Source organism: Genypterus blacodes, unplaced genomic scaffold (genome assembly GCF_046128005.1).
Source record: "Genypterus blacodes isolate CSIRO-AG114 ecotype Tasmania unplaced genomic scaffold, CSIRO-AGI_Gbla_v1 ptg000038l_1, whole genome shotgun sequence".
NCBI classification, from domain to species: domain Eukaryota; kingdom Metazoa; phylum Chordata; class Actinopteri; order Ophidiiformes; family Ophidiidae; genus Genypterus; species Genypterus blacodes.
The window spans coordinates 1,035,062-1,096,009 of record NW_027466851.1 but is presented as its reverse complement, the minus strand read 5'-3'; the positions used below and the strand labels follow the sequence as shown (position 1 = coordinate 1,096,009).

Below are 60,948 nucleotides of genomic sequence, written 5' to 3'. Positions count from 1 at the left end.
TGAATCCTCAGCAGCAATCAATACAAATCAATGATGGTGTGTAGTGAATATGAATCTCTAAACTTGTGGAGAAATATTACTGATATTACTGATATGGAATCAATGAGTTTGATTCCAAAATGAGGGAAACAGCATCACAGTGAGTGACAGCGTCAAAGAATTTCACAGTTTGTTTTCATTCTGCATCCACAGTCAAGTCTGAGCCTGCAGGGACTTGAAATTGCAACCACACTGAGGTCGTGTGGTGGATTTCAGGTGTTTTGTAACGTGCTATGTCAGTTACACAGCCAACCTTATATGGTCACACTTTGTTTGGTACAGGAGAGAGAGAGAGAGAGAGAGAGAGAGAGAGAGAGAGAGAGAGAGAGAGAGAGAGAGAGAGAGAGAGAGACATCATGCCAGATGACTTTAATCTCATCTGATCCATGAACACACGTTAGAGCCTCTAAAAGCTCATCTACATGAAGCTAGAAATTTAGTTGATACTAATATGTTGACCTCTGACCTAGACCATAGTAACTATGACCTTTGACCCTGAACCCTCTGTATGTTGTCATGGCTCTCTGGTTTAACTCTAGTTTGGTGTTTGGTGATGTGGGTGTGGCCTAAAGGGACAGAGGTAGGTATTTGTCCTCAGTGTGACTGAAGGTGCAGACTGATTAAGACATCTACATGCCTGAAAAAATTGATTCATAGTCACTTGATCAAGGTCTATTGAGGGTTCACACACTTTGATTTGGGCCAAATTCAATCACTTTGAAATGTTTCCATGACTGAATTACTTCCTTCATCGCAGTATAATCAGTAGTAAACGTAGCGACAGGGGCCTCTGCGGGTCTTATTAACGCTGACGACTGCAAATTAGAATAGAATTGAAAAAGTAGAATAGAATAGAATAGAATAGACCTACATTCGCACATTGTGGAGAAGTCTTTGGGTCACTGTGGTGCAAATAAAACTTAATGTATCATGTCATTTGTTTATTCATAGAGAAACTTAATTTGTGTTTGAACAATCATACAGTGTTTTTACAGTGCAGCTCTTAGTTGTAAGAACGGGTGTGCCTCTTAATAAAAGATGTGATGTGATTAAAGTCTCTGGGCCTCAGTTCAGGAGCATCAGGTGGCTGGTTGGAGGTCTCAGCTTGATGTCAGGTGCCTTCATCTCTGTCTCGGTCCTGCACATTATGACTCCACAGTCTGACAGCGTTCTGCTGCTCTACCGTCAATGAATGAGTTTGTCCTGAGCAAAGTTGTGCAATCATACCTGCGGTGAGTCTGAGGCCCTCAGGCTGTTTGGGAAACTGGTCCTGAATGCCTCTGCGCGCGCGCCTTGACGGATCTCCGCTCCCACCAATCAGAAGTCGCGCTGGGAGAGGTCGGGGGATCTCGCTCACCTGGACCAATCAGAGCTCAGGGTGACAGAACGTTTCCTTTTATGGACAACGCGAGCGAGCGGCGGCGCGAGCGCGGATAAAAGGCGGCAGGTCGACCCGCAGAGCCACTCCGAGCGGCACATCCGGGACACCAGCACAAACAAACACACACAAACCGACGCACCTGCACAGGTAAGAACTGCGACCCTTTGCTTTGAACTGACATGGAACTGTGAAGCTTGAGTTTGATCAGTGAGCCCGTTTATCGATCTCTACCTTGGTGATCGATATCTAATCACTGCCAGGTGTGACGGGCCGAAGATGCGCAGCAGGTTTAAGTTTCAGGTTTTGAGTTTGATAAACCTGCAAAACAGTTGGAATGTGAATGAACTCCTGCCTGTTAGTGAACCTGAACTTGCATGTGGAGGTGCAGTTTGTGCAACACGTTCACTTTTAACTTTGGAACTGTCAGATGCTGAAACTTGTAATTGTGTCGACGTGAAGGCAGAAGATTGAGAGTAAATTTCAGTGAGCTCAGTCAGGAACAGGAAGTCACCCAGATGTGTGTTTGCAGCTTTCTAACTCAGTTATGTCACTGCATCTTCACATGTCGTGTTAAAGGAGCTTGTATGTTAGTTCTGAGTTAACTGTCTTGCTTGAAAAATATGCCAAGTGTTCAAAGGTGTCCAAGTCTGGATCTGAGACGTCTTTGTCTCTGACCTTCCAGACACGCTGTCAAATTTGCTTTTGAGTTAAAAAAGGCAAATGTTCATCTTAAGTCATCTTTCGTAGTTGCAGTTGGGCTGAGTTGCTGGTTTAGTTGCGCCTTGCTGCACGACTCCTCCCTCATAGGCTAATACTCCAGGATGCGGATGACAGGAAACAGTCCTGAGCAGAATCTTTACCTTATTAGGAGACAAGCTGAGACTCAGGCGGCGGCTCGGAGAAAGGAGTGGTCTTGTTTTGCCTAAACTTGTTTGAAAATGTCCTGAAGCTACAGGAAGTAGAAAGCTGCAGCTAATCAGGTTTGGCAACTTGACTGCGCTGCCACGCCCGATTCCTGAGTGACGAGTGGAGCTCAGAGTGATGCAGCTGCTGATGGGATGCAAAGTCACTGTGGGGCAGAAGTCAAATGTGCCGTCGTCGGGCTTTGACCTTTAATCCCACATTGTCGTTTCGTCTGTTTATGTTCCCTGTAAATGAGACTCTCGGCTTTTATTACTTTATCTTGATATTAAACATTCAAACCTGTAAGAGCCAAGCCATGAACTAGATTTGGTGGCTTGTAAGTATGACATCATTAATGGGACCTTATTAGTTTGGACGACATCACTATTGTAACTTTATCTGACATCACAATTGTTTATTTAAGTAGCTGTCCAGCCTGGCATTGGCGGTGACGTTTTGACTTTAAACATCAAAAGGAAGAGGAAACAGGACGTGACGTGTTTTGTGTGTACATTCTTTCAGACATGGACGAAGAGATCGCTGCCCTCGTTGTCGACAATGGCTCCGGTATGTGCAAGGCCGGATTCGCCGGTGATGACGCCCCTCGTGCCGTCTTCCCGTCCATCGTGGGCCGACCCAGACACCAGGTAACGCCAACGCATCCACCGTTTCTGAAAGAAGCTAGAGGACTTTAGTCTAGGACCATGTGTAACTTGTGTTTGTGTGTGCAGGGTGTGATGGTGGGGATGGGACAGAAGGACAGCTACGTGGGCGACGAGGCTCAGAGCAAGAGAGGCATCCTGACCCTGAAGTACCCCATCGAGCACGGCATCGTCACCAACTGGGACGACATGGAGAAGGTAAACATGGACACAGAAGCAACAGCTGTCCTGACCTCAGGCAGGCCATGACGGCTGTAAAGTTGATCCAACACTGTCACAGTTCACCTTTAGCATAAAGCCTCATTCATAGCCATCTTAAGATTTTGAATTTCTCCAGTTTGGTTACTAACTATGGGCCTCGTCCTCTCTGCAGATCTGGCATCACACCTTCTACAATGAGCTCCGAGTGGCACCTGAGGAGCACCCGGTCCTGCTCACAGAGGCTCCACTCAACCCCAAAGCCAACAGGGAGAAGATGACACAGGTTTGTTTGACATGGCCGCTGTGAGCATGAAGGCATGCAGCACTGAGCCTCCTGACGGTCCAGACTTGTGCCTCCAGCTTCATATACTGGACTTGGTAGAACATGTTACTCATGTAGGATCGCGTCCTTGCTTTTTCGCTGATGGTCCTGTTTCTCTGCTTCAGATCATGTTTGAGACCTTCAACTGTCCCGCCATGTATGTGGCCATCCAGGCCGTGCTGTCCCTGTACGCCTCCGGTCGTACCACAGGTGAGGACTGACCCACGAGCGGCTCTGCACATGTACCTGTCTGCCGTGCTGTGTGTGTGTGTGACACGCTCTTCTTTCTGCAGGTATCGTGATGGACTCTGGTGACGGTGTGAGCCACACAGTGCCCATCTACGAGGGTTACGCTCTGCCTCACGCCATCCTGCGTTTGGACTTGGCTGGCAGAGATCTGACCGACTACTTGATGAAGATCCTGACTGAGAGAGGCTACAGCTTCACCACCACAGGTATGATGGTGACCAACGCAGACATTCATCACATCAGGAAAATGAGCATTAGGAGCTCACATGGTTTTAGCCGATTAGCACTAAGATCCATCAGGCGCTACATGGACAAATGAACGCGTTGCCGATGCATTAAACTGGTACTTGACTCTGACTGCATTTTGTTTGCTTCTCCTGTGCAGCCGAGCGTGAAATTGTCCGTGACGTCAAGGAGAAGCTGTGTTACGTCGCTCTGGACTTTGAACAGGAGATGCAAACGGCAATTTCATCTTCATCCCTGGAGAAGAGCTACGAGCTTCCTGATGGACAGGTCATCACCGTCGGCAACGAAAGGTTCCGTGCCGCAGAAGCACTCTTCCAGCCTGCCTTTATCGGTTAGTAACCACCTGATGACGCCTGATCTAATGTTGCTTTAAGCCTGTAAAAAGGCAAAGCTGCGTCTGCTGCCCCCTAATGTCCGTCTGCTGGTGTGCAGGTATGGAGTCCAGCGGCATCCATGAGACCACCTACAACAGCATCATGAAGTGCGACGTGGACATCCGTAAGGACCTGTATGCCAACACCGTGCTGTCAGGAGGCACCACCATGTACCCCGGCATCGCTGACCGCATGCAGAAGGAGATCACATCCCTGGCCCCGCCCACCATGAAGATCAAGGTAAGCTGGCGTTCTCATGGCGTCTGCACTTTGGTCGTGTGCCTCATTGCACCCTTTGACTGTTTTTGACGCGTCTCTGCTCCCCTCAGATCATCGCTCCCCCAGAGAGGAAGTACTCTGTGTGGATCGGCGGCTCCATCTTGGCCTCCCTCTCCACCTTCCAGCAGATGTGGATCAGCAAGCAGGAGTACGATGAGTCCGGCCCCTCCATCGTCCACCGCAAGTGCTTCTAAAGAGAACCGTCCCATAAATGTCTCCGTCTCTTCCAAAGACGTTACGCCACATGAATCCACTGACTGTTTACACTCCCCCCTCCTCCCTCCCTCCCCCCATGGTAAACTAAAGGTGTGTAAGTGCGGACGAGGAGCTTTTTGTCAGCTGTGTCCTCCTGGTTAAAATAAATAGTTCCTACCGACCCAAAGTTCCTTCTACCTCTGTAATGTGACCTGGAGCACTAAGTGAGCTTCCCTTTGCCTCCTTATCAATGTACAGCTCAACTCCTGATCAACTGAAAACTATGATTTTTGGCTTTATCAATAAAAACTTGTCAACAGTTTATCAGTGACTTTGTCTGAACTTTAAAGTGGTAAAAAGAGTCTGAGATGTAATCACATTTCTGCTGTTCTGGACCTTAGGAAGTGTTTGACAGATGGTTGCTAGGCGATATAGTTCTCTGCTTGCACACTTCTGCGTTTGTCACGTCAGCTAGACAGCTGACTGTGTGCACTGTACTAATAGGACTTGATGTGTGTAGCCAATCTCATCAGGGGAACTTGGTCTTGACCTTTGACCCATTTCCTGTGAGGATGATGGCATGTAAACACTTTCATTCCATTTTATAAAACCTTTCCATATTTCCTCTAGTGCAGGTCAAGTTTAAGTTTATTGGCAGGTTTAACTCGGTGAATACTAGAGTGCAGTTATCCAGGATCACTGAATCAAGCTTTTCATGACAAACGTGTGGTTGAACAGACACAGCTGGACTCCCATGACCAGCCAGAGGACCCAGAGCTGTAAGCACCCATCACCTCACTAGTGACAGTCAGGCAGGATGACAAACCTCCCAGTGCTTTACTGAGCTCAGGAAGCTCAAACCAAATATGATTCATATTTAAGAAAATCAGAGTGAGTGCCACAGATGAGGGGAGGTTAAGGGTTAAATCAGTCTGAGGAGCTGAACAGTGTGGTGTTTGTTTCTTCACTGTCAAGACTCCATTAAAATGATCTGCAGAGGAGTTCTGCAAGAACTTTTTTCCTGTATATCCTAGGTCACCAACAGGGGTACCGCGGTCCGGGTCCGGACCCAGAAGCCGTTCCATACGGACACTGACCTACAGCCAAAATAGAATGGTTTTTAAAGACGGGGCGCGTCTATAACTGGCGCCGCTGTTGTAGTTATTACGGTAAAGGATTAGCGAGGACAACACATCGACCAATTGCATTAGACTTAAGCCATCCCACGTGATACTACTCAGCCAATCAAGTGTGTGCATTCCAGGCGGCAAACATTGCGACTCTACGGTGCAGACAGACAGGTGAGCGAGTTAGAGGCAAATTAAAGACTAGAAAGAAAAAAGAGCGATACAGGTAAGAGAACAAAGGGAGATATACAGACGACTGAGCCGGAGGAAGGAAGACAAAAACGACACTGATGATACAACTACTAGGCTACTTAAATATATATCACACTTATTTTTCGGACCTTTGCTTCAAGACATTTTCTCTAACTGGACCTCTTTACATTTTTGTTGATGCTGTATATAATCAAACATCCTGTCCGTGCATGAAACTCTGAATGAGCCTAAACTGGCAATCATGAATCATTTGACTTGGTCCCTGACAGGTGATTTGCTGGTTTCCTGTTGGAATTCATGAGGAGGAAGTGAACGTGAATCACTTTAACCCTTTAGATCTGCTTTACTGAGCAAAATCACTTATTGCTTCCGTGTTTCAGAAAACTTACAAATATTCAGTAGACGCCTTTATTTCAAAATTACAATCAGAAGAAAGAAAAGAGTTTGATTCTTCAAACACATCTTGACGAACTTCAAAACAACCAGCTGCGAAAAATACAAAAAAGATGAAACTAGTTCTTTTCTGGGCGTCTACTTCTTCTTCTTCTTGCTCTTCTTGCCTCCTTCCCCCTGCTGGGAGCTGCTGTCTCCACCGCCGCTCTTCTGGGTTCGGGTTTTTAGTTTGGGGATCATTTCTGCCACGTAGAACATCACCTCCTTACCTGAGGCACAGAGGGACAGAGAGGGTTTGACTGCTGCTGAGCAGGACAGGACGCTCTGCTGCTCCAACACTGCCCCCTGCTGGAGGAGCTCTGTAGCGCCTCCACCCAGAGAAAAAGCTTCACAGAGAGGCAGATACGATGTGAGTGAGAGTGAGTGAGAGTGAGAGTGAGAGAGAGAGAGAGAGAGACTTACGGGAGGTGAATTTGTCCTGACACAAGCTGCCATCTGCCTGTTTGATCTGAATTCTGACCCGACCTCTGAATTGGACGTCCCTGTTCCACTCCCTGGGATGCATTTTGTTCTGACACACACAGTAAACAAATAAAAAATAATAAGCCATTGCAAGGGAAATACAGGTTTCTGATTGGCTGGAGCCTTTGTGTCTTTGCCTTCTCAGACTCTGGCTTGTATTCGTCTGTGGTACACTGTCACATTATGAACTACAGTGCACCAAGAGGCGTCACTCCTCCGTGGTCTTCATTACGCCCTTGTACGAGGTCTTTATCTAATCTAGTCCAGTACGCGTGCTTGGCGTTTACCTCTACGTAGACGTTCATCCCAGCAGCCGTCAGGACATCTCTGATCTCAGCACAGGACGGATTCTCCACGGCCTGCAGAGACACAAGATCAGCTTCAGTCCCATCAGTCTTCACATTCCCCATCAGTAAGACAGGGAGTGTGTGAGTGTGTGCACCACCAGTCCACCGTCCTCTCCTGGGATCATCAGTCATCCCTCAGGTTTACACTGATTTCAGATCTGCTTGTTGATTTTGATATGGAATCAATCGACACCTGACATGATTTGAAAAGTGATCAGCAGTAACATCAGGGAGTAAAACATGGATTGTACTTGGATGAAGATAATCAGATTGAAATGACAATGAAACTGTCAAATCTCATCAAAACACTGATAACATCTGGCAGCGTGAGGTGAAGGTGAGACATGGGTGCATCTGACCTCTGACTTTCTATAAACTTCCCCGTCTACAAACTGTGTGTGTGTGTGTGTGTGTGTGTGTGTCACCTTCTCTGCAGAGATCCTGCGACCTTCTGCCAGAGTCTTCTTACTGTTGATGTAGACTGGATACAGGCAGACGAACCTGAAACATCTCAAAAGTTCAAGCTTAACTGTGGGTAACTTAGGAATTCTTCTGATTTATGAAGGAGCTGACACGTGATTTAATATGGAAACGACGACAGGAACATTGACTGACTGTCTGCCCGGTTCTGTCTGCCGCTTGCTGTATATTGGGAGCTTTAACACGTCATGCTAAAGGCTGTTCGGATAACAACCAGGTCGTACGGAGAGCAAGGAAGGCCAAATTTAATGTTAAATTCTGATTTACAAGTAAAAAACGAATTTCAGACTCGTGTTATCTTGATTTTGTGTAAGTTATAAAAACAGCCACGCGCCAAACGTTTGGACTCGGCTAATCAGTTAGCTAGTCACACTATTCAGTTAGCAGCGCCGTGTGAGCCAATCAAACCTTTAATGTTTGTCTAATTGAAGTTAAACTATTCAACGACGCGTCAGTCGAAACCAACATTAACATTTTATCACTATACGTCCACTTATATGTGAGTGTATGACGCCGTTTGTACACTTGATATCTCTAGAATTCTATCTTTCGTCCTGAGTTTGGGTCCATGGTAGCGTTAGCTCGGGTAGGCTAACCGGCTAGCTCCCCTGTGTGAGCTCACCTCTCTTTGTCAGCGGGACTTTGGGTCAGATGAGCCATCGTGTGTTCGCGCTGCCGTTCGGCTAAATTCGGCGCGGCGAGGTTCGGTTCTGTGGTAGACGGTTAAGGTTAGATCCGAGCTGTGAACCGCAAAGCCATATGGCTGCTTCAGGTGCGATCGCTCACTGTTGACAAGCTGGACTGAGAGCGGAGCACCGCCCGCCCTGAGCGGTGCTGGTTACTTATCAAACTCACCACCAAGAGTCATTTTGAGCTTGAAAGTTTTATAATTTGTCATAATTATGACTTAATAACTCCAACAATCAATACAACATTATGACACAGTAATTATGAGAGCAAACATTAGTATCTCCAGGAAGCCAACATGTTCGTACTAATTGTCTCTTAATTCTTACAGACTACTTCATAATTTTCTGATACTTTGTGATAATTGTGAGGAAAATACACAATCGTGGATGAAAATATCAATTTTCACGTTGGTGAAATTGTTCAATCACTTCTTGATTCCCAGTTTAGATGACATTATATTATTACATAAAAATGGGGGGAAAAACCTACCTCCGATAATACCGATTATATATATTTTAGTATTTATTTTTTCAGGAGCATTTAATAATTTACATTTATTAATTTATTGCTGGTTGGTCTGTGGAATACCTGGTGTTTTGTTTTTTGTACTTTTAACTCCCACTGTGCTGTAGCTTGTAGATTGTACTGTTACCATGACAACAAAGGGCTCTCTGATTTCTGATTCTGAATACAACGTATACAGTGGATAATAAATGACTATGAAACATTTAATTGATACAATACATGAATGAAATATAAGTGCAATCAGCTGATAAAAATATATATTATGAGATAATTATTAAATAACAGGCAACAGCGTACTTGATATTCTCCTCTGTATTGTGATTTGTGTTGAAAGAAGCGACACAAATTCAGAGCAGCAGCACTGTGAATTTTATCCACACCTACATTTGAACCAAAGTCCGCACCACCACCCAAAGTGAAAACACCACCCATACTGAGGTTTATGTGATTTAAAATTATTCTGCTTAAAGTTCATTACGCTGAAAGCAATATTACAGGTAGTATAATTCGTGTACTTTGAGTAATCTTCAACAGTGTGGGAAATAGGGACTGTGAAGAATAAAAAAGGGAAATATAAAATTTAATGTCAAGCATGCCAGACAGATATGCATCAAAATACACAGGGGCAATTGAAATAAAATAAAGTATGATGGTGATTACTCTTACTTCGAATATGCAGTATGTGTGTTTAGTCGCAACGTGGTTTGTGTTTGTTTCTCTTTATTTTGTGCGATGATGTAAATAAGCTACACTTCCGTGTCCTTCCAAATGGTGTCGCCCGTGAGCTGACCCTGCCTGCGCCTGAAATGCCCGGATGTTATTTCAGCTAGCTCCTCTAGCAAATCGGCTAAACGCTGCGACGCCGCTGCCTCCTGCGCTACGCTCCGCCGCATCGGGGACTTTCGACCCATCCGACCCCCCGGGTGACATCCAGCGGTTTTTAACGTTTATAATTCTCGTCTATGAATTTACTATGTTAGAAGTTCAGTGAACGGCTCGTTTCTACGGTCTTATCGTCGACTTTGGAACCGGTTTGGCGGGACTAGATCGGGCTAACAATACGGCGAGCTAAAGGCTAAAGAAGCTAACGTTCTGTGTTTTTCAGGTAGCTAACACAGCTAGCTTAGCGAGCTACCGCGTCTGTCATGGAAGACAAAACTTTTACTAAAGAGTTAGACCAATGGATCGAACAGCTAAACGAGTGTAAGCAGTTATCGGAAAACCAGGTCAGGACGCTCTGTGAAAAGGTAAGTGGGACACATTTGCTCACGGTTTATTCTCAGCGAACATCGAGCTCTGAACGTGGCCTAAATTGCAAAAGCGGGTCCGACTAATTGCTGGAAGCAGGCTAGGCGGCTGCTTCTCGCCCCTTTTCGGCCAGTCATCCTCAGCGTTATGTCACTGCCGATGCTAAATTCTCATGTTAATAGTGTTGCTTATCGTAGGTCGGTTCGGGTAAGGAATTGTACGTTGAGTTAATTCGATGACATGGTTGCTTGTGTTGCAAACCTCATTGCAAGACACGCAGGCCGAAAATGGCTTTTTCTCCCCCCAGCATTTCCAACAATTAGCCGTTCCCTGCTTCCCTGAGAGTTTATCACCCTGCCTCCATTTCGCACAAATATGGTTTCGCGCTCTATGTCCGGGTTATTTAATTTAAGCGGTTCTTGCATCCAATGTCTTGTGCTTGGTGACCCGTGTTTGCTTTTCGTCGCGCTGTGTCACAATCGATCAGCCCGCTGCTAAGTGAGGCTGTTGCGCCACAGAAGCAGCGGCAGCTCGGCCGCTCGGTTTCCGGCCTGTTTCTCCATTAAGCTCGTATCAGTTTTATGAGCAAAACATCACAGCAGCGCGTCTGTGTCCTCAACAAAGTGGACACGACCAGCGTGTCTCACAGGCACGCCGTGATTGTGCACACACACGGATTCAGGAATGAATGTTAAGTTAAAAGTAGTTTCCAGGTCATCGTTGTCAGTAATGTCCCAACGAATCATTATAGTGTGATTATGTAACACGATCTGATCTGTGGTCCACATCACAAACATGTTTGGAATGCGTGGATGCGCTGATACATGGAGATACTTGCTGCTTCTAATGCAATGAGGTCATAACTAAGCAATGTTTTAAATGTTAAACATTGATCTGCTGAATCCCAACATGAAGGACCAACAAGAAGTCAAGCTGGTGTCTGCAAATGGTTTGATTATCTCTGTCTGGTATCTGACTAAAGAACAGAAACAGGCAAACAGTCAAACGTTTATAGATTGAAGTACAAACAATGTTTTTGAAATGTTACCCACTGCTCCATATTTTTTATAATAAACATTGTGTCTTGCTCAAGGGCACCTCGTCATGCAGTCAGGAGGGACCGGGAATCAATCAGAGCTTTGTTTGCTTAGTGGGATCAGATCAGTCTCATGTAGCACAGAAGCAGATGAACTCTGATAAAAGGAGCAGAGTCCTTCTATCAGAGGCTAAACTCACATTTTTTGCCCATGATGATTTGATCTAAACTATGGTGTCCTGTGAGGACCAACAGACTCGACGCGGCACATGGGCCGGTCTGTCTGTCGTGGAGGCTGAACACGAGCTGCTTCTGTGTTTTAACGTGTAACGCTGAACTTCACCTGAGTTCTGCTCCGTTTCTGTCGCTGTGTGCTGGTTTCCATCAGTTGAACCCTCAGATGTTTGAATTCAGAAGGTTTAATGATCATTTCCCTCTCACTTACAGGCCAAGGAGATTCTGACCAAGGAGTCCAACGTTCAGGAGGTGAGTCATTCTTTGTCATACAGAGTTAATTGAGGGATGTATCTATATGTATTTTTAATCCTGTAAGGGGTCACAGCCTGGGGTTGACTCGACCAAATGGCAAGGACAGAATGTGAGGGTTGATGGGTCAAACATGGATCAGTTAGTCTCAGTTTGTGCTCGTACATCTGTAAAGTAATGGAAGCGATGCACTCAGTCTGTGAGCTGAGTTATTCCTCACTGGAGACCCACAGATAGAACCAGAATACATGAAGAAACTCATGATGGACAAAAACATGGAAACCATCAAAACATAAAGATCAAAGAACGAGCAAAACGCCAAACATATAAACTAACTATTTCAGTTTGTGCAACAGACTTCTGTCTCGTGTTTTCCTCTCCAGGCTGGTTAAACATGTTAAATACATCCTTCAGAGGCGTGAGGATGCATAAGCTGCCTCTCTAGGGTGCAGCTGGGGGTGCAGGCTGCTGTGTTTTGGGTGTCTTCCTCACAGCAGACACAGCTGAGGGTGCCGGACCCTTCCTGTCCTCTCTATCGTCCTCCCAAGCTTGGACTCTGTCCTGTGGTTGAGCCAGAGAATGTGGTGCATAATTACTGTCATTTAAAGCGCAACACTCAGATTCATCCATCTGAAGTACAGAAAGCTCATCTACAGCAGAAAGCCTTTAAGAACCAAATGTGTGTGTCGGTGTGTTTTTTTACAAAGCTTCTGTTGACTCAAACAGTCATCAGCATGTAACGCTGTACGAACACAGATGATCACAAAGGAAATGAGGGCATAAAAGAACAAAAATATAAACTCGGTCTGCAGCCTTCACCTTCTCTCTGTTAAAGTCAAACGGGCTCTTTGTCGCTCCGACTGTCACAAAGTGCAGCAAACACATGAAGAAGAATCCAGCTGAGCTACATGTTGTTCCACTCTGAAGGTGACAGGGCTGCTGACGTGTGTGTGTGTGTGCAGTGTCAACAGGTCGCTGCTCTGGCCCTCTGACTCGCTGCGTCACAGCCCTTTGATCAGCTCAGCCTGATTCTTCACTCAGACTTCAGCTGTTTGGTCTTTGCTTTCATAAGACGGAAATAAGAAAGAGTCCATTAGAAACCAGCTAAAGTTAGAAATATCAAAGTAAATGTGAGACGCTAATCAGATTCTGTTATAGTGACTTTAGGGAGCATGGTGATGTGCCGGACGCTGGTGGGAAAATATTTGATCTGTAAAATGTTTGAGTGTTAAATCTGAACAGAGTTTATGTGGAACAGCCTATCGGTCACAGGATCAATCAGAGTGAGACTGTGTGAGGTGTGGTTATTGGGTCGATGAGCCGTTGGTGATTGTTAATAAGCCGTTGTGGTCGTCAGGTGCGATGCCCGGTGACGGTGTGCGGCGACGTCCATGGTCAGTTCCACGACCTGATGGAGCTCTTTAAGATCGGAGGGAAGTCTCCTGACACCAACTACCTGTTCATGGGAGACTATGTGGACAGAGGCTATTACTCTGTGGAGACGGTCACGCTGCTCGTCACGCTAAAGGTAACACACACACACACAGACACAGACACAGACGAACAGACATGTTGGCATTATTAGTTTAGTGAGTAAAGATCATCTGATGTTTGAGTGGGACGCGTCACACTGTGGCTTCCTGCTGAGGCGAAGGTGACAACCTCACTGAACACAGGAAGTGTCCACAGCACAGTGTCAACAAACTGAGGGAGGATCTGAGAACCAATCAGAGCTCATCTGTTTAATGGTTTGAGTGAAGCGAGCTGTAGCTTCTCACAAATGGAACCAAGGCAGTGTCCCTCTGAGCAGAGCGACCAGTGCTGTGCGTCCCTCTACATGTCTTTATTTTGCTCAGCGTCTTGTCTTTTCTCCTTCAGGTTCGTTTCCAGGAGCGAATCACCATCCTGCGAGGAAACCACGAGTCGCGGCAGATCACGCAGGTTTATGGCTTCTATGACGAGTGCCTGAGGAAGTACGGCAACGCCAACGTGTGGAAGTACTTCACAGACCTGTTCGACTACCTGCCGCTCACCGCGCTGGTTGACGGACAGGTGGGAGGAGCCAAACGCGCATCACTCACTTCCTGTTTTCCCATCTCCGCCTTCTCTTTAGCAGCCACTCACACAGGAAGTCATTCTGACAACAGGAGAGCAGAGTGCTTGGCCGTGAGGGGGAGAGGGGCGGGGCTTAATGTCACCTGCTTTTGCAGGTGGTCAGAGATATTGAGTTCATCCCGTTTATCCTTCAGTTTGTGGAACATTCAGCTCTGAGGTTGGACACAGATGTGCTGAGTCGTGGTTCGTTAGGAATCAGATCTGCTTTATTAAACGGTCAAACCGTCTTTGTCCCTTTCTGATCATTGTCTTCTCTGTTCTGTTACTGTTGCATTGACCTTTATTTAACTACCAACATCTTCCTCTGACGGTAACGCCGCTAAACTCTTCCATTTCCAAACGCTAATGAGCTCATCCATGATTTCTTTTCAGATCTTCTGCCTGCACGGAGGTTTGTCTCCCTCCATAGACACTCTGGATCACATACGAGCCCTGGACCGTCTGCAGGAAGTCCCACATGAGGTCTGAATACACACACACGCGCACACAAACAAATAGTGGAAGGGAAAGCAACTGGAGTGTTTTCATTAAGGGTCAGTGCTCATCAGAGTCCTCTGTCCCCCTCAGGGCCCCATGTGTGACCTGCTGTGGTCGGACCCCGATGATCGCGGCGGGTGGGGCATCTCTCCCCGAGGTGCCGGCTACACCTTCGGACAGGACATCTCTGAAACCTTCAACCACGCCAACGGCCTCACTCTGGTGTCTCGTGCCCATCAGCTGGTCATGGAGGTAACCACCGTCACATGGCGCTGATGATGAGCCTCATAACGGAGCTTTCTCTCAGCCTTGACTGCTGATGTTTCTGTGTGTCACCAGGGTTACAACTGGGGCCATGACAAGAACGTGGTGACCATCTTTAGTGCTCCAAACTACTGCTACCGCTGTGGAAACCAAGCGGCCATCATGGAACTGGACGACACCCTCAAATACTCTTTGTAAGTGTAAACACAAGATTGTGAGCCCACAGAGATGAAGAGTTTGTTCCCACTCTTCTTCAGTCCTAAATGTGCTGTGCTCCCCCTGTTATGTTAACGACGTTACCTGAAGTGTTGAACAGTCACTTGTTGCTTCAGTCTGATGGAAGTGTTAACGTGTGAAACGTGTTCATGACCTAAGTGCAATGGAACAGGAGAGACTCCGATCTCCTGCTCTGATGCTCTCTGCTGCTCCTCCTCCTCTCATTGATTTCAATGGCAGACAGGAAGAGCATGTGATCAGGACACAAGGCGTCTCCTCTCTTCTCCTCTCCCACAGGAATCGGAGGTTCCATGTTGAAGTCTAAATGTCTCTAACTGAACTTTTGTCTCCTCAGCCTTCAGTTTGACCCCGCCCCTCGCCGCGGCGAGCCCCACGTGACCAGACGCACTCCTGACTACTTCCTGTGAATGTCCAACGCCATCCCTGTCAATCATCCACCAAGCTCTCCCCCCAAGCCCCGCCCCCTTTGGATTGAAAGAAGTGATTAATAATGATGCTGTACCAGGAGAATAGAAACCAGTGATTGGCTGACAAACAGGTTTTAACAAAAAGAGAGGAAACGAGCGAACGGCGCCCCCTACAGTCGTGTTTTCAATATGCTGTCATTAATGCTGTGCTTCTGGAAAAAACATGTACCACAATGATCTGTTTAAGATTTTTTTTTTTTTTTGTTTATTACATGTTGAAACAAGATAATAAAACTACCAACGTGGACCAAATGTGCCATATTCTGATCCTTTCCCACATGTATGACGCAGCAGTTTGTTTGGTTTGTTTGAGTTTCAGCACTAAACCCCCACGGCCCCTCACAACACATCTCACGGCATAATGTGCTTTGTTCTGTTGCAAGTTAATTTTAAAAATGGAGAAAAATCAACAAAAACAGAATTAGCTTCTAGTTGTCCAGCTGTGGGTTGAATCTGTCCAGGCTGCAGCCGCTGCTCATCTCAGCAGATATTACTGTAATTTGAATAAAGACAACGGACGTATGAATAAAATGTCCCATTGACAAAAGACCGGGCTGCTGTTGTCTTTTCTTCATCTGGGTTTGACTGTTTTAGTTTGAAGTTGAGTCACAGTTACAGTGACTTCAGTCTATGAGCGTGTGTTACCTCAAACAACACACACTTCATATCGTTACTGTGTTCCTGTTCAAATTGGGAATTTAAATAAATGTCTCAGACAGCCTGTACTAACAGCTCTGCACATGTTGGGTCAAAAAACGTCACTTAAAGATGTTCCAGTCTGAGGGTCAAATTAGACCGGGACGGGGTCAAAGGCCAATGGAATCCGCCTCCAACTCTCGCGACAGTTCACGGGAGGCGCTGCGTTGTGTCCCTATTCCCTCTCCAGCGACTGAATTGCTTCGTGTTTGTCGGTAAACACTTCAACTATTTCAGGTTTGTGTTTTCAGTTGTGAATACGATGAACTGTTAACTGTGTTCGTCTGTCTTGGTTTCGTAGCTGTTAATTAGCCGTGCTTAGCTATCGCAAGCTAACTAGCTGCTAGGCGCTAACTGCTAAAAACAAACATCACACACAATCCAGCAGTAATAAACCGATTAATTGATTTATTTGTTCGCTTAAAATGAGACCTTATATAACACAAGTATACTTGTGTTATATATACTCAATCATGCTCCTGTTTGTACATTGTACTTCATTTATCTACAAACCATTAGATTATTTATATGTATCCTTTTATCCTCAAATACCTGAAGACAAAATCATGTGAAAGAAGATGACGGAATAGCAACACCGAGTATAACTGAGTGTAACTGAAACCATCATTAACAACAGGCCTTTACAAGCTAATCAAACATTAAAACCATTTGTGTGAATGTAAACAAAGTCGATGCTTTTCCGTTTGAATCCCAACAGGAAAACATCAGTGCTCGCCACCTTCCCATCGTCCCCTGCAGGTCCGTCTGCAGTGGCATCACCATGAGGTGGAGGAAGGTGGCGCTCTCAGCCCTCTGATCTCTGATGGAGGATGTGCTGCTGCATTACCAGCCTGGACGTGGTGACAGTGTCAGCAGCCTGTTGGAGACGACAGAGAAGCTTCTGGAACCTTTTCACTGGCGGCCTCCTTCTGTTTTCACCCCCTGGTTCCCCCCCGCTGGAGACTGCCACCCCCCCATCAGACCAGCCAGACCCCCTCCAGTCATCAGAGACACTGGTCAATTCCTAGAATACCCTGGAACTCAACCAGACCTCTCAGAGTTTGGACCCCAGAGACCGCAGACACGTGAAGACAGAGATGACCTCCCGACCCCTGAACACAGGCCACGCCCTCACGCTGAGGCCAGGAACCACAGGGTAATATTACAAGGGGATTTATAAAGGGATAAAAAGGATTTTTGGGGGAAAAAGTCTTTAATTCGACTGTACGCGTTCCAAATTATCATGCAAATTGGATTCAAGTGTCATAAACATTTAATTTTCTGTTTTTCAATGAAACTCAAGGATGGTATTGTGTCTCAGGGCTCTATGGATCATTGAATCAATCTCAGACAGCTGTAATGATCAGTTTGCCAGGTGAGCCCAATCAAAGGAAAACTACTTAAGAAGGACGTTCCACATTATAAAGTAGGCTACAGGTTTCAAGCAGTATGGGAAAGAAAAAGGATCTCTCTGCTGCCGAAAGGCGTCAAATAGTGCAAGACCTTGGAGAAGGTATGAAAACATTAGATATTTCACAAAAACTTAAGCGTGATCATCGTACTGTGAAGACATTTGTGGCTGATTCAGAGCACAGACGGGGTCGTGCAGATAAAGGCATAATGAGGAAGGTTTCTGCCAGACAAATTTATCAGATTAGGAGAGCAGCTGCTAAAATGCCATCACAAAGCAGCAAACAGGTATTTGAAGCTGCTGGTGCCTCTGGAGTCCCACGAAGCTCAAGGTGTAGGATCCTCCAGGCTCACAAGCAGAAACGGTTGCAGTGGGCTCAGAAATACATGAAGACTAATTTTTAAACAGCCTTGTTTACTGATGAGTGATGTGCAACCCTGGATGGGCCAGATGGATGGAGAAGTGGAGGGTTGGTGGACGATGGAAGACGTCAGCAAGGAGATGGCGGGGTCATGTTTTGGGCCGGAATCATGGGGGGAGAGCTGGTAGGACCCTTTAGGGTCCCTGAAGTTGTGAAAATGACCTCGGCAAAGTATATTGAGTTTCTGACTGACCACTTTCTTCCCTGGTAAAAAAAGAAGGACTGTTCCTTCCGTAGTGAAATCATCTTCATACATGACAATGCACCTTCTCATGCTGCAAAGAATACCTCTGTGTCATTGGCTGCTATGGGCATAAAAGGAGAGAAACTCATGGTGTGGCCCCCATCTTCCCCTGACCTCAACCCTATTGAGAGCCTTTGGAGCATCCTCAAGCTAACAATCTATGAGGGTGGGAGGCAGTTCACATCAAAACAGCAGCTCTGGGAGGCTATTCGGACATCCTGCAGAGAAGTTCAACCAGAAACTCTACAAAAACTCACAAGTTCAATGCATGCAAGAATTGTGAAGGTGATATCAAACAAGGGGTCCTATGTTAACATGTAACTCGGCCTGTTAAGATGTTTTTGATTGAAATAGCTTTTGATTTCAGTAAATATGACCTAATACTGCAAATTCAACAAATGACCATTTTTAGTTATTTACAACCTATAAAATGTTTTGAAACTCTGTTGTGCATAATAATTTGGAACAGTGCATTTTGAGTTTTTTATTTTAGAAAAAATACTGTCATCAGTGGGAGGTTTGTTTTCATAAAATTTGAATTATACTCTAATGGTTGATGACTGTCATTTGCATCGACTATTTAGGAAAATCTGAGAAAAATATCATTTGCATAATAATTTGGAACGCGGTGTAGTTTGTTCTAGAAGGTTTTGATCAGATGAGTTTTATTCTGGATGATTCTAAGCTCCATGAGTCAGCGTCTTCATTTGTTTGTTCCAGGCAGCAGCGACTGAACTCCAACAAACCAAACCAAAAGTTAGCGTCCTTGTTGATGAAAGACCTCATGATGGTCCACTGACACAATCCACCAGAAAGTCAACAACAGAAAACCAGCAAACCTCTAAGGATGACGACGTCTGCATGTCAGAAACACCAAACCGTCCTCATCCAGCGGCGCGGTCTGACCGAGAAGAGCGAGACGTCGCCAGAGCTGCACCTGGCTCTCCACTCAGAAGGTCGTGGAGCATCTTCGCATTGACAGGCGTCTCACTGCCGAGCCCCCTGTCTCTGTCCAAGCTCTTCCATCACGTTGTGTCCACCCACAGGCTGCACCTCCGCCAGAGGGCTAAATGGGTGGTCCGCCAGCAGAACTGTGGGACAGGCAGGGACATTGAGCAGGTCAGTGAAGGGCCTCAGAAGAGCTTTAACGGCAAACAGACGTGGAATAAGACAACTTTAGTCTTTCCTTCTTCTGCCTCCTCCGAGTCCTAATTGGTCCAAAGACCTCATGACTGGTGAAGCTCTCCACTGGTCCCACACCAGAAGATGTGTTCCCATTTCCAGTTTTGAACAAAACAAACAAATCTTTAGTTAAGTTTTTATTCTACAAAGTGAATCGTCTCTCCTCTTCCACCTCTTCCTCCTGCAGGTGTGGCGCTGTCTGAATCGAGCTGTGCGGAGCTCCGGGCTGCCGACGTGCAACGCCAACATCCAGAGGGAGCAGGAGGAGATCTGGGTGTTCTGTGACCTCCTGTACTCTGAGCTGGTGGGGCGTTTTCTGAAGGATGAACTGCGGCTGTGCGGCTCCATCCACCTGTGCGTCCACAGACGAGGAAACGTCTTCAGCATGTAGATGAACTCTGCTGTTTTTAGGACTTTTGGGACAATCAAATGGACTCATCTGGATCCATAAACAGGATTAGAATCTTCTGCTCCTCTTTTAGGGGGTTATGGTTGTTTCTGTGAAGCACTGAAGTGAACAGTGGAAATGTAACAAACGAGTATTTGAACACTGTGACAGTCGGGCATCAGGATGTCATTCATGTTGTTCAACGCTTTGATTGTGATTCACAGTTCAGCCTGTAGGTGCTGCTAATAAGGAATGGGACTCTCTTTTCTCTCAGGCATCAACAATTCAACATATGGCCTAATAGCCAATATTTCAGGGATTTTGTTGTTGCTCTATTTTTAATTGTGCAGTTTTATAAGCAGTGTACATGTTTCACTGTTCCCCTCAGAAAATTATCAAAATTCATGAAATACCAATTTTTTTACAGCACTGGGGAAAATTTAAACCATAATCCAGCTTCTAAATGACTTGCTTCTTGAGCCAAATTTCTGACGATGTCTGTTTATATTTGCTTATTTATTGCTATGGTGAATAAAATATTTCTATTTTTCTAAGCTGCCTCTCCTGTTTGTCTTCACATCACCATTTGCACTGGTCGCAGGATATGGTGCTGCTCTGAGGGGTTTGGCATGAACGCAGTGCAACCCCCCCACCCTTTGTTGCATTGCCCTCCTTTCTCAGTGTTGCACACTGGATTAAAATGTAGGTTAGCGGATGTGACGGCGGGGCTCAGCCTGGCTGCCTGGCTGGAACTGTATGTAACCTATATGCAGACGGATTGTGTTTTGGCTCTTTGTAACAAAATGTTGAAGCATGTTTTTCAGAAATGAAATGCAAGAAATCCCTTTTGCTTCTTTAGATTTATATTATAAAATATATATTATATAATATAATATATAAATATATTATAAATGTCACTGTGGCTATAAATTATTATCTCTCTCTATATATATGTATATATCTGTTTGTCAATGCGTCTGTTGTTCTGACAGATACACTTTATAATAACTAAATGACAACAATAATGGTAATAGTAGGATGTGTTGTTATTGTAATTATTACATATATACATTTGTTTACTTGGTTTGTTTTCGCTCTGAAATCTGTTTTATTTTGACAATCCGTAGCGGAAGCTCAGAAGTTAGCCTCCGTGCTAACTTGACAGCTTCACTGCCAGTAAAGTGAGACAGCCGAAGCTCGAGCGTGTTTCTGCGGGCGAACAGCGGCATAGCTGCGAAACGATCCCGCGCGGAGACCTCCGGACGGCACGGGCGCTCCGACATCCGCGATGACCCCTCCGCGCGCTGCTCGTTCAGAGCTTTGATCCTGCGAAGAAGCAAGAAAAGGTGCGCGAGCCACACGAGCTAGCTGGCTAATGCTAGCTGGCGTCGGCATGCATTGTGTTTCCCGTTTCCTGCTCTGTCTGTCTGTGTGTGTGTGTGTGTGTGTGTGTGTGTGTGTGTGTGTGTGTGTGTGTGTGTGTGTGTGTGTGTGTGTGTGTGTGTGTGTGTGTGTGTGTGTGTGTGTGTGTGTGAGAGAGAGACATTAAAGCTCGTTCGTTTGATGCTCAACGCTTCAAAGCTCAAAGAATCAATTTATTTTTTTAATCTTTGTCTTGTTTTTGAAATGTTGAAGCTTTGGCATTAGACAAACGGACAACTATGACTTTATTTTGCAACAATTTACATACGGAAAATGTAAATACTGTGTGTAATAGTGTTGGAAGTACTGAAATGTTGCGCCACTTGGTGCAATTTTACGTCTTAAATCGACCTGTAGGGTCTGAGTGAGGGTCTGGGGTGAGGCTCTGAGGGTGAAGTTGTCCCAGTGGAAACCCTTTAAAACACATTTTAAAGGGTTTTTATGCTCCAAATATTTAATATTCAAGTAGTATATCCGTTGCACCACACAGCTACTATCTTTACAGCGCCCCCTTTGTTCCACCGGAGGATTTCTGCGATTTCCCCAATAACACAACAATTAGTGGAGCACAGCTGGGCAGTGTCCTGGGGCCTTCCAGACAGATATCTTCCCCCAACACAGGGAGGCCTGTGACTGTGTCTGACCCCTTTACTGTGCTACAGAGACGATGGTCCATGACCTTCTGGGCGACGCCTCCCTTAGACATGTAACATAAATAAACCATCTTACTGCTGATCTCAAGTAGACAGAGATGTATTTTTGTGTCTTTTCAGACTCATTTTTGCTTCCAAAAAGGGAGCGGTGGTAAGTCTTGGCATCATTATTGGGGAGGATGAACATGAAGTTGTTTGTAATGTAATTTGTCGCGTAGTCCTGTGTGTTCTCCTTTCAACGCGTCCTCTTCGGCAGCCGCATCTCCACACAGATCATTAAAGTTTGACCTCGTCTCGCAGGTTGAGCCGCCGTCGCCCCAGATGTGGCCGTTACCTCTGCTGAGACTCTTGTTCATGAAGGACGAGGATGTTCTGATCACGAGGCTGTGGCTGGGCCTGGAGGGATGACAGGACATTAGCGACCATGGAGACAGGGGAGACAGACAGCTGGACGCACCATGCTTACTTAATCTAGAATCTTATTTTTATAATCTGTCATAGACTTTCCATTTTTGTAAGCTAACTGTAAAGCCATAAGCTCTAAACACGGGTCACCATGAGCTCCGAGGGCTTTCAGTACCGAGCGCTGTACGACTACAAGAAGGAGCGGGAGGAGGACATCGACCTGCACATAGGCGACATGCTGCTGGTCAGTAAAGGAGCCCTGCTGGCCCTCGGCTGCAGCGGCGGAGCTGAAGAGCGTCCGTCAGAAATCGGATGGCTGCCTGGATTCAACGAAACCACGCAGGTGAGAGGCAACACGCCATCAACAGGGCCGCTTAGGACAGAGCTGAGACCTGAGACAGTTTAGACCTGATTGGGACAGACGCGCTCTCCATGAACTTGTGAATGGTAACAGTCTCTAGATGTAGTTGTGCTTAACTCCGCCCCTTTATCTGACAGGAAAAAGGCGACTTCCCAGGCACGTACGTGGAGTTTGTGGGCAGGAAGAGGATGTCCCCGCCTACTCCCAAGCCCCGCCCCCCACGACCGCCCTCTGCAACGTCTGCCAGGGCCGACTCAGAGTCAGAGGGTGAGTCCCAAGATTAACTAATGAGTCGGCGTGCGTGCGTGCGTGCGTGCGTGCGTTTGTGTGTCATCCAAATGCTGTAAATTAAAGTGTGGAGTAAACGTGAAATCTGGAACGTGTCTGTCTCAATATTATAGCTGAGGATTTAAACTCATTAATGGTGCACAGTTTCACTTTCTCTTCTCTCCGTTGTGTGCTGTGTCAGGATCGTCACCAAGGCGACGCATGAAGCAGCCAAACTTTTATTCAGGACGTTTAAATCAAGCTTAAATTAATGAATTCATTCTCTAATTCAGAAGTCGATTTAATTCTGACGTTCTGTGGCTGTACTGATGTACTGTGTAGTTCTGCAACGTGGGGGCTTTACACACACACACACACACGCACTAACATGCAGTATTTAATGAGCAAACCTACGCACACAAGCTGATTCTTCAGCCACATTAATGGCACACACACACACACACACACACACACACACACACACACACACACACACACACACACACACACACACACACACACACACACACACACACACACACACACAGACAGAGCTGGTGTTCAGTGGCTGCTGATGGAACAGATCTGAGCTCTGTTCTGCCAGGTTTACCAGAGAACACAGGAAGTGTGTGTTTGTGTGTGTGGTCTGTGTGTGTTTTTGTGGTAGCATTAACAAAGTTGTTGATTGGTTTTCATTGGTCTTTGGTTTAGGACTTCCTGTTTTGTGTTCTTCATTACTTCTGTTTGAAACGCAGCAAACATCCAATGAAAGTGTCACATGATGATGTAACGTGTTGAGAGCTTCCTCATGTTTATTCAGTCAAACATTACTTACTGTTCAGATTTAAAAAGTTTTTTATTTGAAGAAATGTGTAATTAAAAAGTTTAATATGTGTGTGTGTGTGTGTGTGTGTGTGTGGTAGGCTACATGTTGCCTGACCTCCCAGATCAGTTTGGGCCTCCAGACACGGCTCCGCCCCTCCTTAGCAGACTGATGGAGGCCATAGAGACCAAAGGTGAGAATAACACAAACACACACACACAGACACAGTAGCTCCCCTCAGTTCTTTATGAAATGTTCCTGTATTTTGTCGTGTGTGTGTTCGGCAGGTGTGGACGGTCCAAACTTGTATCGTAGTCTGAGCGGAGGAGTCCTGGACACGAGGCAGCTGGCTGATACTGGTGAGCTAAACGGAGCCTCACAGCCTTCAAGTTTCTCTTTAAGCGATGTTATTAGGGTATGGAGCTCTTGCAGGCTCTCACACGTGTTCAGGCTCCATTCAAAGACCTGCAGAACCACAAACATCTACACAACAATACAACCTATCGAGAAAAAACTTCAGTAAACAAATCTAATCCAGAAAACCCTTGACCTGCTGGTGAACATTGTTGGTTCATTGTGAGCTTGGATCTCTAAACCGAGGTGCGTTTGTTTTCAGACCTGGAGCAGCTGGACGTCACGTCGCTGTGTGACGGGGTCGTCAGGTTCCTGCAGGAGCTTCCTGGTCCTGTCCTGCCCGCCTCTCTGCAGGCCGACTTGATCCACACCGTTCAGGGTCGGTCTTTAGAACCCAGAACTTGCCGATCGGCACCACGCGGGTGAAGCCCGGCTGTGTGTTCGTGTGTTCATGTGTTCATGTGTTCCCCTCTGTCTGCTTTCAGAGGTGCGGGATCCAGAGGACTGTGCTCAGGTGTTGAGGGGCGTGGCCAGCTCCCATGCCTGCCCCGCCCAACACAGCCTGACCCTGCTCACTGTGGTCCGACACCTGGCCCGCCTGTGTGCGTCCAGAACCCAACTGAGCCCCCGAAACCTGGCAGAGAGCTTCAGCCCCCTGCTGTTCAGACAGAGCACAGGGTTAGACACACACACACACACACACACACACACACACACACACACACACACACACACACACAGCACAGGGTCAGACACACAGACAGAGCACAGGGTCAGACACCCACAGACACAGACGTTCATACAGAACACAGGGTCACACACACACACGTTCAGACAGATTACAGGGTCAGACACACACAGGGTCTCTCTCTCTCTGTGTGTTCTGACTGTGTTGTGTCTTTTCTTCTTCAGCTCTGAGTCCAGTTTGGATCCTCTCACACAAATCCTGGAAATTCTGATAACCAGTGAACTCAACATGGACCAGGCTGCACCAGGTTAGAGACACACACACACACACACACACACACACACACACACACACACACACACACACACACACACACACACACACACACACACACACACACACACACACACACACACACACACACACACACGTTTTTTTCATAAACAACTTAAAGTGACTGAAGCTTTTTGAATCCTACACACACACTGGTGTTCCCACTGGGTGTGATGGATGTTGGCTCCTCCCCCCTGCTGCTCCATCGTGAGCTCATCCTGGCAGTCAGCATCTTGTTTAATACCTGTTTTAATTAGGAGAGCTGCAATAATTCATCTGGAACATTCACAGTGAAGTTTGTTTACTTGTTGTGTTTTGATTTAGCCACAAAACCAAAGTGGAACTCTGAAAACTTGTGTCAAATCTGTGCTCACAGTTTCCTTTAGGTGTTTTCATGTCAGTCTTTGCATAGATTGGTTGTTTAGTGAGTTTAGTGAGTCTCCACCAGGGGGCGCTGGCCTTCATGCCTGTAAGAAGGGATACTTTGGGCAAGGACAGTAGCTATCCCCCTTCCTTTCCCTTCCGTCTGCCCGGTTCCACAGCACCGCTCAGTGGACAGACTGGGTTATGATCTTTATATTAACCCTTTAATGATCCATTGTTTTTCTGTTTGTAGTGATTGTTTATATATTTTTTATTATCTTTAATAGAAAATTGAACGGCGAATAAATCGATGCTGTGTCTGTTTTGGCTGTCAGTCAATAATTAACTGATTGATCACTAATCAGTCAGGATCCATTCAAACTGAGAGGCAGCTGAAACAATGACATCATGCATCCACACAGTGAAAGACGCAGCATGGTGAGGAGGGGAGGGGAAGGGAGGGGGTGTGGCCATCGCAGGATTGGCTGGGAGCTGTGGTGATGTCACACATCTCCAAGCTGCTCTCCTGAGCTCTCAACTGAGGGGGGAGAGAGAGAGAGGGAGAGAGAGGGAGGCGGTGAAAAGAGAGAGAACTTGTGTCGCACTAGATGTCTGTTGACAAGGAAGGGAGCTGCTGTCGTGCAAATGAAATTGTTTTGTGTCTAAGCCTCTGGCTCACGTACCTGCAAATCCTAAACAATGGAATTGTGTGCATTTCTCTAATCCGTGCTGTGGAATAACTGAAGACACGGTGATAGTTGAGGAGAAGGAGAAAGAGAGAGGAAGCAGAGAAATGCAGCCTGGACTTCTTTGCTCTGAGGTGACGTCAGCTCATTGGCTCCAGGGTCAGAGGGGTCCAGAGTGAGACAGTACGCGGCGGCACTCCGGTCCGGATGTGTTTGTGTCAGTGAGACTGTCGGGGGAGGCCGGGGAGGTTCTGGGCTCAGAGATGGAGCGAGAGGAGGGCGGCAGGCCCGGGAGAGAGAGGATCCTCTGCTACATCCACATGCAGAGTCCAGGTAGGGGCCAATACCTGAGCTGCTACAGGACACTGTGGGGCTGTGAGTGTGGAAGAAGGAACCAAGTATAGAAAAGTTTAAGTGTCTCCAGTCTATTGTGACAAACAATGCTTACTCTGTTTAAAAAAAACAAACAAAGCCATTCAGAATGTACTTCTGAATCTAGCAGGAGGTGCAGCGTCTCCGTCCTGCGCCTGTGCCCCTCCTGGGTGGAGTCCTCCACAGGCTTCAGGTGGCCTTCACACCCACCTGTGATGAAGCAGGAACACAAACAGATCTGGTCTCAGGCCGCTTCCAAGCCAACCAGAGTCTGTTTATTTATGAATTATGGCAGGAAAGTGACGCCTTCTCGAGGCTTTGTGGGTTTTTGCTTCTAGTGGCGCCTGTGACGGTAACTATGGTAACGTGAAGGCTTCCGACACCACATCTGTTGCCGATGTCTTATGTTACTACTTGCTGACTGATCATAGAACAAACATGATGCTGCACAGCAAATTACATAATGCTTACAGGGTTTGTCTCTTTTCATGTTGCTATGGCAACGTGTGGTTATTGTGCTAGTGAGCAGCGTTTTGTTTATTAGGAAAAACTGAGGAAAGCTACCCAACAGACAGGTTTGTTTTCTCCTCTTCTTCAGGCTGAAGTCCTGAATGTTCTGCTTAGATGTTCTACCAAATCTCCGGCTCCGGTCACAGACACCATGTCAGAATGTGACCGGGTCAGAATGCTACGATGGATTTGAGCGGCTGTTTGAACTCGAGATCAGGCGCTTGATTGGTCAGCCTGAAACCATTGGCTACAGCTACACCTTTTGGTTCTACTCTGACGTCTGCCAATCGGTATTGAGTTTCCGGCCCCTCTGTTGACCAATTGGAATCAAGAACACAGGCATAAGGTGTGATCAGAGTGATTAACTCACCGATCACCCCTAGATCAAATGGAGAGCAGTTCATTGGTGGAGCCGTCACAACGTCAGACCTCTTTGATGTCTGTGCTGAGCCGCTCCCCAAACGACCACCGGGGGGCGATCATATACGCATCGCACACACACACAGCGTCCACAAGGATGTTCTCCACATGTTTACTCCCTCTCTCCCTCTCCCGCTCAGCTTTGCCTCCTAAACCGGTCAAGTCTTCGGCTCCAGCAGCTTCCATCACTTTTAATAACAGTATAGCTCTGCAGGATGCAGAGTGGTACTGGGGAGACATTTCCAGGTAAAACACACACACACACACACACACACACACACACAAGATAAAGTTATGTGTAAAGTATACATTGTTTTCAATCTGTGGTTCTGTGTGTTCTTATAGAGAGGAAGTGAATGAAAAGCTGAGAGACACTGCTGACGGTACGTTCCTGGTTCGAGACGCCTCCACTAAGATGCACGGGGATTACACTCTGACCCTGAGGTACAGCTGCTCATCACAACACTCAGTCCACTTCTTCTCACCCCTGTCTGACCCCTCACCCCTGACCCAGCTCTGAGCACAGCTGTCTGAGCTGTCAGGTTTTCTTTGGCACTAACGAAAACAGAACTAGAAGTATTTTGAGTATTTCTCTGCAGCTTTGTCATTGTAGCACCTCTTAACATCACAGGTAGAGCTCTTAACATCACAGGTAGAGCTCCTAACATCACAGGTAGAGCTCCTAACATCACAGGTACAGCTCCTAACATCACAGGTAGAGCTCTTAACATCACAGGTAGAGCTCCTAACATCACAGGTAGAGCTCCTAACATCACAGGTAGAGCTCTTAACACCACAGGTAGAGCTGCTAACATCACAGGTAGAGCTGCTAACATCACAGGTAGAGCTCTTAACATCACTCAACATTCAAGCGTAGGTTTGTTTTGGGTAACAACTCTTCTGGGTTTTTGTGCGACCTGCAGGAAAGGAGGCAACAACAAACTGATCAAGATTTTCCATCGTGAGGGGAAGTACGGTTTCTCCGACCCTTTAACCTTCAGCTCAGTGGTGGAGCTGATCAACCATTATCGTCATGAATCCCTGGCCCAGTACAACCCCAAGCTGGACGTCAAGCTGCTCTACCCTGTGTCCAAGCACCAACAGGTACGCAGGTTCATCAGGTCATTAGAGCACTCACTGTGTCCAGGTGTGTGTGTTACAGATGCAACAATCAAGAACCATCTAGACTCGACCATTTCCACACCAACTGTTTGCTGCATGTTTCTATGAGTCATCTGTTGAATGTCTTTATCGTATTTCCTGGTTTCAGATGTTTTCTAGAGCATAAGCAGGCAGAAATGTCTGCATTGTCACCAGCCTATATGTTGTCCCGTCAGCTCAGGCTGGCAGTTTGATGTTAAAACCATTAACTAAAAGAGGAAATAATGATTCTGTTGTTCCAGGACCAGGTGGTGAAGGAGGACAGCATCGAGGCGGTGGGAAAGAAGCTCCACGAGTATCACCTGCAGTACCAGGAGAAGAACCGAGAGTATGACAGACTGTACGAAGAGTACACCAGAACATCACAGGTAAGCACTCGCTACGATGCAGGTAGAGCTCTGTTCTTTACATAGAAGGTTGAGCTCTTTAAATAGTATGTTTTCTTGTTGACCTCACTCACTCCCTGTCCCCCTTCGTCATCCTCCCACCCTTCAGGAGATCCAGATGAAGAGGACGGCTATCGAGGCGTTCAACGAGACCATAAAGATTTTCGAGGAGCAGTGTCAGACTCAGGAGCGCTTCAGTAAGGAGTACATCGAGAAGTTTCGCCGCGAGGGCAACGACAAGGAGATTCAGAGGCAAGTTGTTTCCAAGGCAACCATAGACGAGATAGACGGAGAGAATGTGCATAATCAAACGGTAAAACAGAGCTCAGCTGAGGTTACCATGGTAACTTACTGTAAGGTGGGATGGGAAATGAGCATCAACCACCTGCTGCCAGATTTGATCTGTCGCTGGAAAATCCTCCATGAAATCTGTTTTTAGAGTTCACGTCATGACGAAAACACTGCAGAGGTTAAAGTTCACGCAAACAAACTGGTGTCTGAAGGTTAAATGAAGCACAATCTGTCCAAGTTCACATTCCAGTTCAACTCTGACTGCTGACATATAAATGACAAACATCTACAAAAGATAAAGAAATTAAAAACTTCAAATGAAACAGACACAGGCACCATGGGAGCGACTTTGAGCCGCAGCTAAACACACACAAGATTGAGAGAAAACACATTGAGGTGCCAAGTTCACAATTTAAAACTAAAAAGAGGCGAAATCTATGAAATTCAGTCAAACTTTGTTGAAGAAAATGTGTAGGACAATAAAGAAAAGATGGCTGAGGAGCAGCTGAAGCTGTGACGCATCAAGCTGCTTCACTGTGAGGCTGCAGGGAGCTTTACCTGCCACTAGATGGCCTCATTCACTGTTAACCACTTCCTCTCAAGCAGGTGATTGGAGAAATAACATGGAGGAGAAAGTCTGTTTGATACTCAGTCTGTGCATTTTAATGATGAAGTAAAACAAAGAAGACTGAGCTTCTTGTTCTGCTGCCAGTGCTTCATGTGTTCTCTTCTCCTCACAGGATCATGGAGAACTACGACAAGCTGAAGTCCCGGATCAGTGAGATCGTGGACAGCAAGCGCCACCTAGAGGTGGACCTGAAGAAACAGGCGGCGGACTACAGAGAGATCGACAAGAAGATGAACAGCATCAAACCTGACCTGATCCAGCTCCGCAAGACCAGAGACCAGTACCTCATGTAGGCCACCCAGCAGCACGCAGGCTCTCGTGAAGCATGTAGCGTGTAGCATGTACTCATAGGTCACGGGTGTTGTGTGTGTGTGTGGCAGGTGGCTGACGCAGAAAGGAGTCCGGCAGAGGAAACTGAACGAGTGGCTCGGCCTGAAGAACGAAACCACAGAGGAGTGAGTGACAGCAACGCCGTGCACATCCCAGCTACGTGCCTCAGACGCAGACCACTAATGTGTGTGTGTGTGTGTGTGTGTGTGTGTGTGTGTGTGTGTGTGTGTGTGTGTAGCGAGTACAGCATGGTGGAGGATGAGGAGGACCTTCCTCACCACGACGAACGGCTGTGGCGTTTAGGAAACATTCACCGCAATCAGGCCGAGTCTCTGCTCCGAGGAAAGAGGGACGGAACCTTCCTGGTCCGGGACAGCAGCAAGCCAGGCTGCTACGCCGCCTGCTCTGTGGTGTAAGACACTCTGTCTGTCTGCCTGTCTGTCTGTCTGTGCATTTATGTCAAACTTTCTCTATGAATGCATATCAGACTGTTTTCATGATGGTCTCTCTCTCTCTCTCTCTCTCTCTCTCTCTCTCTCTCTCTCTCTCTCTCTCTCTCTCTCTCCCCCCCTCCAGTGTGGAAGGAGAGGTGAAGCACTGCGTCATAAACAAAACCAGCACAGGTTTCGGCTTTGCTGAGCCTTATAACCTGTACGGCTCTCTGAAGGAGCTCGTCCTTCACTACCAGCAGACTTCTCTGGTTCAACACAACGACTCGCTCAACGTCACGCTGGCGATCCCCGTCTACAGCCAGCAGAGGCGGTGACCCCCCGCCGCCGCCGCCGCATCCCGGCCACCGGCCTCCTGCACATTCATTCAGCTCCACCGACACCAGATCAGGATTCCACTCAGCTGGTTTGGTTCACAGCCACGCTTCCGTCTTCAGTTCCAATGGAACGCGGTGAAGAAACGCCACTCGTCTCCTCTCACACTTTTATATCTTCACATCTGATGCTTAGATGACAATATAAGCTGACGGTCGACATGGTCCTGTTGCATTTCCCACATCATCATCATCATTCCTGGCTCATGGAAACGTGAAGGTGGCTGCGCTCGCCTGGAACCTTCTGATGAAGGTGGCTGAAGGCCTCACACAGGATATGAAGCCTTTACTTTTCTAACTCATCCTGCATTTCTATCATCAATACATCGGTTTGTAACCTGAAGACCTCCCAGCCTGAACCAGAAGTGACCTGGAAGGGTGGGAAATGGCACCTTGTTTCCATGGATACTGAATGGAAGAACCAGAGCTTTTATTGCAGAATAGCGGCGTCACAGGCTCCTTCAGTCTGAGCTGCAGGAGCTTCAGCTGCTTTCAGGACAAACGTCTGCTGGATACAAACGCATTTTCTGGAGTCAGACTCAGTCTCAGGCACTGGAATACGAAGCTTTTTGATGGATTTGATGGAGGAAGAGGAGGAGGTGGTCCTGGTTTCCTTCAGGCTGAGCCAGCTGACGTCTGCATGTTTCAGGTTTCCTCCACTTTAAATTCCCAGATCTTCATTCCATTACCGCAGTATTTTCTGTATCAGAAATCTTTGTCCTTTGTGTTGAGCTGCTCCTCTTCCTCTCTGCTTCTCATTCCTGCCGCTCACTCAGTATCAAGAACAATAAAACAATCGGTTCTTGAAATTTTGTCATGTTTTGTTTTGTCTCCGTCTTCTTGATTACGTGCTTAGTAACTAATAACCTTGTTTCTATGGCGATGAACATTTGTTTTCCAGGCCTGTGGGTATTTTGGAAAATGATGAAACATCACATGAGCATGGAAAACATTTTATTTTAGGAATGATCATACAAAGTCAAACTACAACCTGAGAACACCGGATTATGTTTTATTATTATTTTATTAAATCATGTTATGTTGGGTTATGTTGTATTTCTTGGCCTATTCGGTGGATTTATTAGGATTTCGTCCACAATAACTGAAATGTAAGAGGTGATGAAGAGCTTCTCTCTCATCAGCCTCACAAACGCTACATCAGCACTTCTGCTCCACATTTGTATTTTGCGACAGTGCTTCTGATTTTGGAAACCGTCACATCTGTCGCACATCTGTCACAACGTGCAAACATGCTGGAACCATCAGAAGAAGACAGAAGGTTCAGCTGTGATGTTACAGCTGCTGAGCTTTAGCTTCACACAAAACACTTCACTTAAAATGCAATAAAACAATCTGATACTGGAGAACAAACGATTCTACACCAACACACACGTGCTGACCTAAGGCACCATGGGAGTGGTGAGGTCGTCTGGGTGAGCCTGGATATCAGCCTGGCTCAGGTCTTCTCTCAGCAGGTCCACCTCTCGTGTGCCTCTTGTGGCCTTGCATAGCTTTACGTCAACACGATACTCCTCATCGTTGATCTTGATCAGCGTGCTCTCCTGCCCAGTTAACGCCTCCTCCAGGATGAGGTTGGTATGCATGTCAACCGGCGAAATAGAACCATCCTGGTGAAAAATCTGCCATTTCACCAGTCTGCTCACCAGCGAGGCCTTCTGTTTCCGGTTCTCTGACCTTTCCACCTTCTGGATGAGCTCCCTGAAGCCAAGAACAACACGTTTGATTGGAAACTTGGCTACCTGGTTGCCTGAAGGTCCCTGGGAAAGCACCTTACCTTACTGCAGACTCAGCGGTGAGCACGTCCCTGGTCAGGCCCTCCAGGTGGATGTGGGGCTCCTGGTCCTCCTGCTTCTGCTCCAGGCGGATGCTGACAGTCAGTTTCCTCTGCAGGGCCTTCAGCTGGTCCATGTCTTCCTGGGACAGCTTGCTGATGAAGACCTCCTTGATGATTCTGGACGCCTGTTCACTCACTATCAGCTCCTTGATGCTCTGCTTTGCCTGACTGACAGCCTGCAGAGGTGTACAGGTAGTTTGAGAGACCATGAGTGCAGTGTTTAGTGAAAAACCTGTTCTGATTGTGAACAGGGTTGAGCCAGACACCAGCGCTCAAGTCAGACACCTCTCTGAGACCGTCCAGCCCCGAACTCTGACCTCTGCCCTGATCCCTGACCTCAGCACCCAACCCTGACCTTCACTGACATTGATCAGCAAAATCCTCTCACTCTTTTTTGCTAAACATATACGTAGAGCACAGTGCCAACATGAGCAGCTGGGTCTCGCCAGGTTCAGAACTCTGCCAGAAATATAATTAAGTGAGCAGGTGTAAAATATTTCACATATTTAATATTTAATGCACTAATAACTAAGTCTTTTTCTTCTGAGCTTAGTGATTCTCCCTTGTGTGTTCAATACAAGGCTCTGTGGCTCTGTATGACTGACAGTTTGTCAGTCATACAGAACTACTTTGGCCCCTCCCCTATTCCCATATGCCAAAAAGCTTGAAGCCTATTGGCCCTCAGACGATGTCGTCCCTGTTGTCATTGTTGGCCATGTGTCGGGCTGGAAGTTTTTATAAAAGGCTCACTACTTATCATTCAACCCTTGTAGAAGTAAATAAACTGAACCTTTGAATTGTCAGCACACAGGTCAAACACAGCAGACTCAAACTCTTCCTCCTGCAGAACCAATCTGCCAGCTGGTTCCTCATTGGCTCCAAACAGGAAGTCTGAGGGGGAAGAAGAAGAAGAAGAAGGTAGGAGATACAAGTGTTCATATTTTGTCCTCGTCGTCTGTATAATGTCTAAAGTATTTGATGTGCTTATACAAACAGCTTTAGAGATATTAATAGAAGGCCAGAGAAGTATTCAGGTAGACCTTCCTGCTCTGACAAACCATACTGAATCCAGAAGAACAAATGTGGAACGTTCTGAAGAAACCTTTGATTTTGGTGAAGACGCCCTTCCCCTTCCCCTCCACATCCTGTCCCTGCCTCTTCCTCATACTCCTGTGGAACTCCATCAGTATGTTCTTCTGGTAGATCAGGATCTTCACACTGTGAACAAACTCTGGGTGCTTCTTCCTCAAGAAGTCCACCACGCCGTCGACCATGGCGTCTGCCACTGCTGAGGGCTCGGCCCCGCCCTGACCTGGTGAGAGCCGGGGGAGGGAAATGGACATTGTGCTATTTTCTCTTTCAAAGACGGCAACATCACAGTAAAAATTAACGAGAAACCTTCTGCTCATTGTCTGGAGGTGACACCCACCTGTTCCCAGAGCTGGGAAGCACACAGAGCTGAACTTGCTCTCCTCACAGCTCTTCAGCACAACGTAAACCAGGTCTTTGATTTTAGACGCATCATTCTGTCCTACCACGTGGATGATGTTTGCGCTGGGCAGCAGTCCGGCTGACGTCTGGATCATCAGACTGGGCTGGTAGCCTGGAGCTTTCACTGCAGAAACCAAAGAACAACTCAGAGAACCCAGCCAGTGCTCACAAACACTCACAATGTGCCAAAGAGGGGTCTGCTGGCTTAGCTTAGCACAACCACTTTAAACACTGGGGAAAATGCTATCTCAGTTTAGCTTAGCTTAGCTCAGTGAGTGGAAGAAGGGGCCAGTAAACGCAGTTACATACCGATCTGTGAGCACTCCTGCTCTACTGCTTGTCCAGCGCTGTCTAAAATGGCCTTGGACACTCCTAGGAAACAACAGTTTGTGAGAAATATGGATAAAACATGTTCTTAATTCTGAGTCTATGAGTCAATTAAGAGTAATTTACGAGGCTTTTAAGTTTAAATCCTGAAAAACCTGAACATGACCCAGAGACAGTGGGACCAGACCTGAAACAGACCTGAAGATAACTGAAGCTAATCCATCAATGCTTTGTTCCACGGTACGCAAAGTTGTGCAGATGTTCCTCACCCTGGCCACGTCCTCCAGCTAACCCAAGATGTTCCCAGATCAGATGGGATACATGATCCCTCCTGTGTATTCTGGATCTACCCCCTGATGTTCAGCCAATTGTGTGGAAAACCTCCCGAGGGTCCAGAAGGCGTCCGGATTAGACACTTTTGAACCATCTCACCTGGCTCCTTTCAACACAACAGGCCAGTGGTTCTACTCTGAGTCTGAGCTCCTCATCCTGTCCCTGATACCTTTAAGAGAAAACTCATTTTGGCTGCAGGCAGGTCTGCATCTTCAACTCCTTGCCTGCACTAAGACGGCTCAGCCAAAAGCAAAGTGAGTATTCTGGGTCGTGCCTCCTGAATATTCATGAACCCACAGCTCACCAACACAAAGAGGTCTGGCCCAGTGTGCCATAGATCAGGAGGACGAAGACATGAGCACAGTGAAGTGTACGATGCCATCAGGTTTGGATCAGAACATTCTGAGGCCCAGCAGAGAGTGAGAGGGGCGAAAGAGAAGCTACCTGCTTTAAGGTTAAATTGGTGATTGGATGAGTTGATGATGACATCACTGGTGTCCTTGGTGATGTCCCCAGATGACACCTCCAGGGTCAGCTGACCCATCTGCATCCGATACACACCGAGGGTGGGGGACCGCACCTGGCCGAAGGAAGCTAACACACACACACACACACACACACACACTAACATTAAGGGGATTGGCTGAATCATATGACTTCATATTACTCTGACAAGTATAACTAAGGTATCTCAGACCAGTTCTCTTCTTTCAGAACTTCTGGACCTGTAACATCACGCGGATCACTGCTGTTGGTAGGACAGTGAAGATGTCTGCAGGCGTTGTACCTGAGGGCCTCTGTGATTGGTTGATGGATGATTCATTTGCTGGTTCTTCATGGTTCACTCCAGTTGTGGTGCTTCTCTGCGGCTGACCTTTGAACTCTCTGGTGAAACACTGACAAAAAAGAAGCAAGAAATGTGAAACTCATTCTAAGCGGTTCTCAGTGTGTCGAGCTTCAAGCTGGAAAAGGAACAATGTACTTCTATCTTCATGTAGAGGAGCTTTAGAGGCTCTAACACGTGTTCATGGATCCATAAGGGTCCTTTCTATGGACTATAGGTCGCTATGGACCTGCTGAATAACGACAAGAATGTGGAACTAACAGAAAACATTGTTGGTGACATCGTTTGAATGGATCGTTGAAGTTGGTAAAAGCGGTGGAGTATGACGTTCATGAGTTTCTCATTGGCAGACAAACTCACCTCCACAGTTTGTTTGTCAGTGGGATGAACAACAATGTTCACCACCTGTAGAAACTTAGGTGACGTCCTGTGGCTGAAGGCGTGAATCTCATTCAGCAGGACTCTGGACACCAGGTCTCTGGGGAAGCTCATGTTTCCTGTGCCGACGGCAGGGAAGGACAGTGACATCATCCCCTGCTTCTCAGCTGTGTTCAGACAAAACCTGATGATCGATATCAACTCCTGGAACACAAAACACAGCCACAAAACCAGTCAAGCTTTGATTCCGAGAGGACAGAGCAGATACACATTCCAATGTGGAAACCCTTCATCTGGGCGTCAGCAGATGTGGACTTGTTCCACACAGTTGGGCCTCTACACAGTCTCACCTTACACCCTCAGTTTGCTCTCTAGTGCTTGGGTGCTGTTCATTTCATTCATTTTATATTATTTCACTATTCATTTTGCATTAGATTAGATTCTATTTCATACGTGTTTAGAATAGCTTATAGCTTTGACACATGGCTGATTGTTTCTTAAGAACGCTGCATTCTGACACCCACCAGCTCCCTGTATTTGCTGGATTCCATTTTGTCTGTAAGAAGGAAGAACAAACAAACAAACAAACACTGGCCTGCTGTGCTTGTCCTGCTCCGTCGTCCCAAAAAGGACAAACGGCGTGGAAGACTTTCTGACACAAGAGGTTGAAGGCGTCGGTGATTACGACCTCACTCATCCTCAGCCTTGCTCCTCTAGCCGCTGAGCGGACCGCCCCCTGCAGGCCGGGCCCAGCCGCCTGCAGGATCGCCAAGGAAACAGCTCCCTTGTTCAGGTCTGTGTGCTCTGAGATCGTGTTGACGATGACGTCACTCTGAGAACAAATTCATTACATTGTAAACAAACAATCAACTTGACTTTGATAGCAATTCCACAATGATTAATTGATTACAAATTCCAAAGACACCAAACATTTACAAAAAAAACAGCAAACAGGAAGTGCGCTCACAGTCTGGTCCTGGATGTTTCCCATCAGGAGAACGATCCTCAGACCCTCTGCTGTCCTTTGCTCCGCCCTCTCCTGCCTACAGCCAATTATCATTCATCACACTTCATAAATGATCACTTGATTATTTATTCTGTATTATATTGTTGTTCCTCACACAGAGAGGATTGTGGGTATTAAAGGTTCAAACCCTATAGGTTGGGGGTATCCTCTGGGACTCTGGGTTCTCCTGTGTGGCTGTACAGCGGCGGCTCCTCCTCCTCTTCCTCCTCTTCCTCCTCTTCCTCCTCCTCCTCTTACTCGACCTTTGTTGTTGAACTGAGGATCGCCTCGACCCCGATAGCCACTAGGAGGACAGAATGATCATGGAAGTTATGAAAATTTTATATTCAGAGAGAGACAGACGGACAGAGACAGAGACAGACACAGACAGAGAGAGAGACACAGATAGACAGTATTTGCCAAACACAAAATCTTTGTAATCTAATCTAAGTATCATTATAACCAAAACCTTGCACCTCACTGACCTGGGAGAGGCTCCTCCTCTTGCGCTTGATGGTGGTGGCACCGTCATCGTAGGTCGGAGGTCACTAAATTCATTGTTTACAGCCCTTGCCAGGACCCTGACTGTATTTTCGCTGTTGTCCACCAGGTGAATCTCAGTGAGTGAGCCCGGACCGGCTGGACAGTCGGTGAACTGGCGCACTGCCTGAGCGATGGTGTCAGCGCAGAGGTCAACAGGGAAACCAAAGACGCCAGAGCTGATGGCAGGCAGAGCGACAGAGGTGCAGCTCCGCTTCTGAGCCTGATTCAGACTCTCTTTAACTGCCAGCTTCAGACGTGACACTGCCGTCTTCTTGTCAAAGTCTGAATATCGCGGACCAACGGCGTGGATGACATACTTTGCGGGCAAGTTGCAGGAATCTGTTACGATGGCGTCACCCGGACGTAATTTTCCGTTTCGGGCAACGTATTCATTGCTGATGGTCTGTAGCTGAGGTCCTGCAGCCTGCAGCAGGGCCCGGGCCAGGCCACCGATGTGCTGCAGCTCCTCGTTAGCGGCATTGACCACTGCTTCAACTCTGAAGGTGCAGATGTCTGCCTTGCTGACTGACACCCAAACTCCACTCGAGGTCTGCACTTTGCAATAACAAATCACACCATCTTCTTCCTCAAACATCTCTTCTTCTTCATCCTCTTCATTCTCCGGACGCAGGACAACCACACAGTCGGATTCCTTCATTACTGTGGATAAGAGCCGGCGTCCCTGAGACAGGAAGTACTTCTTAGTTCCCGGTTTGTCCGCTGTGAAGTTATCGGTCACAAGAGCAGAGGCCAGTTCCTGAAAGTAGACTTTGGCAGTCTGGACCTGAAATCGAGCTCCAGTGATGACGATTCTCGGTCTTCCAGTATCAAAATCGACTGACACGTTGTGAACTTTGGTAATTTTGGACCAATCCTGTGACTTTCTCTCCTTGATGAACTGAACAACAGCACAGGACTTGACACGAATGGCCTCTTGAACCTGTGAGTGGTTCGCAATGAATTCCGTCAGACTGCGGCTGACCTCCTTGACAGGATTGAGGAAGCCAGCCACTGTTATTCTCCCCTGTTGGATCTGAATATTCATCGTCTTCTTCTTTGAGGAGTTGTATGTGTCTGCAAGCTGCCGGTTCAGTCCTGCCCATTCTGGCACTCGTAGCACTTCCTGGTCTCCAACATCCAGAGTCTGATGGGACAAAACAGTCTTCAACTTACTTGCTGCGTCAGCGAGGGCGCCATCAGAAATGCCTGTGAGGAAAACACCACTGGGCTCGATGCTGTAGATTGCACTGATGCCCTGGGATGTGAACAGGTCCTGGGACATGTCCATGGGATCTGCTTTCTTGAGGAAGTCAAGGAGATGGTTGTTCAAATCCAAAGGTTTTCTGCTCATTCCCATTTTCCTCTCCAAGATCCAAGACTTTGCCCGGTAAACTTCTTCAGAAAGTCCTGAAATGCTCAAGGTCTTAGTGTCGTCACTGTAGCGGACCTGCATCTCAGGTGAAATCCCTGTCACTGCTTTCTGCAACCCTTCCTGCTTCAGGATGTAGAACATAGCCGGAGACACATCCATCACCTCAGAAATTCCATTTGTTTGCCTGTTCAGGCGACTCATTGCTTTAAGAACAATGTCCTCCACAGAAGCCCTGACTCTTTGGATATCTTCTGCCCGGCCCGCCACGCTCAAACTTCCACTGGATGCATCCAGCTCCACTATGACGTCGTCTTTCACCACTGAGTGGACGTCTTTCTTCACTAGTTTCCATGCAGGTGCGTTCGCTGGGCATTCGAATGCGATGTACTGAGACATTGTCTGACGGAAACCCACCAGAGCTTCATTCCTCCAGTTATCGATGTGTTTTGCAGTGAGATCTTTTTGTCTCAAGAAGCTTGGCAGAGGACTCAGTTTCACCTGCGCTCTGTCCAAGTCCACAGTGCAGAAGTAAGGACGCATCTGATCATTGATGGCTTTCAGCAGCTTCTTCATCAGGAGGAACTTCCAGACGATGTGGAGCACGCTCTCTGTGAACGGCTCAGGCAGCTTCCATCGGGGTCGCTCTCTGCCATACAAGGCGGCGCCCAGCGACGCGTAGTATGGATACACCTTGATGGAGGTGGAGCACATGACGTGTTTGTCTCTGGAGCGAATCTTTCCCACAACTGCAGAAAAGGAGAAATATAATAACAAAAGAGGAAGATACTGTGAGGGGAGGAGCTTAGTGTCTGCAGAAACACTGGGAACCATCCGGCTCATTCATACTTGCAATAGTATGAATAACAATAACAACAACAATAGTAAGTGTTGATCTTCAAGTGTAGTTGCTTTATTAGTCGAAGTAGCAAGTAATGACACATTTATTTAAACACTTTTTTATGAACGCTCGCTGAAGTGAAGTTAATTAAGTTTCTGTATTAAGCATGTTAATTGTAATATTTCATATATGTATAAATATGAATGAAAAACCTGCAGCGTCTTGGAAAGTGACGATGGCCGCCTGCTCGTCTGGGATCATGGAGACGCTGAGCGGCAGAGTCCAACTCTTCTCAAAATACATCTCCAACATGTCTGTGATCACAAAACTACATTCACAACAGAGACAACAAACAAAGAACAAAGTAGTCGGAGTCGTAAACGGCGACTGCCAAGCGTCAAAGTGATTTGTTTTGTTATTTCATAAAAGAATGATGACGGTCACAGGGCAAAGAGGAGGAAGACTAAGATCTGATCACAGCATCCACAGAAGCAGGACACGTGGATGCAAAGTGTACTGCAGGTGCTGTAATGGTGTTTCAGTGTGAGGTATCCACATAACAAGAAAAGATGTTACTGGTCAATACAGCGCAGATGTTTGGATTAGCATTTAAAGCTAACATACCTTTAACCAAGGTGGGCGGAATACTCTCCACTCGGACACTGGTCGCTGCCTCAAGTGGCCGAGCACTCAGTCCCCGTTTCTGAAGCATTGTGCTGCTCTGACTCGCACTGAGGAAACGCTCCACATCTACAACACAAACTCCAGTTCAACATTCAACACAAACATGACTGACTGACTGAACAAGGAATCGCCTCTAGCAAGACGCTTCTTATGTTTTAGCCCCCTTTGTTGAGTGTGTGTGTGTGTGTGCGCGCGCGTGTGTGTGTGTGAGTCTCTGATGTTGATAGAGGTGAGCTGAGGGCTGAGGAATGTTACAGTAGATTTTGAGGAGGATCTGGATCACAGATTTAAAGTTAATACATTTTAAAAACAGTATTTCAAAGTCATAGACAACCATTCACACTGCTTGTCCTGTTTTAATATCAGGTTACCACTCGATGGTAGCAGAGACTGAGGACGGTACAGAGCCTAGTGCCTAACAGAGCTACAGACATGCAGCTATCACCATCATCTATGGATGGGGCTGATTCAGTAAAGGACAAACAGTTTGAATGGATCTTCAGCATGCGTCACCATGTGTCACCATGCGTCTTTGTGTATCTAACGCAGATGGACACAGTGTGTTGGTCTCACACCTGTGGGTTTATTGAAGGTGATCACGGCTCTGTGGGTCTCCCAGATCATCTCCAGGTTGTATCCGGTCTCGTCCAGTCCTGAGATGTGTTCCACCAGCATGGACAGCAGATCCATGGACTCGTTGTCTGTCACGTTGTCCAACACCACAGCGACCCTCTGAACGCTCTCTGTTCATTCAGGTGAGACATCATGTAGCTCAGTGTAAAGGTTGATTGATAACTTCTCAGCCTGAATTTCTTGCTCCCCAAAATATTTATTACAGCAAAATTTCTGAAACGAACGTTGCTTTAACAACTATACTTTGGGGAGCAATTTAAGGTGATAAATGTTGCAGATATGGAACCTTCATGTAGTGTCAGTGAAAGTGTGTTTGTGCTCTAGGTGGCGCTGTTTACTGTCAAGTGAGCTGCAACTCAGAGAAAAAATTGTGAACTGAAAGCTCACGGTGAAGGTTTTAATGCACATAAAGCAACAGGATTTGTTAGTATTATAATCCAAACATCCCACACTGTCCTTGACACATAAACACACACACACACACACACACCACACACAGTCTTACCATCTCCCTCTCCTGCTGAAGCTCCATTTCCAGGTTTCACTTCTGACTTCTGACTCTTTGCATCTTTGGACAAAGAATTAACAGATTTGTCAGATGGATGTCAGACTGTGTGAAAAAGCATAAAACAGCCTCCGTACAAGGCAACCACGTCTATGTTTTTGCACGTAAACTGATCTGAGGCAATGTGTAAATTGGTAGATTGCAGCTCTGTGACTCGTTAATGCAAGCAGAAGATCAAAAAGATTGACACTCATGTTATCTGATATGGATGTTGGATGTTGAGTCATTAATATGAAAAGATAATGTGATCACAAAACCATTAATAGTTTGTAAACAGTTTTACCTGAGAGATGGTCAGTTTGTGGAAGGTTCTGAAGAGGAAAAACAATAGAATATAAAAATATATTTACTGCTCCAAACACACAAAACACTCGATCGATTGATAAGTTTTGACCACACTGTCTTATTTACAAATGATATCTATGAAGTTGTTTTTATGGTAGGCCCAGGACTTATCAATCAACTTATCATTTACTTAAATATGACAATCAACCCTTGTATTCTGTGTTTGGTCACATTTTATCACCGTGAAGAAGCTGAAAGGTGTAACTGGGTGTCAAGTTTAGAGAGAATGGCTCACAGTGAGGCCACACCCTCAGAGGAAGAGGAAGAGGGACAAAGGTTTAAGTTACACAGAGTACAAAGGTGAACAAAGGCTCATTCAACTCAGGATCCTCTGGCCCTGCCCACTCTGCTGCTGTGGCCCCGCCCACTCACCGCTGGAGGAGACAGATGCAGCTTCACCGTCTGGTTCTCCAGGATCACTTCGTGGTCGTCCCGGGCGAGGACTCTGTCCCTCACTGTAGGGACAGAACACAGCTCACACACAGTCCACCTGGAGCCCCAGCTCCAGTCCGCACCCCCAAATCCACCCCCGGGTATTCCCTCTGCTTTAGTGCCCCTAGAGGCTGAAATATTCACTACACAGAAGCGTCCGCATGTTTAAGTTTGAACTCCATATATTAATAAAATGCGTTTTTACGTTGATATGTAATGAAAAGTGTAAACATGTAATGAAAGACGCTAAACAAACAATAAGCAGTACAATAATGAGTTAGAGACTTCCGGTCCCACTGACCCAGGGGACATGTGAAGAATACGGTCGCCCTCGCTGTTCCGTCCCCCGCCGGCTCCTGCGCCTCCACCCGGCAGTCTCCTCCGCCAGACCGCCGCTTGCTCTGGAAGTAAATTTGCAGCTTGTTCTTCAGGCTCCTGCGCTGTGCGGGGCTGCACGACGCCCGCACGGTCACCGCACACGCAGAGTCCGCCATGCCCGCACCCAGGGGACACACGGAGACCCGAAAGACCGAGACAGAGACACACAGAGACCCGAGAGACCGAGACAGAGACACACAGAGACCTGAGAGACCGAGACAGAGACACACAGAGACCCGAGAGACCGAGACAGAGACACACAGAGACACACAGAGACCCGAGACTGTCTCGGGCGAGACCGAGACACGCAGAGACCCGAGACAGAGACAGAGATACACAGAGACCCGTGACAGAGACCCGAGAGACCGAGTGACGGACCCGGAAAGACACACGGAGACTGTCGTGTCGGAGCGACGCACAGAGACACGGGCGGAGACTGAAGAGTTTGGACACAACGAGTTTCACTTTCGTTTCCTCTCAGTCTGACGCAGAAAGAATCGGTTCTCCGCCATAAACACATTACATCATTCAGCTGATACTTCTGATACTTGACTGAATGATTAATCAATAAATAATTTGATTAATTCATTTATAAATATACTATAAATAGGGGATAAAGTTATGAAAAATTCTTCATACGATAAATGAATACATATTTTAATCCATAATTAATAATTGTTTATTTATTATGTTATTATTTGAAATGTTCTAAAATTGAATGAAAAGCTTTCTAGAATGGAGACTGAATGTGTGTTTGTGGTGTTAAACCAGATCAAAATGAAAGCTAAGAAACAAATCAACATAAACAAACATGTAAAGAGGGAAACTTTTATTTAATATATTCAGAAATTCAAATGCAGTATTTCTGAAATGCTACACAGAGCTTTCTATGGCAGAGGAGTGAGGTGAAGAAGGCTGTCGTGGGATTCAAACCCTCAACCATCAGAGGATTAGCTGAGGTGCGCGGTGACGAGGCCTCAGGCTTCATCAGCGGCTGTGTCGCCTGCAGCTACACAAAACAAAACAATCATTACTTTGCTCATTCTTCAACATTCTGTAAAATGAGAAATATACGCGACAAAAAGTACAAAGACGAGCAAAACTCAAGTATGAACGCGATGAAAGGAAGTGAGCATGAGAGGAAGGGCAGCACAAACATCTACACAATGGCAAAACTTACGGAGGAACACAGAGTTCAGAGGTGAAAGTGATGGAGCACAGTAATCTTGCTTTAGCGACACGGGTGAGAGGGGGACATACTGCAGTGTGTACTTACCCTCAGGCTGAGGTGGGGGGGGCGGGGGAGGCTCGGCGCAGGTATAGGAGACCTCTAGGTACCTGGTCTGCTCCTTACAGGGGTATTCACCAAAGACCAGCTCAGTCACAGGGACGTTACAAGACCTCCTGTTACCACAGCTGGGGGGGGAGGTTAAGTTTAAGCATGAAGTAAAGTCATAAAGAGGCTGTGTGTGTGTGTGTGTGTGTGTGTGTATAGTCTTACAGGTCCTCCACCACCATCTCAGCCCAGGGGAAGGGGCAGTAGTTGCCCGGTCCGTCCTCTGGGTGGCGTTTACCCCCCCCACACCTCGTCCCAACCCCCACCTTATAAAGGATGTGATCCAACTTTATCTTACTGCCAACATCTGGAGGAGGAGAGGGGAGGAGAGGAGAGGAGAGGAGAGGAGAGGAGAGGACAGGAGAGGAGAGGAGAGGAGAGGAGAGGAGGGGAGGGGAGAGGAGAGGAGAGGAGGGGAGGGGAGAGGAGAGGAGAGGAGAGAAGAGGAGAGGAGAGGTGAGGAGAGGTGCGTGCGTGCGTGCGTGCGTGCCTCTGTGTACGTACGTGTGTGTGTGTGTGTGCGGTCTTACCACATGCCAGCTCAGCAGTGTGATTGTGGCAGGCATACACCACCTCTGCCTCTGTCACACACACAGAAATATAAGACTGCTTCATCATTATAGTCATCATCCTTTTCTTCATCATTTGTTTCATTATCACCACCTTTTTTTTATTCCAAGGGTCTTTGACAACAGCCGCATGAGGGTTGATTGATAAGTTGTGAGCCCAGCACACAACCTTGCAATGTACAAATGGCTACTGTTGACCTGAACTATGTCTAAACTTCTGCTGTCCACTGCTCAGCCTAAATTTAACAGCAGAAATCTTGGCTCACAACTTATCAATCAACACTTTTCTATCAATCAGTGAGAAATTTACCAGCAGTGAATGAGAAATCCCACGCTGCAGCCAGCACTGTGAACACACCGCAGGTTCATTCAGACGGAAGGAGGCAAGGAGATGACACAGGGAGAGGAGATGAAACAAGAAGAAGAGGAGAGGAGAGGAAAAAAGGAGAGGAGATGTAACAAGAGCAGTTGGAGATGTTAAAATCCTGCTCAGATGTCGTAAACCCAGATGTATAAATGAATCCATAAAAACTGAACAATGTAAACAAATGTATATAACTGTGTAACTTCCTAACATGAATAAATGTATGCAAGTAAAAAACTCACAGCTGAAGGCGATGAGCGTCAGAGAGATCATGATGTGGTCGCCGTGGTTTTCCTGGGCTAGTGAAGCGTTGCGGCGTGTGGAGCGTCTCTGCTCTGCTCCAGGTATTTATGTGTCCGTCCTGCTGGCAGACATGTAGACGCCTGTCCTGCTGCTCCGGGCGCCGTCTCAGGGACTCCAGGGCCTCCTGACCCACATGGGAGCATATAGAGGACCTATAAATCCACAGGCTTCAGATCTTTTAACACTTTACACTCCAGCTGGACCTCATTCTGCTCCACACTCCTCATTAAAACCTCAAAAGATGAAGGAGAACATCTGCATCTGCATTTATGATCCAGGCTTTGAAAATATGTTTATTAGCTGACACGCCCCCTGGCTGCTGAATCCATAAATTTACTGAATGTTCCTTTTTCCCGCACGACATCACCTCTCATTACCTCCACCAAAGAGATGATGTGTTTGCTTCAGTTTGTGTGTTTGCTGTTTTTTCAAAAAGGTTGATTACAGGTTGGTTGTGGGCCAAGGAACATTTTTGCCGATTCTCATATTTGAAATTGTAATATATTTAAAATAATTTTTATAGACAACCATTCAAACAGATCCCCACTAGATGGAAGCAGAGACCAAGGATGGTACAGCCAGCCTTAAAACTATAAATATGCAACTAGCACCATCATCTTGCCAAGATGGAGCTCAGATTGTAAAAGTGAAATGTAAACAGAAAAGCAGATATTGGTTGTTGTGGCGACTGCTCGATGTTGACAGAGGTTTGAGTGCTTTGTTGTTTATAGTTTATGTAGCAATTTCAATGACAAAAAGAATTTTTCAGTCAGCCTTGTTCACCTTACAGAGCCCTGTGTAGCTTTACAATTTAATTCCAATCAGAACACAAAATGTTTCAATAAAAACCCCTCAGGGATTCTGGTGCCATGTTTATCAATTAACCCCTGAACCTTAACTACAGAGCCTAAATTTGTGAACATGTCCCAGCATGCAGCAGAGGCTTTGTGAAGGTTCCAGATGGCAGCTCATAAATACCCAAAACACACAAACACGCATGCGTGAGTGTGAGCATGCACTCACACTCAGATACATACACACGCACACACACAAACAAAGATACATACACACGTGCACGCACACAGATACGTTCACACACACAGATACATACACACACATTTGCACACACACACGCAGATACATACATACACATGCACACACACGCAGATACATACATACACACACATACATACTTACACGCCACACACATACACATTACGATCATTTGGCAGACGCTTACATTACATTACCACCCTTCGCAGAGGGGGGAGCAATTGAGGGTTCGGTGCCTTGCTCAGGGGCTCCTCGGCAGGGGCTCGAACCGGCGACCCTTCGGTTCCCAAGCGGAAGCTCTACCCACTGAGCCACTGCCTCCCTACACACGGACATATACACACAAACTTGAATATGTACAATTTAATAACGTGTAACTGTGACGTTACTTTTAATCTATTCATGACATCACTGTTGTAACTTGTTCATTGGATGACATCATGTTGTAACTTGCACATTGGATGACATCACTAACTTGTTCATTGGATGACATCATGTTGTAGCTCGTACATTGGATGACATCACTAACTTGTTCATTGGCTGACATCGTGTAGTAACTTGGATGACATCACTATGTGAGTTCGATTGTTCAATGGTCACGATGGTCACTATGGTTACCCCCTCACTATGGTTTGCAGTTTGAGTTTGAGTCTGATTCTTTTATAAGCAACTTCGTTTTTTGAACACACATTTGACTTTGTAAGTGTTTGCTTTGGAATCAAACATTCACACCTCGTCTCCTGTGACACTTTGCTAGGCTTACCCAAGAAGTGACGCATTCACTACAGAGACCAAGCAGGAAACAAGGGGAAGATCAGGAGCAGAGAAAAGCATCAGCCTCAGGATCTTTCTCTAGTGGAGGAGATCCAACAGTACCTGAGCTCAGGACACCTCTCAGAAAGCCTCCAGTAACTCTGAAAGTGTTTAGATCACACAGAGATGTTTAATTTATTTTAGGCAACAGAAATGCAAGGTTAAGAACAATTTATTTTCAGACCCATTAGCTGTAATATGTCAGAGAGAAGATGTGGAGCTTTGTTCTCCAGTCTGACAGACCTGGACCCGAGTAACAACGACCTGCGGGATTCAGGATTGGAGCTGCTGTCTGCTGGATTGGAGTCCACACTGTAAACTGGAGACTCTCAGGTCAGGATTCGTTTCTTAGTCACCACGCAGACTTTAATCAGATCTTAGATATGTCGATTTACTAGCATGAATCTTTCTTCAGGCTCAGTGGCTGTAATCTGTCCTGGAGAAGCTGTGAAGCTCTGGCCTCAGTCCTCAGCTCTCAGTCCTCCAGTCTGAGAGACCTGGACCTGAGTCACAATGACCTGCAGCATTACCTGCAGCATTCAGGGGTGAAGCTGCTGTCTGCTGGACTGTAGAGTCCACACTGTAAACTGGAGACTCTCAGGTCAGGACTCAGCTGTTTGTGACCATTTAAATGTAGTTTTATATGCAGGTGGACATTTCTGTTTCCTGGATGATATTTTAATTCCTTTCATTCTGCTTTAGTTGTTATGTTCTGAAGGACCTGAATGCATTTTTGCAGTACATTTACATTTTTAAGTGTTAAGAGATTAATCAAAAGAAATCACAAAATGGATCAAAAATTCAAAGTTTCTTTGTGCTGAAATCAGAATTTAACATCCAGGTGCATTATGGGAACAACTCAGCTTCATATTTCACCAATCTCACATTTACACAGATTGCGAATCTATGTGTGGGTGTGTGTGTGTGGGTGTGTGTGCGTGTGTGTGTGCGCGTGTGTGTGTGCATGTCTGTGTGTGCGCATGTTCTCAGGCTGTCAGCTTGTATGATCACACAGGAAGGCTGTGCCTCTCTGGCCTCAGCTCTGAGCTCCAACCCCTCCCATCTGAGAGAGCTGGACCTAAGCCACAACCATCCAGGAGACACAGGAGAGAAGCTGCTGTCTGCTGGACTGGAGAGTCCACACTGGAGACTAAAGACTCTCAGGTAACGACACAACTAACAGACCGGACACTCTCAGGTGTGGAAGGTTTAAAAAAACTCCTTTTCCTAATCAATAATCAATAATGTGCTGCTGTGTTTCTGTGTCTTCCTGTAGAATGGATCATGGTGGACAGCAGAGGATCAAAGCTGGTATGAAGAAATGTAAGTTTGATTTGACATTGATTCATCAGACCGACAAACTCTGTGTTACTGCATCATTTCACCCACACACACAATTCAAAGAGGAAATGATTTGATCAGTCAGAATATCAACATTTGTTTGATGTTTTGTTGCTTTGCTAAACTGTATTTTTATAAAACAGGAAAGTATTCTTCATGTTTATATCTGATACTTGTGATCATGGAAACAAAGAAAGGCTTGTTATCGATTTTTGTTTGTGTCTTTTTCTGTCCATCAGATGTTTGTACACTGGAACTGGACCCAAACACAATGAACAAATTCTTCAAACGGCCTGAGAACAGGAAGGACATATATGTCTGGACTCAGCTGCTGTATAGAAATGCTGTGACTGGTCGCTGTTACTGGAAGGTGGAGTGGGAAAGAGACGTTCATATATCAGTGAGTTACAGAGGAATCAGAAGGAAGGTAACAGGTTTCGAGGAAATAGTCAGTCCTGGAGTCTGATATGCGCTGGTCGTCATGGTTACACTGTCCGTCACGATAAGAGAGACATCCCTCAGTGTCCCTGTGTCCCCCTCTGTCCCCCACAGAGTAGGAGTGTATATGGACTGTCCTGCTGGCACTCTGTCCTTCTACAGCATCTCTGACACACTGATCCACCTCCACACCTTCACCACCACATTCACTCACACTCTGTATGCTGGGTTTGGGTATGGTTCCTCATTGCATCAGATTGGCTCATGCTAATCATCAGTCTCCTCATGCTCACTTCATCCTAAATAAATATGACAGCAAATATGATGATGAATGATCTCATTCTACAACTTCATTAACAGTTGTTTTCCCCATGAGTCAGTTCTGGCCACTAGAGGCGCTGTAGAACAATGTTCCTTGTTGTTGGTCCACTCTCAGATGATGCTACTATCAGGGACCCTCTGTCCTGTACCCTGAGTCTCTTTGAGACAGTTTCATTGATATGCCTCCTCCAAGCCCGCTACCTGCCTGCTTGATCCTCATCCTGCTAACATTGTAGAGGATCTATGCCCGGTGCTTGGGTCCTCTCTCCATCCTCTTAAACCACATTAGACCCAGACATTCTCAATTATTACAGAGACATTTTTAATTTAATTTATTAGTACCAATCTGGCTTCAGGTCAGAGCTACTATAGGATGGAGATCCATGTCAACATACAGAGGGTTCAGGGTCAAAGGTCAGAGATACTATAGGATAGAGATCCATGACATCATACAGAGATCCATTAGGGTCCATTCAAAGACCTACAGACCTGAAGAGAAGCACAAACAGCTACACTGACCGAGGAACAAACAACCTTGTTGCCAAAATATCATTTTCAACAAAACAACAATAATAATGATAATAATAACAGTCACCACCAACATGTTGCACCGTCATGTTTAACCCCCACCCCTCCCCACACTGCTGAAAATGGACTGATCCAGAGAGAGAGAGGGACGCTGAAACAGCAGCAACCGAAAAGCACTCGGCTGTTATCACACACATACACACACACACACACACTGGTGGTATATTCGGCTGTGAGCGCGTCGCCGTGACGGAGCTGCTGGATGTTTCTCTCACTCAGGTAAAATCCGCGTCTTCGTGTGTTTTAAAGTGTCATTTCCTGCTTTATTCACGCCATTAATTTACCTTCAAATACCTCCAAATATCCCACATCAATTAAGTACAGAACTCTAGGGCTGTGTGTTAAATATGATTGACATACTGAGCCTGTGTGGTGAAATACCGGCAGAGGAACATGAGCGGAACATTCCTGCCTTGATACGCAGGATGTGTGAAGTGAAGTTTGGGCTTAAACACGCATGAGCGTAAAGATTAGGCGGGTTCGATCAGCGGACCCCGGCGCGGTTCGGTTCCCTCGCCGGCCGCGGACGACCTTGTCCACGGAGACCCGCTTTGACGCCCCAAGGGGAGGTGAGGTGAGCGGCGGATCTCCCCCCGGCTCCCCCGGCTCCTCCACCTGCTCCACACTGACACACAGCGAGGAGCAGAAAGATGGAAATGTTAGTGGACCTACAGTTACGTAACTGCCAGAGAGAGAGAGAGAGAGAGAGAGAGAGAGAGAGCCCGCTGCGGAGGAGGGAAGGATGGAGGGATTACAGAGAGGAGGAATGGTTTTATGTAACCCCCCCTCCAACATCACAACATCTGCCTGCCTGAAATCAAACACCGCCCCCCCTCCCCCACCCGGGATCTGTTCGGCTTCACACAAATCCATTTGAATGTAATAAAAACATGACCGTCAGGTTTAAACCTGAAGCTGAGCTCACAGAGGTGATGATGGATTCAGCTTCATTATTTTTAACAGACTTCTACCATGCAGGAGCTTCAAACTCACTTTCAAATGTGCTTTTACATATACAGTATATCCTCTCATATATATTGTACTTTCAATGGAGCTGCAGCTTCACCTGGTGCGTGTTCACCAGGAGCTGCTCCACTCATCCTCAGCCGTTTGAACTCAAAGACACCAAAACAAAGATAAACTTTCAAAAATATCAAATATAAAACTTTGACAGTTTTTACATGTATGGGTGTTGTGGAGAATATCTGGCCGTGTGGAAGACTGTAGGACTTGTGACTGGCCTGCCTGGACTCTGGACTCAGATGTTTTGCATTTGGTCCTCACTGTTTATTTTCTCTGTGCAAACTGATGAGGAACCTTCTGACACTCAATGGTTTCTGATTTCATTCTTGTGTGATGAAACTCTGGAAAATCACATTTGGTCGACATTCTCTGCAGCAGTTTATTTTGTTTGCTGGGCTATAACTGGGAATTACACAACCAGGAACCTTCTAGGAATGTCCTGAGAACGAACAATCCAAACCTGGAATGTTCTCAGAAGGTTCTATGGTTCTTTACAAGGAGTCAGCGGTGTCAGGAGCATTAGCTGTTAGTGAACTCCATTGTCCCAGCTGTCCCTGAAGGCCTCAGCAAGCCTCAGCCTCTGAGTGGGTGATTGTCTCTATTTTTGGATGTATGACGCATCTTCACTCATGTCATACAAGAAAAACTTCACTGAGCCTCAGAAGGAGAAGGAAGAATAGAAACACGTATAAACCTGAGAAACAGCTTCTGTTTCAGCTTCTGGGATTATTTATTTGTCAAAAATCATATAATGTGGAACAAAGACACAGGGGCTTTGATTGGCTCGTTCATGTTTCAGTCTGGCTGCAGTGTGATCAGACTGCAGGTTCACACATCAGCTTCAAGGAAACACGGCAAGCCAAGGAGATTGTTTTAGATCAAATCTTAAATGGATTTGACCAAATGTGAGGATTTTTCGCCAAATTTGAATGAACCCTTATGACATGAAGCTATAAGTTTAATTAGATACTAATATGTTGACCGCTGACCTTTGACCCTGAACCGTCTGTATGTTGTCATGGATCTCTATCCTATAGTAACTCTGACCTTTGACCCTGAACCCTCTGTATGTTGTCATGGATCTCTATCCTATAGTAACTCTGACCTTTGACCCTGAACCCTCTGTATGTTGTCATGGATCTCTCTCCTATAGTAACTTCCGAGTGCCTTCTCTCATCAGTCTGCAGCTCATGTGATGTCGCCCCATAACGTGAAGTAGCTGAGAGAATGTAGTGCAGATAAACATGCAGGGCATCGTGAGGAGAAACAGTAGAAGAAGAACAGAGATGTGAGGAGGTGTTAGCCTCATTATAGCATAACACAGTTCTATTAGTAAATCCAGGAGATATATTGAGCTTTTATTGTGGAGGGCGGAACTATCTTTCTGCTGGAGAAGAAACAACAACATGGATCCATGAGGGTCCATTCAGAGACCAGAGACCTGAAGAGACGCACAGATATCTCAGATGTAAATTTCCCAATTTCCCATGGTTTGCCTCCTCAGGGGTGAATGAGTTTCCCAAATGAAGCCGAGTTGTTTGTGCTGCGGTTTGGCCTCAGCTGACGGAGGCCTCACGTCTTATCTCTGTGCACAGCAGTGGGGCCGGGGGGGGGATACAAGCTGTGTCGTTTTGGCTGGAGGTTCAGGTTCAGTCTGTCTGTCTGCCATCGTTCAGCCCACAGGGTTCAGAGGAATTTTAAGTTGGGTGGTGTTTGTGATAGTATAGACAGATGTGCTTTGTTCAGCGTCACAACACCACATCGGGGGTCAGGGGGGGCAAAATAATACTTTGTCTTTAACTTAAGTGCCTATGTTTGTATGTTGGATCAGTAGACCCGCAGTCATAAATCTGGAACATTCTCAGTGAAGATGGTTCAGTCCGTCTTAATTTATCAGCAGAAACTAAAGTGAAACTCTCCAAACATGTATCAGTGTCCTAACTTCAGCTCAGATGTGTTACAGGAAGTTTCCTTTAGGTGTTTAGTTCTTTCAAGTCAGTGTTTGTGTCCATGTGACCTTTGATCTTTACTAGGAAAGTTCAGCTGGTTCCTAGCAGCCTGGTCCAGAGGAGAGCAGACCTGCAGCTCTGTTACGGCTCTCCCTTTCTGTTAAGCTCTATTTCTGGGTAAGAGGAGCTTTGATGCTCTGCTGAAGGCTCTACAGAGCTCCTCCACCAGGTGGCAGTGGGGAGGGACTTACTCTTGGAAAGGACAGTACCTTCCTACTCCTTGTATTTTCTCAGTGCTACAGTGTCTACAGTCAGTGGACATTCTGGGTGATGGCCCCAGCTTCTCCTCCAAGCTGCTCAGCTGTTTTATAAAGAACACTCACAGCGTTACGAGGCAAACGGTGTGTCGTCTGTGTTTTAGTGTTTCAACAAACCTGCTCTCATGTCAGCTGCTTTTCTGTTCACACCTGCTTAATAACTCAAGATACAATAGTGATTATATGAAGAGATTCTTCTTTACTTCCACTTTTTGTGAATTGATCAGTCAGCCTTCCTAAAGTCGAACTCATTTAGCTCCGTTGGCTCCTGTCAACATGTGAGTTTGTTACGTTGAAGCTGTAAGAGGCCGTGATGTCGTATGTGTCAGCCAATGAGGCCGCAGCCATTACTGCAGACATGTGGGGCGTGGACAAGCGTCTGCAGACAGAGATTAAAAGAACACGCACGCACGCACACACACACACACACACACACACACACACACACACACACACACACATACACACACATACACACACATACACACACTCACACGCAGTCCAACTGACATCAACTTACGTCAGGTGATGGCTGAGCTGTAGCAGTGAGCACTTCACTGACTGATATCAGTGTGTGTAAATTACAGCTTTGTGCAGGTGTTAACGATTATAGTCACTCTAACGTTACATCAGCTGCTGCAGACACCAAACTGAAAATGAAACAAACTGAAAAACAGGTTTTCATGTTACAGCTGGGAGGTTATGTAGTGACATCACTGTGTGGATAACCTCTCATATCTTAACCTCACTTCATTTTATCAAACAAAAAGTTATGGACCTCTAGTGAACTTTTGTGTCATTTTGAGGTTTGTTACATATTTGCTGTTTCCATCAAGCATTTTTCAGGATCCTAGTGTTAAAGTTGTTTAATGTTTAATCATTACATTTAGACCAAAGATAACCATTCATTATCCTGTGTTTACACCAATTTACCACTACATGGTAGCAGTAGACTGAGGATAGTGCAGCTGCCTTCAAACCAAAACACTCAATACAACTAGATCTGGATTAGAAGGATCTGGGTCAGTAGGATCTGGGTCTGGTGGTCCTAAAGTCCTCTTCAGATAGGAGCTCTATGTCTCCAAGCAGTGCCGAGTGCCGAGTGCCCAGCAGGACTACAAATATGAAACTAGCACCATGATCTAGCTGAGCTGATTCAGTAAAGTGTGTCCTTGGAGGAGGTTAGAGCTCTTTGGGTTTGCCTTCTTTTTCCTTCCTTGTCCTGAAATTCCTGAATTTAGAAATGGTGTAAAAGCTTCCTCCTGGTGCCTTCAGGGAAGCCCTGACATCTGAGCTTTAAGCAGACAACATTTTTAACTTTTTAATAAACAATAAAACTAAGTTTGTCTGTGTCCCAATAGCCACGTGTGATTATTATTTGGTTATTGATTATGTTCCAATCACACTGAAATCTCTCACACTGAAAGATATCTGAGGTTCCTTTAAGGCACCAACAGCAAGAGTTCTCAGACCAAAGTCAGAGTATTTTTTGTGGGGGATTGTGTGTGTGTGTGTGTGTGTGTGTGTGTGTGTGTGTGTGTGCGTGTGTGCGTGCCTGCGTGCCTGCATGCGTGCGTGTGTGTGTGTGTATGTGTGTAAGAGAGAGAGAGAGAGAGAGAGAGAGAGAATTTGCAGTGACCAGTACTAATGACCTCCTCAGTGACAGTAATGAGATAATTAATGTCTGGAAACCTTTGGAGAGAAAAAGAGACAGAGAGAAAGAGAGAGGGAGAGAAAGAGACAGGGAGAGAGAGAGAGTGTGAGGGAGGGAGAGAGGGAGAGAGGGGGGGGGGCAAATCTTCCAGTTTTTTGACTGAAGGACAGTTTCACTTCACACACATAGTGTGAGGGTGATCAGGGTGGTCCGAAAGGTGGGAGGTCTATTTTAAAACACCATCTCTCTCTCTCTCTCTCTCTCTCTCTCTCTCTCTCTCTCTCTCTCTCTCTCTCTCTCTCTCTCTCCCTTCCTCCCTCTCTCCCTCACCCTCTCCCTCACCCTCTTTGTCTCTGTCTCCCACATTTCTGCCAGCTGATTGGACCACTGTGAGTGTTACCTAGCAACCTTAAGATATCTCCCAGCATTCCTCTTGGTTCTCTACCCATCCTGGCTGATATCCAGCTGTCTGTCTGCCTGCAGAGGCGAGACAGGCACTCAGTGGGCATGAAGGTGTTGGTCAAAGAGCTTCAGTGGTTTCTTCACTCCTGAGAGAGACTCATGGAGGGACTTTGGTGACTCTTTCCACCACCTAGAGACCACAAAGCAGAAGTGGCAGGAAGAGCGGTGTGAGCGATTGCGACAGAGTTTGAACCTGACTGTGGGAGGTCGGATAACTGGCGGCCATATTGGACTTTCTTGGCGAGCATCAAGGTTTTGGAACTTGTTGCTTTAAGTGACAGGGAGGTGGCAGAGGGAAGATAGAAGGTGAGATGTTTTGATATTTTGGGCTAGATGAAGACCAAGGAGCCACAGCGCTCAGAGGTTTGAATGTAGATGAAGGTGGAGCAGCCAGTAGTGCAGGTTCCTCCAGACTGTAAGGGACTGACTGGAGTAAAGCTGAATGCTGATTGGTGCTTGAATGGAGCCCAAATAGACTTAATGCAGTAATTAGACTTTTCACTTTTACTTTCACAAACTTATCTGTCAGTGTTCTCTGCCAATGTTCTTCTCCTCTTTATACACAAATAGACACAAAGCATCAGGATACCATGAGATCATCGTGAAGCTTTCAACTTGAATATCATTAATATTTCACAGAGTCGTGACATTTGGGAACAGAGTCAGTTCAGTTTGACTTTAAAGAGTCTTTGTTGGTTGCTTTCCAGAGGGTTTCTGTGCAGCTATCCCTGAACATTCCCTCAACGTTCCCACACAGTTTGGTTAAAAACCCTCTGCAGATGAATGTTTCCTGAATATTTCCTGGGAAATGTTTTTAAACAGCTGTATCATGTTCCCTTTGGATTCAAGGCTCTGGAGTATCAATGATCCAAGAACTGGATGGGAATATTCCAGGTAGATCCATTGAGAAGAGAGAGGAAGATAACACATGACAGCAACAGAGCTGAGATCCTGCAAATACAACAAGAATCATTGAAAATAGCTTCTCTCTCTCAGACACAGACACACACACAGACACACCAGCACACACACTCTCACGCACACACAGGTGGTTCATCCTCTCCATGTGTACTTTTATGTCTGTGTGGATATTTGTGAGTTAGTTGTGATGTTGTGTAACCTGTGAGACGTTCAGATCTCTGCTGTGTGACACAGTAAAGGTGATACCTGATTCCTCCTGATTATTGATCAGCTTATTGATCACCAAGAGCCATTAGACTGTCAGTGATCTTCCTCTGGGGATGACAAGAGAGCAGGAGAGAAGCAGAGTCTGATGTCTGTCTTGAGACACACTGTGGAGGTCTGACCTGCCTTTGGCACAATTTGAAGTGATTTTGATTTTTGGTTCTGAAACAAAAAAATTGAAAGGTTTATCATCATTCCTTCCTCTTCTTGATACGTAACAACACAAAAAAACGAGAAACCAGAGGACGAACCTAGAGCTTTTGTTGTCAAATTGATTTCAATGAAAAGAATAAAACAAATATCATATGGTTTACTAAAAAAAAATCAAAAAACCCAATGTTACTCTGAATGATGATGGCTGGATTTATAAGCGAGGCTTCTTGTTGTATAAGTCAGTGTTGGACTCTGTGTGTCCGTCCGTGTCTTCCTGTGGACGGTGACCACAGCTCCTCTGAGACACATATCAGTGTATCAGCGACACCAGACACCAGCTCAGATCCATACAGGAGGAGACAGAGACACAGATCTGAGACAAACACACTGAGGACCATTACGTCCAGACTGAGACCAGTTCATATTCATATCCAGACGCACAATTCTTCTCTCAATCACAACATCCACAACAACATGTGTGACATATGTGGAGGCTGTTTTTAATGTCAATGCTTTAACTTACTTTGAGTGATGATTTAAGTGTGTGTGTGTGTGTGTGTGTGTGTGTGTGCGCGTGCACGCTCTGTAGGTGCTGATCGGACTGCTGAGCCCAGATGAACACAAACATGATCCCTTTTTCTCCCTGAGGTAAGAACACACACACTGCATATTAACCAGGGCTTTCTGTAGGTGTAGGTGTGTGTGTGTGTGTGTGTGTGTGTGTGTGTGTGTGTGTGTGTGTGTGTGTGTGTGTGTGTGTGCTTGTGCTTGTGTGTGTGTGTGTGTGTGTGTGTGTGTGTGTGTGTGTGTGTGTGTGTGTGTGTGTGTGTGTGTGTGTGTGTGTGTGTGTGTGTGTGTGTGTGTGTGTGATGGACAAAGCTGTGGTCTCTGGAATAATCCTGTTGTGTGGCTCAGTCACAACAGAACAATAGAGAAAAGGCCATCAGGCTCCAGCAGAGTCCGGTGATCAGGAAGAGAACAAGCTGACTTTCACTCTGTCCTCATATTTCTTGTGTCGCTGAGCTCATTCTGCCAGTCAGCATCTCATATAATACCTGGTTTGTATCTGCAGACCTGCAGTCATAAATCTGAAACATTCTGAGTGAAGATGGTTCAGTCCATCTTGATTTATCAGCAGAAACTAAAGTGAAACTCTCCAAACATGTATCAGTGTCCTAACTTCAGCTCAGATGTGTTACAGGAAGTTTCCTTTAGGTGTTTAGTTCTTTCATGTCAGTGTTTGTGTCCTTGTGACCTTTGACCTTCAGTGGGGAAGTTCTGCTGGTTTCTAGTAGCCTGGTCCAGAGAGCAGACCTGCAGCTCTGTTTGCTGCTCTGCCTCTCTGTCCAGCTCTCCCAGACAGAGGGATCATGTCCACACATCCCTTATATTAAACTGCTGTTTTTGCTGAACACATTTAGATTCATATCCACAGAATGGATTTTGTACTAGGATGTAATTTAATGTGTGTGTCTTTGACAGGAAGTGAGCCGTCAGCAGACAGGATGATGCCCAAGGTAAACATCACGTTCATCAACATCACTTCTCTGCAGTCACACTCCAACATGAAGAACATCAAACCCAAAAAGGTTCAGCAAGAAATCCACCTTAAAACAGAAGAATCTGGCGAACAGAAATAGAAGCGATAGAAGAATGAATGTAAATGTGTGTCTGTGTCTGCTGTGTAGATGTTTGTACTTCCCCTCAGGCCTGTAGGTCAGAGGTCAGACTTATGTTCCCTGGTAATCATGACATGTTGTCAAACTGCTGACGTGTCACTTTACTGAATGATTCTTTGACACGTGATAGTGGTCACGGAGACGTCATAGACGATCCAGCGTGAAAAGGGAAATTATTTTGAAGAAACTGACAAGAAACTAGACTCCAGTGGCTCAAACGCACAAATATGACCCAGAACATCCTGACAACCTCAACAAGCTCCTGAGAAACTATGAGTGATAAAAGATGAAATTAAATCTAAATGTGTGTGTGTGTGTGTGTGTGTGTGTGTGTGTGTGTGTGTGTGTGTGTGTGTGTGTGTGTGTGTGTGTGTGTGTGTGTGTGTGTGTGTGTGTGTGTGTGTGTGTGTGTGTGTGTGTGTGTGCGTGTGTGTGTGTGCAGCAGCTGGTTCAGACATCCCCAGGCAGTGTGTTGTCATTGAGGGCTTCAAGAATCCCAGGATCCCCTGCTGCAGCCATCGTGGTAACATATATACACACACACATACAAACACACAAACACACAAACACACACAAACACGTACACACACAAGCACCAGTCAATCCTGTACAACACACAGCACCCACACCAAACACAACAGACACTCCCAGCAGACAACAAGCACTCACAACACACCACACACACTGATCAAGTTATATTATCCTTTTCTCTCTCTCTCTCTCTCTCTCTCTCTCTCTCTCTCTCTCTCTCTCTCTCTCTCTCTCTCTCTCTCTCTCTCTCTCTCCCTGTCTGTCCCCCCCAGGCCAGAGTGGGTGATGGGGTCATAGGTTATAAGGACTTGGCAGCGTTGCCTAGAGACAAAGCCATCCTGGACATTGAAAGGCCCGACCTGATGATCTACCAGCCGCACTACTGCTACAGCCCAGTGGAGGTGCTTCATCATCATCATCATCACCACATCTACATGTTCACTATGCTGCTCAGCCATCAGTCACTTTATGTTGTCGCACTGACACACACACACACACACACACACACACACACACACACACACACACACACTCTACTTTGTTCTCTCTGAATGTGGATTCAGCCTTTCATGGTCTCCTCTGTTCTTCCGTCCTTCTCTTTGTGTCCACCAGAGGTCGCTGTCTCCTCGCTCCATCTCTCCTCCTCCCTCCCCTGAGGTCAGTTTGTTTCAGTCAGTTTCACCTGCACATTTATACTTTAGCTTCTTATTGTAAACAGATTGAGACTTCAACAAATCAACAGAAGAAGCCAGTGGGCAGGTCAGAGGTAAAAAGATTCAGGGTTTGCTGTGTGTGTTTGGCAATAAGCTGTAATATTGTCACTTTAGCATCCACTGTTTTGAAACATGCTAGCTTCATCGTTAGCTCTGTTTGTGCTTATTGTTGCACTAAGAACATTGTTAGCTTAGTTGCTAATCTGTCAGTAGGACTGGCTCATGTTAGCTGGTGTTAGCATGGTGTTAGCTTGACAATTTAAAGATCTTGACTGTTTTAGTGTTTGTGTGTTTCCAGAACCTTCTGTATAAGGAGTCCAGGGAGTGGCTGGAGAACCGGTCACTTGGAGGCTCCTCCCCCGGCTCCACTAGCCAATCCTATACAACACACAGCACACCCACACCGAACACAACACGCACACCCAGCACACAACAAGCACACACAACACACCACACACACTCTAATGTGACCAAGAGCAGCTTACAGCATTTCCACCGGCCAGGTTAACTGCTTTTCTTTTCTTTTCTTTTTTTTTCTTTTTTGTTTTGTTTTGTTTTCTATTCTTTTCTTTTCTTTTCTTTTCTTTTCTTTTGTTGCCTCATATGTTCTTTTCTTTTTTGCAGAAATTGGCACAAACATCTATAACAAGCCTCCCATCTATAAACAAGGTACATTCTGTTGTTACATCGGCACTTGGGGAGGTTTAACACCTTGTTCAGTCATATGTTACATAATATGTTATCATATTCAGTAACAACAAAGGTGTGTGTGTGTGTGTGTGTGTGTGTGTATGTGTGACACAGACGCAGCCCCTCTGATCCCTCAGGGGAAACACATTGAGGATCTGATCATCGAGTCGTCTAAGTTCCCAGCAGCTCAGCCTCCAGACCCAAACCTGCCCTCCAAGATCGAAACGGAATACTGGCCCTGCCCCCCCTCCCTGGCTGTCATTGGTGGGCCCCAAAACACACACACACACACAGTCCCCTAACGCCATGTTCATATTCTATAGGGACCCTGTGACTTGGCTTCAGA

At 46.2% G+C, this 60,948-nt stretch overlaps 6 protein-coding genes and 1 pseudogene across 7 annotated transcripts; 5 read left to right on the top strand and 2 right to left on the bottom strand.

Annotated features, from left to right (window-relative positions):
• Positions 1 to 1,476: 1,476 nt before the first annotated feature.
• On the top strand, positions 1,477 to 5,173 carry LOC142996526 (actin, cytoplasmic 1-like). Its single transcript, XM_076147478.1, has 9 exons — positions 1,477 to 1,567; positions 2,846 to 2,970; positions 3,055 to 3,183; positions 3,359 to 3,469; positions 3,634 to 3,718; positions 3,802 to 3,963; positions 4,143 to 4,334; positions 4,436 to 4,617; positions 4,707 to 5,173. Exons 2-9 carry the CDS (start codon positions 2,848 to 2,850, stop codon positions 4,848 to 4,850), a joined length of 1,128 nt encoding a protein of 375 aa, XP_076003593.1. The 5' UTR covers positions 1,477 to 1,567; positions 2,846 to 2,847; the 3' UTR covers positions 4,851 to 5,173.
• A 1,412-nt stretch (positions 5,174 to 6,585) lies between these two features.
• Positions 6,586 to 8,760, bottom strand: srp19 (signal recognition particle 19). The gene is made up of 5 exons (XM_076147491.1): positions 8,556 to 8,760; positions 7,879 to 7,954; positions 7,394 to 7,465; positions 7,047 to 7,155; positions 6,586 to 6,853 (listed from the first exon to the last, which is right to left on the bottom strand). Exons 1-5 carry the CDS (start codon positions 8,591 to 8,593, stop codon positions 6,723 to 6,725), a joined length of 426 nt encoding a protein of 141 aa, XP_076003606.1. The 5' UTR covers positions 8,594 to 8,760; the 3' UTR covers positions 6,586 to 6,722.
• Positions 8,761 to 9,973: 1,213 nt separating this feature from the next.
• Positions 9,974 to 16,025, top strand: LOC142996541 (serine/threonine-protein phosphatase 2A catalytic subunit beta isoform). Its single transcript, XM_076147492.1, has 8 exons — positions 9,974 to 10,395; positions 11,880 to 11,918; positions 13,276 to 13,446; positions 13,797 to 13,970; positions 14,406 to 14,495; positions 14,601 to 14,762; positions 14,850 to 14,968; positions 15,346 to 16,025. Exons 1-8 carry the CDS (start codon positions 10,294 to 10,296, stop codon positions 15,416 to 15,418), a joined length of 930 nt encoding a protein of 309 aa, XP_076003607.1. The 5' UTR covers positions 9,974 to 10,293; the 3' UTR covers positions 15,419 to 16,025.
• A 269-nt stretch (positions 16,026 to 16,294) lies between these two features.
• On the top strand, positions 16,295 to 20,375 carry shld3 (shieldin complex subunit 3). The gene is made up of 4 exons (XM_076147461.1): positions 16,295 to 16,411; positions 16,893 to 17,330; positions 18,971 to 19,369; positions 19,620 to 20,375. The coding sequence occupies exons 2-4, from the start codon at positions 16,998 to 17,000 to the stop codon at positions 19,821 to 19,823; spliced, it is 936 nt and encodes a 311-aa protein (XP_076003576.1). The 5' UTR covers positions 16,295 to 16,411; positions 16,893 to 16,997; the 3' UTR covers positions 19,824 to 20,375.
• Positions 20,376 to 20,976: 601 nt separating this feature from the next.
• On the top strand, positions 20,977 to 32,141 carry LOC142996595 (phosphatidylinositol 3-kinase regulatory subunit alpha-like). Its single transcript, XM_076147562.1, has 17 exons — positions 20,977 to 21,166; positions 22,196 to 22,643; positions 22,799 to 22,928; positions 23,852 to 23,944; positions 24,039 to 24,110; positions 24,368 to 24,484; positions 24,591 to 24,783; positions 25,018 to 25,100; positions 27,618 to 27,723; positions 27,823 to 27,921; positions 28,401 to 28,581; positions 28,881 to 29,006; positions 29,134 to 29,276; positions 30,056 to 30,232; positions 30,324 to 30,398; positions 30,512 to 30,685; positions 30,850 to 32,141. Exons 2-17 carry the CDS (start codon positions 22,452 to 22,454, stop codon positions 31,037 to 31,039), a joined length of 2,151 nt encoding a protein of 716 aa, XP_076003677.1. The 5' UTR covers positions 20,977 to 21,166; positions 22,196 to 22,451; the 3' UTR covers positions 31,040 to 32,141.
• LOC142996594 (protein mono-ADP-ribosyltransferase PARP14-like) lies at positions 31,686 to 43,578 on the bottom strand. 2 transcript variants are annotated; one of them, XM_076147560.1, is made up of 20 exons: positions 43,044 to 43,578; positions 42,683 to 42,765; positions 42,249 to 42,276; positions 41,906 to 41,968; positions 41,343 to 41,510; positions 40,708 to 40,833; positions 40,296 to 40,397; positions 37,816 to 39,991; positions 37,479 to 37,634; positions 37,292 to 37,367; positions 36,920 to 37,156; positions 36,307 to 36,528; positions 35,890 to 35,998; positions 35,547 to 35,696; positions 34,752 to 34,814; positions 34,381 to 34,566; positions 34,054 to 34,263; positions 33,742 to 33,842; positions 32,892 to 33,127; positions 31,686 to 32,815 (listed from the first exon to the last, which is right to left on the bottom strand). In XM_076147560.1, exons 1-20 carry the CDS (start codon positions 43,234 to 43,236, stop codon positions 32,497 to 32,499), a joined length of 5,004 nt encoding a protein of 1,667 aa, XP_076003675.1. In that variant the 5' UTR covers positions 43,237 to 43,578; the 3' UTR covers positions 31,686 to 32,496. The 2 variants fall into 2 exon arrangements, with proteins under 2 accessions (XP_076003675.1, XP_076003676.1); XM_076147561.1 differs by lacking the exons at positions 41,343 to 41,510; positions 41,906 to 41,968; positions 42,249 to 42,276; positions 42,683 to 42,765; positions 43,044 to 43,578 and having other exon boundaries at positions 40,296 to 40,411; positions 40,708 to 40,819.
• Positions 43,579 to 50,353: 6,775 nt separating this feature from the next.
• The window catches only part of LOC142996539 (dematin-like), a 17,190-nt pseudogene continuing 6,595 nt past the window's right edge, over positions 50,354 to 60,948 (top strand).

Excerpts from the sequence above, each read along its gene's own strand:
- LOC142996526 (XM_076147478.1), top strand. The coding sequence starts at position 2,848 with ATGGACGAAGAGATCGCTGCCCTCGTTGTCGACAATGGCTCCGGTATG. Across the intron at positions 3,184-3,358 it reads ACTGGGACGACATGGAGAAG|ATCTGGCATCACACCTTCTA; the intron begins GTAAACATGGAC and ends TCCTCTCTGCAG. Across the intron at positions 4,618-4,706 it reads CGCCCACCATGAAGATCAAG|ATCATCGCTCCCCCAGAGAG; the intron begins GTAAGCTGGCGT and ends TGCTCCCCTCAG.
- srp19 (XM_076147491.1), bottom strand. The coding sequence starts at position 8,593 with ATGGCTCATCTGACCCAAAGTCCCGCTGACAAAGAGAG. Across the intron at positions 7,955-8,555 it reads AGTCCCGCTGACAAAGAGAG|GTTCGTCTGCCTGTATCCAG; the intron begins GTGAGCTCACAC and ends GAGATGTTTCAG. Across the intron at positions 6,854-7,046 it reads TCAGGACAAATTCACCTCCC|GTAAGGAGGTGATGTTCTAC; the intron begins GTAAGTCTCTCT and ends TCTGTGCCTCAG.
- LOC142996541 (XM_076147492.1), top strand. The coding sequence starts at position 10,294 with ATGGAAGACAAAACTTTTACTAAAGAGTTAGACCAATGGATCGAACAG. Across the intron at positions 10,396-11,879 it reads TCAGGACGCTCTGTGAAAAG|GCCAAGGAGATTCTGACCAA; the intron begins GTAAGTGGGACA and ends TCTCACTTACAG. Across the intron at positions 13,447-13,796 it reads CGCTGCTCGTCACGCTAAAG|GTTCGTTTCCAGGAGCGAAT; the intron begins GTAACACACACA and ends TTTCTCCTTCAG.
- shld3 (XM_076147461.1), top strand. The coding sequence starts at position 16,998 with ATGGAGGATGTGCTGCTGCATTACCAGCCTGGACGTGGTGACAGTGTC. Across the intron at positions 17,331-18,970 it reads CTGAGGCCAGGAACCACAGG|GCAGCAGCGACTGAACTCCA; the intron begins GTAATATTACAA and ends TGTTTGTTCCAG. Across the intron at positions 19,370-19,619 it reads CAGGCAGGGACATTGAGCAG|GTGTGGCGCTGTCTGAATCG; the intron begins GTCAGTGAAGGG and ends TTCCTCCTGCAG.
- LOC142996595 (XM_076147562.1), top strand. The coding sequence starts at position 22,452 with ATGAGCTCCGAGGGCTTTCAGTACCGAGCGCTGTACGACTACAAGAAG. Across the intron at positions 24,111-24,367 it reads GAGGCAGCTGGCTGATACTG|ACCTGGAGCAGCTGGACGTC; the intron begins GTGAGCTAAACG and ends GTTTGTTTTCAG. Across the intron at positions 24,784-25,017 it reads CTGTTCAGACAGAGCACAGG|CTCTGAGTCCAGTTTGGATC; the intron begins GTTAGACACACA and ends TTTCTTCTTCAG.
- LOC142996594 (XM_076147560.1), bottom strand. The coding sequence starts at position 43,236 with ATGGCGGACTCTGCGTGTGCGGTGACCGTGCGGGCGTCGTGCAGCCCC. Across the intron at positions 41,511-41,905 it reads TTCAGCAGGAGAGGGAGATG|AGAGCGTTCAGAGGGTCGCT; the intron begins GTAAGACTGTGT and ends CTGAATGAACAG. Across the intron at positions 33,843-34,053 it reads CGTCTTCACCAAAATCAAAG|ACTTCCTGTTTGGAGCCAAT; the intron begins GTTTCTTCAGAA and ends CTTCCCCCTCAG.